The 72,089-nt window shown below is 39.8% G+C and overlaps 1 protein-coding gene across 1 annotated transcript; it reads right to left on the minus strand.

The window, feature by feature from the left end:
- Positions 1-11,348: 11,348 nt before the first annotated feature.
- FAS (Fas cell surface death receptor) lies at positions 11,349-37,790 on the minus strand (the record flags this gene model as incomplete). Its single annotated transcript, XM_081328596.1, has 10 exons — positions 11,349-11,368; positions 16,504-16,804; positions 18,404-18,428; positions 19,857-19,924; positions 20,689-20,763; positions 24,035-24,099; positions 31,600-31,711; positions 32,295-32,429; positions 35,519-35,654; positions 37,737-37,790. The coding sequence occupies 9 exons, from the start codon at positions 37,788-37,790 to the stop codon at positions 16,509-16,511; spliced, it is 966 nt and encodes a 321-aa protein (XP_081184722.1). The 3' UTR covers positions 11,349-11,368; positions 16,504-16,508.
- Between the last annotated feature and the right edge of the window lie 34,299 nt (positions 37,791-72,089).

Here is a 72,089-nt window from a genome sequence, read left to right on the forward strand (position 1 = left end):
GTGTAAAAGAGCCTTTTCTCAATATTAGCTGAACATTTCTCAGTCTCCTGTATTTTTTTTGCAGGGGGGGGGGAGAAGAGAAGGAGGAAAGATAGTTATATTGAGATTGTGCAACTTATCACCTTCCCAAAATTTAGTTTTGTCCTCCATTATTTCCATGCCTTCCTGTAGCGGAAGGGTGCTCTGATAGCCAGGACATTTATAAGTAAGCACTTGAAAATCTTTGCTATTAAGCCAGACAGTCCTTCCTGTATTGTAGCCAAGGCAGGAAATCCTTATTAAAACAGCTCTCATTGTTCCTTTGATCAAAATATGTATCTTTTAAATCTGCTGTTCACTTGATTGAGGAAACATGTTGATGAATACAAAAATTTCTTGATCAGATCAAGCTATTGAATCTGTTAAAATTGCAGCCTTCTAGTCTGAGGCAGCAATAGCTTTTGAGTCATGTGCCAGCAACAATTCTCCAAACTTAAGTTGACTTAACGTAGTTAGTATAGTCTCCACAGATTCCATCATTTTAAATCATTTCTCTAATATTTTAAAAATTCCTTTTCCGGGCAAAATTGATTTGACAGATAAGTCTTTTGTAGCTACCTACAGCCTTCAAACTATGGAACTTTCATAAGGCATTTCACATCCCTTATTTCACAGGTGTCAAACTCACAATGTCACATGACATGTCACAACATATCACAAACTTTTTCCCATTGCTGGCAATGGGGTGGGCGTAGTTTTGGCGTGACCCATCCGGCCCGCAGGCCAGCAGTTTGACACCCCTTATTTTATGGTTGGTTGGTTCTTTCAAAGTGTTGGTTAATTAATTTTGAAGATGTGGAAATGTAGCCACCTTCTTAGCTACTGGCTGGGAAATTTGCCTCTCAGTCAAAATCCTTAAGTCTTTATTAATTGCGCAAAATGAGAAAATTTGGCTCTGGACTATCAAGGAGTTTATACCAAGTATTTGAGTTGGCAATTCTGACAGGGATGTCTTCATTTGCAGTCTGATTACTGCAAATCTAGTAGATTGTCTGCCATCTAGTGGATATTTATGTGAATGGAAAACAAAGATTCAGTAGCATCAATCTTATCTACTGTATATAGTACTAGAACTCTCCTTGTCATGACTTTTAACTGGCTCCATCACAGGGCAACAAGTTTTGAACCAAGGTACCTCAAATGGTTAGAATGCCTCCCACCACCAAAGTAAATGCAGAAGCTGGAAGAAGTTGGAGGGAGGGAGTGAGGGAGGGAGGGAAAGAAGGAAGGAAGGAAGGAAGGAAGGAATGTTTCTGATGCTCCAGGCAATCTTTGCATAAGGAAATTCAGTGAGAAAGCCGGTAGGAAGTCAGAAGTCACATTTGTTCCACTGCTTTTCTTGATCACCTGTGTTTGTTCTGCTTCTCTGTTGAGTTAAGGAAATGTCTCTGAAACAATAACCCAACAGGGCATAGGTTATTTAGTACCCATTTAATACTTGATTTTGGTGGATCTTTTAGACGATGTAAATGACGGAATGATCATCTAACCCAGGGATGGTGAACCTATGGCATGCGTGCCACAGGCATCATGCAGAGCCATCTCTGTGGGCACGCACGCCATCAACCAACTTGCTCTCTTTCTCTCCGCACTGAGTCAGGGAGCAGCTGGAAGAGTTGGGCAGATCCGGGCTGGATGGTGGAGGCAGCTGCAGCATGAGTCCAGGTAAGCCTCTGGAGTGATTTTGTGCCCCCCACCGATGGCCGATCAGGGTGGCAGAGGCCTTTTCAAAGCCTCTGGAACTCGAACCCATGGCTGCCGAGCAATTGTGTGGTGCGCCAGTGGCCCAATCTGGGCTCCAGAGGCCTGCAAAAGACCTCTGCACAACGATTTGCACCCTCCCCACTGCCAATCCAGGCTGCTGAAGCACAATAAAATGGCCCCACAGCCATGGATGCGAGCTCCAGAGGCTTCAAAAAGGCCTCTGCTGTCTGGATCAGCTGGGGGGGGGCACAAAATCACGGTGCAGCCCTAGATCCGTGGGGCAGAGGCCTTTTCCAAGTGGTGGCAGGGTAATACATGTGGGGGGTGGAAACAGTGGAAGCGGCAGGACAATCCATACAGTGTGTGTGGGGGGGAAACTGCGGCCTGGCAGCTGTTCTCTGGAGGGAGGCATGTGGCTGCTGTGCGCCTGAAACCGGCTCTCTTCAGCAATGCGCCAGGCAGCCCTTCTCCGGAGGGAGGCGAGCAGCCACTGTGCCCAAAATCGGCTATCTTGGGTGACGCACCAGGCAGTTGTTCTCCAGAGAGAGGGGAGCAGCCACTGTGTGCCCAAAACCAGCCCTCTTCCGCGATGCACCAGGTAGCCGTTCTCCACTGGAGGGAGGCGAGCAGCCGATACATGCCCGAAACTGGCTCTCTTCGGTGACCCACCAGGCAGCCGTTCTCTGGAGGGAGGCGAGCAGCTGCTGTGGCCCCAAAACCAGCTCTCTTCGGTGACGCGCCAGGCAGTCATTCTCCTCCAGAGGGAGGTGAGCAGCCGCTGTGTGCCCGGGCCGGTTTCTGGTGCACAGCGGCTGCTCACTTCCCTCTGGAGGAGAACGACTGCCTGGTGTGTCGCCAAAGAGAGCTGGTTTCAGGCACACAGTGGCTGCTCGCCTTCCTCCGGAGGAGAACAGCTGCCTGGCTCGTAGTGGCAGAGGGCTGATTTCTGGTGCGTAGCGGCCACTCACGTCCCTCCAAATCGGCCGGGGGGGAGTGAAATCGTTCTGCAGCCCTAGATCTGGGCAGCAGAAGCATTTTTGAAGCCTCTGTAGCTTGCACCCATGGCAGTGGGGAGATTTTACGATGCTCAGACAGCCCGATCCAAGCTTCGGAGGCCTGCAAAATGCTTCTGCTTCCCAGATCTAGGGCTGCAGAGCAATTTCGCTTCCCCCCCCCGCCGCCGCCGATTTGGGCAGCAGAAGCATTTTGCAGGCCTCCGACGCCCGGATCGGGCCACTGGAGTATCGGAAAATCTCCCCACGGCCATGGATGCGAGTTCCAGAGGTTTCAAAAATGCTTCTGCCAAGAAGGTGGGGGGAGTGAAATTGCTCTGCAGCTGTAGATCTGGGTGGCAGAAGCGGCAGAGACAAAGAGAGATTGAGCCAGCAGGGAAGCAAAAGTGTGGGGAAAGGAAGGCATTGCAAAGTAAGCAAACTTACAAAAAGGGAAATCTCTCTGTCTCACACACACAAACACACACTTCCCCACCCCCTTTAATGTCTTACCCCACCTTTAATTTCATGTCTACCCCCATCCCCTTTAATATCAGTGAGGCTCCTCCAGTGGACCATGACCTGGTGCTCGCCCTGGTCCCATGCCCCCTCCACCAGAGACCCTCTGTTCCCCCCAGTCCTTCCCAGCTCTGAACAAGTGCCCCTGATACAAGTGACATTGAGCTGGTCACGCCTACCCAGTAGGCCATGCCCATGCCAGCCACGCCCACCCAGTGGGTCACGCCCATCCAGCACCCGATAATAAATAAGTGGGGTTTGGGTTGCAGTTTGGGCACTTGGTCTCAAAAAGGTTCGCCACCACTGATCTAACCTCTGTTGTACTGAAATAAAAATACTGAAACTTTATATTGTCTCAGAGATGGCTGAGGGTGCACACACATAGCAATAGTCATCTTCATTTAATTGTGCAAAATGCCTAAGCAATAAATATAAATGGAACTGTTTCACATGAGCACCTTGCCCTGATGGTACAAAATGATAAGCTATTTAATAATAATTTCTTTAAAAAAAATTCTTCCGGATTTTGCATTGTTGTTGTTGTTGTTGTTAGTTGCGAAGTCGTGTCCGACCCATCGTGACCCTATGGACAATGTTCCTCCAGTCTTTCCTGTCCTCTACCATCTTCTGGAGTCCATTTAAGCTCACGCCTACTGCTTCAGTGACTCCATCCAGCCACCTCATTCTCTGTCGTCCCCTTCTTCTATTGCCCTCAATCTTTCCCAGCATTAGGCTCTTCTCCAGTGAGTCCTTCCTCCTCATTAGGTGGCCAAAGTATTTGAGTTTTAGCTTCAGGATCTGGCCTTCTAAAGAGCAGTCAGGGTTGATCTCCTCTAGGACTGACCGGTTTGATCGCCTTGCAGTCCAAGGGACTCGCAGGAGTCTTCTCCAGCACCAGAGTTCAAAGGCCTCAATTCTTTTGCGCTCAGCCTTTCTTATGGTCCAACTTTCACTGCCATACATTGCAACTGGGAAGACCATAGCCTTGACTATACGCACTTTTGTTGACAGGGTGATGTCTCTGCTTTTTAGTGTGCTGTCTAGATTTGCCATGGCTTTCCTCCCGAGGAGCAAGCGTCTTTTAATTTCTTGACTACAGTCCCCATCTGCAGTGATCTTGGAGCCCAGGAAAATAAAATCTGTCACTACCTCCATTTCTTCCCCATCTATTTGCCAGGAATTGAGAGGGCCGGATGCCATGATCTTGGTTTTCTTAATGTTTAGTTTCAACCCAACTTTTGCACTCTCCTTCTTCACTCGCAACAAGAGACTCTTCAGTTCCTCTTCACTTTCTGCCATTAGAGTGGTATCATCTGCATATCTTAGGTTGTTGATATTTCTTCCAGCAATCTTAATTCCAACTTTTGACTCCTCTAGCCCTGCCTTTCTCATGATGTGCTCTGCATATAAGTTAAATAGGCAAGGCGACAGTATACAGCCTTGCCGGACACCTTTCCCAATTTGGAACCAATCAGTGGTTCCGTGTCCAGTTCTCACTGTTGCTTCTTGGCCCGCATATAGGTTTCTCAAGAGACAAATAAGATGTTCTGGTACTCCCATCTCTTTAAGAACTTGCCACAGTTTGTTATGATCCACACAATCAAAGGCTTTAGCATAGTCAATGAAGCAGAAGTAGATGTTTTTCTGGAACTCTCTAGCTTTCTCCATGATCCAGCGTATGTTGGCTATTTGATCTCTAGTTCCTCTGCCTCTTCGAAATCCTGCCTGTACTTCTGGTAGTTCTCGATCCACATACTGCTGGAGTCTAGCTTGTAGGATTTTAAGCATAACTTTACTAGCATGAGAAATGAGTGCAATGGTGCGATAGTTTGAACATTCTTTGGCACTGCCTTTCTTTGGAATTGGAATGTAAACTGATCTTTTCCAATCCTGTGGCCACTGTTGAGTTTTCCAAATTTGCTGGCAAATTGAGTGTAGCACTTTTACTGCATCGTCTTTTAAGATTTTGAATAGCTCAGCTGGAATACTGTCACCTCCACTAGCTTTGTTGTTGCTCAGCTTTTCTAAGGCCCACTTCACTTCACATTCTAGGATGTCTGGCTCGAGGTCAGTGACCACCTCATTGTGATTATCAGGGACGTTAAGCTCATTCTTGTATAGTTCTTCTGTGTAATTTTGCCATCTCTTCTTAATCTCTTCTGCCTCTGTTAGGTCCCTGCCATTTTGGTCCTTTATCATGCCCATTTTTGCATTAAACGTTCCCTTCATCTCTCCAATTTTCTTGAAAAGATCTCTGGTCCTCCCTATTCTATTGTTTTCTTCTATTTCTTTGCACTGTTCATTTAAGAAGGCATTCTTATCTCTTCTAGCTATTCTCTGGAATTCTGCATTCAATTGGGCGTATCTTTCTTTTTCTCCCTTGCCTTTTGCTTCCCTCCTTTCCTCAGCTATTTGCAAAGCTTCCTCAGACAGCCATTTTGCTTTCTTGCATTTCTTTTTCTTTGGGATGGTTTTGGTTGCTACCTCTTGTACAATGTTGCGAACCTCTGTCCATAGTTCTTCAGGCACCCTGTCTATTTCAAACTGAAGGTTCTAATGGTGAGAGATTGAAACTTGAAGTATCAGCTTCAAGATTAATGCTGTTTTGATGAATAATAATAATAATAATAATAATAATAATAATAATAATAATAATAATAATAATAATAATAATAATAATAATAATAAATATATAGATACATACATACTTCGAAACCTCTTTATAATGCAAGGATGTCTCTTGGGCAAGCAGGATCAAGGATCCTATTGCTGGATGTTTGATCTCCATTCTAGTTTTGTGCAAAGAATATCTACATCAACTTTTCTTAACCTGCAGAACCCTTCTGAACATTGAGCACAACTCCTGTTTTAACCTTTGAGAGAGTTGATGTCTAGCTGAAGTTGTCTGAAATAGACTTTCTTGCATCTGAAGCAAAGTCAACTTCATATCTTGTGAAATACAAAAATAGAAATTTGTAGAATAGATGCAAACCATTTTTCAGATAGAAATGCTAGCCACTTGCTCTGTAAACTCCCTGTCATCTTCCTTCCATGCACAGATTAAAATTTAAAAAAAATCTCACTTGGCACATAATGCATGTACGTAGGAATGGTATTGTTATAATTGTAGCCAGAAAAGCTTTAATGCTGTCATCATCAGGTTGTAATGGCATCAATTAGAAGAGAGCTCTCGCATGAGTGCACTTCCAATAGAAAGATCAGAGTGTCAGCTACACACAGAGTGATACATGGGTCAGTTAAACTAACAGCAAAAATGATTTGGAACCAGAGGTTTGGATTTCAGTGCCCATTGTGTCCAAGCGTGGACACAACCCAAATGATCTAGTCCCAACATTTAGTATGCACTGGAATTTGAAAGCTATTTCAAATTCAGGACTCTGTGAATGACACCGAGATTGGTGAGATTTAATACCAGCCTTCTCCAGTCTGGGATCCTCCAAATTTAAATCTCAGAATTCCCAGTAAATTCTCAGAATTCTTGGAAATGTAGGCTAATTGCTTCTCTATGTAATTGTTAAGAGCTCTATCAACAGCTGCTAGTGCTAGCATGAATTTCTTTAAATGCTTTCACAGTATTGCTGCCCTCAAAGTCTCTCTCTCTCTCTCTCTCTCTCTCTCTCTCTCTCTCTCTCTCTCTCTCTCTCTTATCTATCTATCTATCTATCTATCTATCTATCTATCTATCTATCTATCTATCTATCTCTATGGAAGTGACTCTGGGCAGTTTTCAGTTTAAAAAAATAAACTCCATAAAAAAATTAAAAGAGAATTAAAAAGACAAAGTAACTCTTTTACTTCTCCTTCTTTGCCTTTAGGTGAAAGAGTTCAAACAAGAAAGTTTTCAAAAGCAATGGACTGTTGTTGTTCACAATAAAAACAAAAAACAAGAAAAAAATAATCTTCCAGGTAACTCTACATGGATGACATGCTTCCTTTTGCCAGCTTCTCTAACTCTCTGGGTGGAGTCTGAGTTCCACTCTGTGCAAGGTGGGGTGGGGGGAATTCTCAATGCTTTTCCATTTTTCTATTTTCATCACAAGCACCTTCAGGAATGCTGAATTGCTGGTGTGTTGCAACACAGTTCTGGGTTTTTTTCTTATTGAATCATTTGTTTGTTGAAGACTTCTATGTTTCTTACTTAGAACAGGAAGTGTCAGAGTATGTATTTTTTTTAAATTCTAAGAAATGTTTCCTTGTGAAAATAAGGACTGATCGCTGTGATATTTTATCCTTTCTTATTATTACATTCTTTGTCTAATGCTATCTGTTGAGCTATGCATCCATAACCTCTCTGCATAATTAGTTCAGAAAGATATTTTAAAATTAATTTGGAAATTCCCTTCCTATAATTTAAATAACCTGCACTTGTAGCATGAAAAAGAAAGTTCTCAACCTTGTTCCAGGTAATTTCTTTTTAGGTGTTTGAACTCCACGCCTTAATTTTTATTTTTCAACAATTTTTATTTATTTTTAGCGATTCTCAAGTCTTCCCATCTGCCTTCATAGCAAAGCAAGTTTTATTACAACAGAGCAGAACTCAGAAATTCATGAGAGGACTTAGTTTTCCTGATCATGGAGGTCATCTAGTCCAACCCCCTGCTCAGGCAAGAAACCATTTCGGACAAATGGCTGTCCAGTCTCCTCTTAAAAGCTTCCAATGTTGGAGCATTCACCACTTCTGGAGGCAGGTTGTTCCACTGGTTAATTGTTCTAACTGTCAGGAAGTTTCTCCTTAGTTCTAGGTTGTTTCTCTCCCTGACTAGTTTCCATCCGTTGCTTCTTGTCCTGCCTTCAGAATAACTTGACTCCCTCTTCTTTGTGACAAGCCCTGAGAGATTGGAACACTGCTATCATGTCACCCCTCACCCTTCTCTTCATTAAACTAGACATACCCAATTCCAGCAACTGTTCCTTATATGTTTTAGCCTCCAGTCCCCTAAACATCTTTGTTGTTCTACTCTGTACGCTTTCTAGAGTCTCAACATCTGTTTCATTTTTGTCTGAATCTTCTTAAAGCTTGGTAGAAATGAATACAAGACACAAAACAGCTTGACCGACACAGAATAAAGTGAAAGAATTATTTCCTGAAATTTGGAAACTATACTACTGATGATTTGGTCCAGAATTGCATTTTTCCCCTAGCCACATCAATCTGCAGTTTATATCCTAAGATCTTTTTAACCAGATCATCCCCAAGTTAGATATCTCTCACTTTATACCAGCACATTTCAATTTTGTTTCTTAACTACATAACTTTACATTTGTCTCAGCAACATTTCATTCTGTTATTTTCAGGCTATTTTGTAACTTATCAAGATGGCTTGGATTTTTTCCCCTGACTTTTAAGGCACCCACCCAGTTCTTTATATTACTTGCAAATTGATAAACATTTCCTCCACCTCTTTGTCTAGGCTAGAAGTAGGGAGCTATGGCCCCTTTATAACTTGTGGACTTCAACTCCCAGAATTTCTGAGTCAGCATGGCTGACTCAGGAATTCTGGGAGTTGAAATCAACAAGTCCTAAAAGGGCCATAATTCTCCACCCTTGGTAGGCCAAGGGTGTCAATCTTGCCACGTCACGTGATGTGTTGTAACATATCGTGACTTTTTTTTCATTGCCAGAACTGGGGTGGGTGCAGCCTCTGTATGATGAAACCAGCCTACGGGCTGCAGTTTGACACCCCTGGTCTAGGCCAATAGAAAAAGACTATGAGGTTAAGAACTAAGTCTTGTAGCACCCCACAAGAAGCTTCACTACAATTTTATAAGGAATCATTGATAGACACAATTTCTATGTAATTTTTACACTTTCCCCTTTTATGAATGTTGATTAAGTATAGAAAATGTATTTCCTCCACCTGAAATAGCCCTTGTGAGATCATTGCATTTTCTTTGGATGGTGTGACTCATGCATCAAAGCTCTTTTTTTTAACAAAACATTTTAATAGCAGTCAATTGTTAGGGAAATTCCATGTAGAAATTACAGCACACAGCTCTGAATCTATTTCAGCTCAAACCATGAGGCTATCATGACCCACAGAGCTGTAGTTCCCTGCATAACGGAAATAGAAGCTGGGTTCAATTTTTATGAAAGGAAGTGGAGAGTAAAGAAAGGTATTTTTATTTTGTGGTTGTCTAACCCTAAGACATAAGAAGAATTGTGCTAGAACACTGTTTCATGAGAGACTTAATCAGTGCCCATTTATAATGCAGCATCACAGCCACCAAGAAAGGGGTAGGAACACTCTGTGCTCTGTAATTTTCTGTGTGAATATCCTTGAGAAACAGGAGGAGGAAGAGCTGCAGCCAGGGAACAAGAAGATAAGAGGCATCTCAGCCCATAGAAGTAACAGGAACATCTTAGAAGGGACTCTCTAAAGTTGCCTGGAAAGTAAAGGCAAGGGGATAGAGATGTGCTTCCAGACTTGTAATATTCTATTGACTATTTTGATTAAAGAAAAGGAAAGCCTCAAGTACGCTGGCTGAGGAATTCTGGGAGCTGAAGTCCACAAGTCATAAAAGGGCCAAGTCTGAAGACCCCTGTTCTACTGCATAAAGGGAGATGGGAGTCAATGCTTTTCTTTTCTTTTTTTCTTTCCCCCTTTATCCTAGACTGTTTCCTCTTCCCCCTTTCCTCCCATTTTCCCATTATTTTCATTTTTCTTTGTATTTCTGCATTTTATATTTTGATAAACTGATATTGTAACCTTGCGATAAAATTGCATTAGTACTCATAGTTTTGGTTAGTCTTCTCTGGACTACCTCGAAGGCTGGCATGCTGTGAGAAACATTTGCAAATATACACCAATATTTAAATATATACACCAAAATTTAGTTTCCACAGGTAAATTTATGTTAATGTGTGGTGGAATCTCCAACTAGAATGGAGAGAGGAGTGAAAAGGCTTGTGAGTTTAGAGTCTTTGCAAGGCTGAGTCAACCTTGAGCTGGTGAAAATCGAACTGCTGGGAGTTGGCAGAATTAGCCTGCAATACTACATTCTAACCACTATGCCACCGTGGCTGTACATTCATTTATTTTTATTAATATCTCACTCAGATACAGAAATCTCTCAGTGCAGAGCAGACAATGACATCAAACAAAACTATACAAAAACAAATGTTGTAGCCAGTGCTTTTTTTGTAAAAGAAAAAGGTGCCGGAACTCACACATGTCATACAACCCGCCTTGCCTACCCTACAAGGTTCCATCCCAAAAAGGTGCCGGAACTCTGTTCTGAGCGTTCTATGAGAAAAAAAGCCCTGGTTGTAGCAGCAGGAACTAGAAATAAAGAATATTTTTGTTTTTAAAACCAGATATTTAAAATGCATGAAGTACATGGATAATTCCAGAAATTGTACCATCTGTAGAGAAAGCATTATAGAAAGGGGTAAGCAAGACCTTTTCACACTGAGCTCAGCTGTTGATGGTTTCATGAACATAACTATGTGGTATATGCTTAGCAACAACACAAAAGTAGTCCACAATTGCTCTTTTGCTGGATTTCTTGAACTTCCTAGTTTACTCTATATCACTGGTTCTCAACCTGTAGTCTGAGGACTTCTCATGATGTCATCACAGGGGGTCTGCTAAGGCTTGAAGAAATGTTATGATTTAAATCTTGAGTTACTTCTTGGGGGTCCGTGGCCATGATCCATGGCAAAAAAGATATTTAAAGGGCGTTGGTGGTGAAAAAAAGGTTGAGAACCACTACTCTACATCATTAGAGATCCTTTATCTTTGTACAGAGCTTCTGAGCCCAGACAAGATACCATAATCAGATGCTGATGCTGCCTGCTGAAACATAATCAATGTGCTACCAGCAACAAATTTTGTGGCGGTTGTTTTGTTTGCCTACATACCACATGTCATACTTTACTTGGAAGGAGTCCTTCATGAATTGTATAATGTCTTTTGTTCTTGTAAAGCAGTGGTCTTGCAACTGATAAAAAAACCCCTGAGGTAGCATAGTGTAATTTTTGAAGGATGTTTGTCAGGAAATGTTGCTGTATCAACTCATCCTGTTACTGATACTATGCATGCTGAAATATGCCATGTCAACACAGGGACTCCAATCTGATTACGTAGTGACCTCTGAAAAATAAAACAAAAGTTGTTCTTTTCAGATAGAGTGCTGAAAAAAAGGGGAATGTCAGATCATTTCCCAAGAGAACCATCTGTTGAATCAGTCCTACTACATAAGAGTAGCAGAATTGTGAGTTCACCCTGGGCTTCATGGTGACATGGATGAAAGAAACCAGAGCTCCAGTTTCCTAGTCCGATTTCGCTTCGTCTGGAGACCCAAAGAGGTCAGAAAGTCACTCTGGAGAGGCAACGAGGGGGAAGCGAAACCTTGGGGGTTTGGAGCCAATGGCGGTTGGCCCAAACAGACCGAGGAAACTCTTCAAACAGGTGGGAGAAAGGCTGCCAGCAAGTATGCAGACATCCCAAGCCACAGACAGCCCGGGAAGAAGTGAAGAGCCGTGGCAGTGCTGCCAAACAGCTGCCTATCAACAACGTCTTTGATCTGGGTGAGATTCTTCTTTATTTCTCTTCCCTATGGACTTTTAAAATATATTTCCCTGAATTGGATAACTTTTAAAAGTAAAAAACCCCAGGAACACTTGGGAAGAAGAGAGTTAAAAGCAATGAGAAATCGGAATGGGGGAATGAAATTAAGGAATATAAAAATATGCAGAAAAGATTTGAGACTGATTGAAAAGAAAAAATGATAATCTGTTGTTGGCTAATTTTTTTGATTTGGGAAGATTTTTTTTACTTTGTTGTAAAAGAGCATTTTAAATGAAAGTTTTATTACTGGATGAAGACACTATAACTAATGAGGACATCTAGTGGTGAAGGAAGATACTACAATAATACAGAAAAAAATCAGAAGACTGATGACATTGAAACACCTGTGCTAAACAAAGAACCTCCTGTGTTTCTACAAAAGAAAAACAAAGTTTTTTTAAACTACATCTTTCAACTGTAGACATAACTATTATAGAAACTATTTAGAGACAGGGTTTTTTTTCCTTTTCCTTTTTTTTCTCTAATATCTTTGAACTGACAGGAATATTTGGATTAGATTTACGCAGTTGGTGTTTTTTATTTTGCTGGATTAGATCTTAAAAGTAGTTGGCTTTTTTTAAAACTTGGATTAGCCCAAAGCAGTTGGCTCCTTTTTAAACCTGGATTATAGCCTAAAGCAGTTGGCTCCCTTTTAAAATTGGAATATAGCCTAAAGCAGTGGATTCCCTTTTAAACTTGGATTATAGCCTAAAATAGTTGGCTCCTTTTTAAAGTTGGATTTTAGCCTAAAACAGTTGGCTCTTTTTAAAGTTGGATTACAGCCTAAAGTAGTTGGCTTCCCCCCCCACTTCCTGTAGATTTACAAAGTCTGCCTGATTGAACAATGAGTGCACCAAACCTCACTAAAATTACAAAAAAAAAACCAGCTTCTGCACCCTCTTCTGGAACATCTAGTCCAGCAAGTCAGGGATCTATTGAAGCAATATTACAATGAGAGAAGGCAAACAATCTCCAAAAAGAGATGCACATGACTTTACAACTAATGCAAGAAATGATGCAGAAGAATCATCAAGAAACAAAAAGCAATCTTAATAAGCTAAATGAACAAATGCTTGACATAAAGACACAATTTGAGGTTCACCAACAAATGATTCTTAAAAATGAACAAAGAATTCAGAAGGTGGAAGATCAATCAGAAGATACTGGGGGAAAAATGAAGCACTAATGACAAAGAATGAAAGATTAGAAAAAGCAAATCAAAACTTAGAAGGAGCAGTCGCTGCTTTGGAAAGGGAGAAGGCAGTACACTATTTGAGATTTCAGAACATACACGAAGATAAAGAGGAAAATATAGCAGAAGTGATTATTAATCTATTAGCAGACGCCCTAGAAATGGAAAGATTGGAGATGCAGCATGAAGTGGATGAAATATTTAGAATGAATTCAAGTTACACAAGGAAACACAAATTGCCCAGAGAAGTCCATGTAAGATTTATGAAGAAAACAATGAGGGATGAGATATTAAGAAGAGTTAGACATGATCCATTACAATATAAGGGTAAAGAAATAGTAGTGTTGAAACAGATTCCCAAGAGAATAAGGGATACTTGAAAACAATATCAATTCTTGACTACAAAGCTGATTGCAAAAGGAGTAAATTTTAGATGGCTGATGCCGGAAGGGATTTTAATCAATTGGAATAACACAAGATGTTGTTTGGACTCAGTGTGGAAGGCAAAGGATTTTGATGAAAGACATAGATAGAGGATTTCTTGGAGAAAGAACACAATATCAACAAGAGGATGGAAAAAGCCAGAAACAGCAGAACAAACAATAGAGGAAACAATTACCCAGGTGGAAGAGGGAAAAGAGAAAATGAATCAAGAAGATGAGGGAATAGTAAGAGAGCAAAGGATTACAAGATCAACAAGACCTAAATATAAGTAAACCAAAATGGAGAAGGAAAATGGATTTTTTTCAGTGAATATAAATGGATTGAATTCCCTATTGAAAAAGAAAAGAATTTTCAAACTACATAAATTAAATATTGATATAATTTGTTTGTAAGAGACACACATAAAAAAACAACATCATAATTTTTTGGAAAATCCAAAACTTGGAAAGCATCAGCTCAACAAAAAAGAGGAGTAGTTATATATGTCAAAGAGACACTAGATTCCAAAATGATTTATGCAGATGACAAAGGAAGAATATTAATGGTAGAAATATTTTTAAATCAAAAACAGATACTTTTAATATTGGAACACTGCTATCATGTCACCCCTCACTCTTCTCTTCGTTAAACTACACATACCCAATTCCAGCAACCGTTCCCTATATGTTTTAGCCTCCAGCCCCCTAATCATCTTTGTTGCTCTTCTCTGTACCCTTTCTAGAGTCTCGACATCTTTTTTACATCGTGGTGACCAAATCTGGATGCAGTATTCCAGGTGTGGCCTTACCAAAGCATTGTAAAACTAGATACATTGGAATATTATGAACTTCATCCAGGGAAACAACTGGCACTAGTATTTTTAGATGCCTAAAAGGCATTCAATAATGTTTCTTGGCAACTTATGATTCAACAACTAAAACCAATGGACTTTGGTCAAAACTTTATAAATATAATTCAAACAATATATCAGAAACAAACAGCAAAAGTAATTGTAAATGGGGATTACACAGAGAATGTTGGTATACAAAAAGGCACAAGACAAGGATATCCTATTATCCCCATTGCTATTTATCTTAACTTTGGAAGTTTTAAATAGAAACATTAGGCAAGATCCAGAAATTAAAGGATTGAAAATAAAAGGTGAAACCTACAAACTGCAAGCATTTGCAGATGATTTGGTATTCATTCTAGAGGAACCTTTAGAGACAATTCCTAATCTGTTGGAAAAGATAGAACAATTTGGAGAGATAGTAGGATTAAAGATAAATAGAGAAAAAACTAAAGTGATAGTTAAAAAATTTTCAGATAAACAAAAAAAAGCAATTATCAGAAAAAATAGAATTGCAAACAGTCAAAAAGGTCAAATATTTGGGAATATATTTGACAGCAAGATATTCATGAAAGAAGATAATTACATTAAATTGTTAAACCAAATAAAGTTTGATTTGGAAAAATGGAAGAATCTTCAACTGTCGATGTTAGGAAGAATTGTTATAATGAAAATGAATATATTATCAAAAATATTATTTTTATTTCAAACGATACCTTTAAAACTGGAGAATTTTTTTTTTAAGATTTAAACTCTCTTAATTCAAAAATTTATCTGGCAAGGAAAGAAAGCTAGAATTAAATTGAAAATGTTACAGGAAGCCAAGGGAATTGGATGCTTTGGCTTGCGAGATTTGGTTTTATATTATCAAGCATCAGTGCTAACATGGATAAAAAAGTGGATAACTCTTAGAAATAAAAGATTGCTGTATCTGGAGGGACATGACCTGCAACTTGGTTGGCATGCTTTTCTATGGTACAGAAAAAATAAAATACACAAATACTTCCAAAACCACTACATTAGAAACACATTATTATTAACTTGGGAAGAAATAAAATGTAAAATTTATTTGAAAATTCCAGGATGGCTTTCAACAATGGAAGCATTTGTACATCCAAATCTAGTCAGTTTCAATAAAATATGGACATACAAAGATATTCTAAATTCTGAAGGGAACTTAAAATCTAGGCAAGAGATGGAAAATCAGGGCATCAATTTAACATGGTGGTCACATTTACAAATGCAAGTCAGATATGATAAAGATATTAAATAGTATGGACTTTACAAAGAACAGACTATATTTGATCAGACATTATTAACTTCTGATGAAAAGTTAATTTAAAAAATGTACAATTTCTTATTAAATTTCAAAATGGAAGATGAACAAGTAAAAGAGACAATGATAGTACAGGCAAAGAATTTTGGATATAATATAAACTTAGAAAAGTGGCAAAGTTTGTGTGAAAGAAACTATAAATTGACAATGTCAGCTTCATACAAAGAAAACTTATATAAAATGTTTTATAGATGGCATTTGCTACCAACAAGATTAGCAAAAATGTTTAAAAACGTGTCAGATAAATGTTGGAAATGTAAACACAAACCAGGTACTTATTATCATATGTGGTGGACATGTGTTAAAGCAAGGAGATATTGGACAATAATACACACTTGGTTAGAAAAAATGTTAGAGAAACATATAGACTATAAACCTGAATTTTTTTTACTAGGTATTACACTAGAAAAACTTGATAAGCAAAGTACATATTTGATTATACATGTGATAACAGTGGCAAGAATTATATTTGCACAATACTGGAAGAACGAAGAAATACCACCAGAAGAAGAAATAATAATAAAAAAAATTAGACTATGCGGAAATGGACAGACTTACTTTAAGGTTGAAAGAAAAAGAAGAAACAGAATATTTTCAAACTTGGGACCTATTTTATCAATGACTAGAGAAAAGATTTAGGGATTAGGAATTTAATTTGTATTAGTGAATAAGATACTCAGACAGCACATTTTTGTTGAATAATTATTATTGAACTCTGTTTAAAAAATAATAAAACTTTTAAAAAAATAATAGCAGAATTGCTTGATTATGAAATGAATGTCATATAAATTTGATACAATTTAATAAATTAAAAAAATAACTGGGACTTACACTTTTACGAGCATTTTAAAGATTACCTCTTTTAATCTTCTGGTTGGTTGAATTGCCTCTCCGTTAGTTGCTTAACTTTACTAGCTGTATCATAAAATTTAAGTTCTCTCAGACAGGTGATTAAAGTCTGATAGGAATCTTTTATCCCTTGCATTTCATGCCAACGTTCTAGTAATTTTATTTTTTGTTCAGAAGAATCATGCAAATTGTCATGGACGATCACATCGATTTGGGCTGTACTTAGACCCAATCTCCGAGCAAGCCTTTTGACTTGGGTCACTTCCATATCACATACAATTATAGGAATGTCAGGCTTCAAGTTAATATCTGCAAAAGAAAACAAGAAAAAAACTGCAGGAAATTATAGCAGCCAATGATGCATAAAGGGGTAAATAACATTGACCTCAATTAATTTTAAGTGTGATTCAGAGACATCAAAATGATACCAAAATGAAAAGACATCATCCTAACAACCAAAGCACATACTACAAAATAGAAGTTTAGCTAAATTTAAACAAAAATGATTCCCATACATAGAATACATCATTCAGCATGAGCAATATAATCACTTACAGTTAGGCTTCTGAGGGTTATAAATGTCTACAAATATAGCAAATTAGCAGGTATGCAAAGAGGAGAAGTTAGAAACCTATTTAGGTTTCTTTCCTCTTTTGCTCCTTGTGGTATTTTAATCCTTATTAAATTTGCTCCATTAGTCTATTTTTCTTTTTATCAACATGTAGTGCACACACACACACACACACACACACAGAGAGAGAGAGAGAGAGAGAGAGAGAGAGAGAGAGAGAGAGAGAGAGAGAGAGAGAGAATGTACACAGAATATAAATACAGTGGAGATTGTAATGTTAATATTAAAACTTCACCAATACTTTTGAGACAGGGAAAATGGAATGTATTGTTAAGGCCATGATTTTTGCAGAGGTAACACATGGCTGTTGAAACCTGATCATCAGAAAAGATGAACAACAATAACAACAGAGTTAATGCTGGAGAAAATGGCTAATGAAGCTACGAAACAAAAGCTTAACTATTTTGCAAAAACCTAATGCAAAGGCAAGAATTATTACAGCAGTCTTTAAAATGGCCAACAAAAGACAGTGCTAGATACTGTCACTGAAGAATGAGCTTACAAGAATTCAAAGCAGTTCCTGACAGAAATATCCTTGAAAAAATGTTTATCAGTTAATGAAGAATCAGAAGCAACTGAATAACAGAATATTTGTAGCAAAGGCCTAGATACAGCACTACTATACAATCAATAAATATAATTGTGCAAAGTTGTAAGCATAAAGAAAGCTATGTTGGATAGGAGTTTTGGCGCAGGTTTCTTTCTGGATCTGATACGGAAATTCTATTCCCAGTCATCCCAAAGATGCTTTTTCACGAAGCAACTGGACTTTCTTGTTTTTCTTTGAAGACATTTTGCTTCTCATCCAAGAAGCTTCTTCAGCTCTGACTGGATGGTGGGAGAAAGTCAGAGCTGAAGAAGCTTTCTTGGATGAGAAGCGAAACATCTTCAAAGAAAAACAAGAAAGACTAGTTGTCTTGTGAAAAAACATTTTTGGGATAACTATGACCTGAATGACTGAGAATCTCCATAGACATCTATTCCCAGTCATGCATCTGGACACATGCAGTTAAGAGGGAGATGTAATGGAGCCCATTATGTTCCACTGAGACTCATGTGTTGCCAGCAAAGCGTTACTAGTTCTGTAGCCCTAGACAAGGCAAGTGTGATGAACAATCTCATTGCTACGTTCTGCATCAATGAAAGACCATCCAGTACTGAACAATTCTTAGTGGTGGAATGATACAACTGAGCCGTTAGTAGAGTCCAATATAGCCCAGGCATAAAAGCAAACACATACAAACATATAGTGCAATGACTGTTTTTTTTTTACATACCTCGATACTCGATTTTCTTAAAATCCTAAAAGGAAACAAATATAAAAAAAAGATGAACCAAATCCATACCACCAGCTTTTGCTTCCTGCTAGTTCTTTTTTCTTCTTCAATTTTTAATTTTTATTAAAACTTTTAAACTGGTAATAGAAAGTCAGGAAGAAGAAAGAAGTCAAAGAAAAGAGAAAAGGTGCAAGAAAAGGTAAAAAAAGATAAAAGTAAGAAGTACAAAGAAGTGACTTTCAGTATTCTTCACAGCTTTTGGTTCTCTAAAACTCCATCTTAGTGCAAATTCTGTAAAGCAAGCTCCACTTTTTATTAGTATAATTAGTATACTAATTAGTATAATTAGGCAAATTATACTATTTTGCTCCCAAACTGAAATTTCATATAATATCTAAAGAACTCTCCAGCAAAAACTGCACATTTGGATAGAATTTGATCTTATTCTTTGTCATAAAGGAGATGGGTCCTGATCTAATCAAACATTATCAAATAAGAGGGTGGCTCTGAATTCTCAGCAAATTGAAAAGATTTACCAATTATACTTCAATCCCACCCATTTCGTTGTGTAAAGTATTTATTGGCCTGGACACATGGTGTCCAACTGATGACTTCTTTCTTTTTTAATCAAATTAATTTTCAATTTGTGGTGAGGAAAGTAAATAAACAATAGGAATTGCTACAGGCTGGAACAGTTTGTTGAAACAAGTACTGGGTTTACTATATATTCAGGAAAAAATTTAAGTCAGAATTTTCCCATCAGAGACAAAGTCTCTGAGGTTAATGTCTCTATTTTGGTTTCTGGCTTTCTATTTTATGCATGCATACACCTCTTATCCATAAGTGAAAGAGGTTGCTCTTATGCATAAGTAAATGAGCTTGCTAATCTAATGCATATGTAAATGAAAAACAAAATTCAAAATAATAACTATGACCTTAAAAAGTCATATCATTGAATAAAACAAGTGGCAAAGTTCAAAAACAAACTCAGTGCCCACATACATAAATACAAGAATAGTAGGTATAAAACAGCACAGTATGTAGTTCTAAATTGTCTGTGTCTGACAGACCCCATTCTTTTCCTGATAAAGAAAAGGGTATTACAGTTTTGGGGTGTCTGTGGGGGCCCATATTATTTTTATGGGGCAGACTTGGCCACTATTTTGGCTTTTTTACCCCCTCCCCCCCGAGTAGATGTCCCTGCACAGATGGTCATTACTACCAAGTGGGTCTCACAGCTCACCTCAAGGTTTAGAAAGGTCATCTGGAGGAAACCTCCCAAATCACTGGACATTTTAAAGATAAGAACCACAAGGAAGCATTTGCAGTGGAAAAACACCATTACTACCATTAGAAGCTAGACAGAAGCTAGTATGCATGTTGGTTTGATGCCTTAGGTTACTCTCTATTGCCCTTCTTACATCTCTGGATTACTTCAAAAAAGGAGACTCACGTATAGTTCATAGTTAGGGCCATTTTGAACTGGAATGTTTGGCCTCCTTTGAATTTTGCACCCTGGACCTACAAAGAAACACAAATAATTATGTGCTAGATAGTCTTCAAATGACTGAAAATGGCATATTAGGAATGTGCTTATACTAAGTGCGAAATGCAGTAATTTCATGTGAAATTTCTGGAAATTGTGATGACCGGAGTTCTTAAACTTACTTTAATTTACTACAATTTGCCACCTTTAAAAGGCAGGATGTTGGGAGAGGCAGCCAAACGTAGAAGTGAGATGGTGTATATGGCACTGGGATTGCAAGCTGCCAGAGCCTGACAAAGAGCTTGTTGTTGTCTCCCATTGCTTAGGGATGTTGTTTGTGTCTAATTTCATCTTTTAGTTAATGTGAAGCTACAAAAATCAGGTTGGTGTGTCTTGTGACAATAAAGGTATACAAAACATGAGAGCTGGTAGAATAGAAGCAACAAGTATCTGTCTCAAATTTTGTCCCCAAGCAAATATCAATGATGTCAGCTGGCACAATGCCCTTGCTTGTGTACTTCGCTACCATGTGGTGACAATCTATCATGAACTCTGGGGAGGGTGGATGGGAGGGGGAATTTTTCTCTATCTGAAAGAAGAACCTTGACTTCCAAAATTATTGAAAGAGGACACAATTGGATTTTAAATGTAGAATGAAAGCTATGGGAGACAGTTGTTCCTCTGCGTACTGGCTGGCTTAAAAAAAACAATAATAAGGTTTATTTATTTTATTTATTTATTTTTATTACATTTATATCCCGCCCTCTGTAGTTTGTAAAGGAAAGTGATATCAACTTACAATAGCACCGCCATAAAATCAGTCCCAAAATCACTGCGACAAGAGGCAGAAGTATACAAAGCCACAGCAAATTCTCTATGAAGAAGAATATTTAATAATATGTTTTCCAATCCATATGGGTCAATTTGCACATTTTTTTGAACCTGTGCTGTTAAAAAAGCAACAAATGCACTGCTAAAAATGGAAACTGAAACCACACCTGGTAGAATTGGAAACATTCCTTTGAATGAAACAGAATCAAACAGAGCACAGGTAGTCCTTGACTTATGACCAGAATTGGGGCCAGAATTTCTGTGGCAAAGCACGGTGGTTGTTAATTGAGTTGCGCTCAGTTTTATGTTTCGCTAGCATTAAGCAAAACACTGAAGTTGTTAAGTGAATCACTGCAGTCGTTAAGCAAATAATCCAGCTTCCCCCCATTGTCTTTCCTTGTCGGAAGCCATGAAGAAGAGTCAGAAATGGGCAATAGCATAAACTGGAGCGGTTGAAACTATCGTAAATGTATGTCAGTTATCAAGTGCCCAAATTTTCATCATGTAATTGTAGGCATGTTATGATGGTTGTAAGGGCAAGGATTGGTCAGTGCTGTTGTAAGTTCAAACAGTCACTAAGTCAAGATTGTAAGTCAAGAACTACCTGCATAATTGATTACCCATTCATGCTACTGTGGGGAGTCTTCAAACTTGGACCTTTTATGACTTGTGGACTTCAACTCCCAGAATTCCTCAGCCAGGCATGCCTGTGCTACTGTTTCAAACCATTAGCTTTTGATAATCTGTTGATGTCCAATTATGTCCTGAACAGACATACAGTAGTAATACTATATCAATACACTCTATAGGTAAGATCTCTTTGAGCTGAACTCAATTCTTGATGATTTCATGGACACATCCTAGACCTTCATAACGTTGCTCAAACTATAGAAATACTGAAACTCTTCAGAAGGTGTACCATGTTTGACAGTGACTCTTCTGGAGATTGGCCAAGTCTCTGCAAAATCCTCATACTTAGTGATATCCAAATTAGTGAACATCACTAATGTGGGTTTTCACCATTTTTGATGTGAGAAACTCACAAAAAGAGTAATTAAACTCTTAAGATAGATTTTAAACTGTTTCAAAAATAAGTGCCACATCAAAAGTGTTTGCTTCCATTCAATTCACCCTGGTTGACTATTGAGCAAATCAATGAGGGAGGAGATTTCTGAAATTGTCAATGGTCAGAAGAGGAATCAGGCAGGTGAGATGGGGGTTGAACCTCAATAAATATTTATTTATGCAAAGTGTTATTCAACACTTACTGACATTCAAAGAGGCTTTGATGCTTTCAGGGAAAGATTGATAAAGGAACCAGGCTTCTGTCCAAAGAGAAGAGGCAGCACAGCCATTGATTAATTCTGCCTTCTCCTCACTGCCTCTAAGGCCATTCCAGGGGTTTTGAGTGGGAAGCCATATTGGAAGACAGCCCTTTTTTCAGAGAGGACAGAAGTCTACCCAGCACAAGATTTAATCCAACCATACTGGATTGTTGTTGTTAGCTGCGAAGTCGAGTCCGACCCATCGCGACCCTATGGACAACGTTCCTCCAGGCCTTCCTGTCCTCTACCATCTTCTGGAGTTCATTTAAGCTCACGCCTACTGCTTCAGTGACTCCATCCAGCCGCCTCATTCTCTGTCTTCTGTTGCCTTCAATCTTTCCCAGCATTAGGCTGTTCTCCAGTGAGTCCTTCCTTCTCATTAGGTGGCCAAAGTATTTGAGTTTCAACTTCAGGATCTGGCCTTCTAAAGAGCAGTCAGGGTTGATCTCCTCTAGGACTGACCGGTTTGATCGCCTTGCAGTCCAAGGGACTCGCAGGAGTCTTCTCCAGCACCAGAGTTCAAAGGCCTCAATTCTTTGGCGCTCAGCCTTTGTTATGGTCCAACTTTCACTGCCATACATTGCAACTGGGAAGACCATAGCCTTGACTATACACACTTTTGTTGACAGGGTGATGTCTCTGCTTTTTAGTGTGCTGTCTAGATTTGCCATGGCTTTCCTCCCCAGGAGCAAGCATCTTTTAATTTCTTGGCTACAGTCCCCATCTGCAGTGATCTTGGAGCTCAGGAAAATAAAATCTGTTACTACCTCCATTTCTTCCCCATCTATTTGCCAGGAATTGAGAGGACCGGATGCCATGATCTTGGTTTTTTTAATGTTAAGTTTCAACCCAACTTTTGCACTCTCCTTCTTCACTCACAACAAGAGGCTCTTTAGTTCCTCTTCACTTTCTGCCATTAGAGTGGTATCATCTGCATATCTTAGGTTGTTGATATTTCTTCCGGCAATCTTAATTCCAACTTTTGATTCATCTAGCCCTGCCTTTCTCATGATGTGCTCTGCATATAAATTAAATAGGCAGTAGTATACCTAATGGTCATCTGAATTAAATTCACCCATTCCTGTCCATTTTAGTTCGCTGATACCTAAGATGTCAATGTTTAGTCTTGTCATCTCTTGTTTGACCACGTCCAGCTTTCCTTGATTCATGGATCTTACATTCCAGGTTCCTATGGAGAAAGAATCTTTACAGCATCGGACGTTCCTTTCACCACCAGACATATCCACAGCTGAGCGTCCTTTCGGCTTTGGCCCAGTCGCTTCATTCTTTCTGGCGCTACTAGTACTAGCCCTCTGCTCTTCCCCAGTAGCATATTGGACGCCTTCCGACCTGAGGGGCTCATCTTCCAGCGTCATATCATTTTGCCTTTTGGTACTGTCCATAGGGTTTTCATGGCAAAGATACTGGAGTGGGTTGCCATTTCCTTCTCCAGTGGATCACGTTTTGTCAGAACTCTCTGCTATGACCTTTCCATCTTGCGTGGCCCTGCACGGCATAGCTCATAGCTTCATTGAATTACGCAAGCCCCTTCACCACGACAAGGCAGTAATCCATGAAGGGGCCATACTGGATATTATTCAATTTTAGAGACAGACTGATTTTGGACTCAACTACTCTCCTGGTCCCTTTTGCTTGCTAAGGAATGCCTAAGTGATAGATGGAGTTAAAGGAAGTAACAGCAAAGAAAGAATTTTGGACAGATTGGCTATTAGGGCCCCAACAAGCTGAATTTGCATACATTCAAATTCAGTTCTTTCCATGGGCTTCAACAGGAAGGGGTATCAAACAAACTCAGGATGAGAGCTTAATCATTGATCAAACTTCCAACCCCCTTTACACACATCACAAAAAATGGTGGGGCTTTCATCATGGAGTTGTGCTGCCACCTTGACTTTTTTTAGACACCCACACAGTTACCCCTTGTATCCCTTCCTTTCTGGAGCTTTAATTAAACATGTCAATAGTTACCTTTCCCCCCACAAACTGTATTTTGGGTTGGGGTGCACGGTTTTTCAATTCTGCCATTTTCACACCTACATAAAAAACAGTGGATAATAATGAAGAGGTTCAATCAGGAAAAAGCTGCTCATCTGATCACGTTCTTCCTTCTTGAATTTTGGTATATTCTGCAGTCTTTTCAGCCTTGGTGGATCAAATTGGTGAGAGGTGCAATGAAATGCTTGCTGACAAGAAAGGTTCCCACAATCTCCCACAAGGTGTGGAGATATACATGAGAAGAAGAAAAAAAGTGAGGACTCTACACCCGGCTCTTTTTTGCCTGTTCAGTTTAAAAACAAAATCTTTAATCTTAGGATTTGGCTTATCCTGTCAATTGCTGATATGAGTTAAGAGATTTGGTGGTGTATAGATTTGATAATAAGTAGCATTTATTTATAAAATTTACATCAGAGCCTTTGTCATAAAAATTATATTTAAAATGGAAAGAGTGATGTTACAACATTCAGAGAAAAAATATGTTCTCTTTGATAACCCAATAACAACCCAATTGTCAGGCATAAGATAAGGTCACATATCAGGAATTTCCCAAAACAGAACCATTCCAGGTTTAACAGAATAGCAAAATGAAGAGTTGGAAAGGATCTTGGAGGTCTTCTAGTCCAGCCCTCTGCTCAAGTAGGAAACTATATTCCATTTCAGATAAATGGTTGTCCAGTCTCTTCTAAAATTTATCCATTGTTGAAACACCCACAACTTCTGGAGGCAAGTCATTTCACTGATTAATTGTTTTTACTGACAGAAAATTCCTTCTTATTTCTAGGTTGGTTCCCTACTTGATCAGTTTCCACCTATTGCTTTTTATCTTGCCCTCAGATGCTTTGGGGGATAGGTTGACCCCCTCTTTGCCATAACTCCTTAGATATTGGAACACTTCTCTCATACCACCCCTAATGCTTCTTTTCATTAAACTAGGCATACCCAGTTCCTGCAACTGTTCTTCATACATTTTAACCTTCAATCCCCAAATCATCTTTGTTGCTCTTCTTTTCACTTTTTGGAGTCTCAACATCTTTTTTATATCGTGATGAGCAAAAGTGTATGCAATATTCCAAGGCATTATAAAGTGGCATTAACACCTCACATGATAAAGAAGAAAAATCTGATTATGCCAATAGGAAGTTTAAAAAAATCTTGTAGTTGAATTCATACAATGATCATTGTAAGGTAAAGGTAAAGGTAAAGGTTCCCCCGCACAGGTGTGCTAGTCGTTTCCGACTCTAGGGGCCGGTGCTCAACTCCGTTTCAAAGCCAAAGAGCCAGCGCTTGTCCGAGGACGTCTCTGTGGTCATGTGGCCGACATGACTAGACGCCAAAGGCACACGGAATGCTGTTACCTTCCCACCGGAGTGGTCCCTATTTTTCTACTTGCATTTTTACGTGCTTCCGAACTGCTAGGTTGGCAGAAGCTGGGACGAGTAACAGGCGCTCACTCTGCTACGCGGCACTCGGGATTCGACCCGCCAAACTGCCGACCTTCTGATCGACAAGCTCAGCGTCCTAACCCACTGAGCCACCGCGGCCCTTATGATCATTGTATGAATAGGTAAATAGGTAAATAGGTAGGTAAAATGAGGACCCAGATTGTTGGGGGCAATAAGCTGACTTTGTAATAATGCTGCTTGGGGTGTGTGTGAAAGCCCTAATAAGCAGGCATATACATAGAATGAAGGCTACTGCTAAGCTTGTAAGCCGCCCTGAGTCTTCGGAGAAGGGCGGGATATAAATGGATTTTTTTAAAAAAATCATTATGAATCAGAAAACACCATTCCAATTTGACTCAAGACTTCAAACCAAACCATTGTGTTGGATTGATTTGATACAAACTGCTGATGCAATTTGGAAAAAAAAAATCCATCTTTGTGTCTGTGCAGAGGTGTCTCAATAGAATCAAAGATATCTCATTCAATCCAGCAATTAGAATACATTGTTCAGGTCAGTTAGCTACTTCATTTTAATCAAATTGTCTTTTACTTTAATTTCCATAATAAATATATGCACAGCTGTAGATACAGATAGTCCTTGACGTAAGACAGGGGTCTTCAAACTTGGCCCTTTTATGACTTGTGGACTTCAACTTCCAGAATTCCTCAGCCAGTGTGCCTAGCTGAAGAATTCTGTGAGTTGAAGTCCACAAGTCATAAAAGGGCCAGGTTTGGAGACCCCTAACTAAAAACCATTCACTTAATGATCCTTGGAAGTTACAATGGTACTGAAAAAAGTGACCTGCAACTGGTCCTTGAACTTGCCCCATGGTCACGTAATTGAAATCTGGGTGTTCAGCAACCAGCAGGTATTAATGTCAGCTGCAGTGTCCTGGGGTCCCATGAACACTATTTACAACCTTCCTAGAGATCTTCTGACAAACAAAGTCAATAGGGTAAGTTGAATTCGCTTAACCACTGATTCACTTAAGGATTTCAGCAAAAAGATCATAAAGTAGGCCTGACTCACTTAGTGTGAGTGTCAACGCTGTAAACATTGGATGTTCCTGCTCTGACAACTGATGAAAATTGCAGCCATTTCCGCTTTGCTTTTAACATGCTTTTTCTTCTATTTAGAAATTAGGTGCAGAAGAGGGTTTGGGATGAATGCTTGAGCTCAGCTAGCCATAATAATAACGTTGCTCTGTGGGAAATCAAGGATGAACTGACAATGGTTTGGTGAGCTGAGGAGCTGGAGAGAAAGCCTGTGTTTCGGCTAATTGGAGAACATGATTTATGACTGCTTATTGGGGGTAGGAATTGCAATTTGTTACTTTGTATGGGGGAAGGGATTTTAGTTTTGGATTCAGCTATGTAGTGCCGATACTTTGTTTCCTGAATAAAATGTTCTTTAAGGAAGAATTCTAACCTTGAAGTTCTTTTGATGTGTTTCATCTATCGGAACCATAACAGTGAGCACTTAGAAATACAAGTTTCAATCATAATTGTGATCATATGTGAAGACTACCTAAACGACCTTTTTTTAAAAAAAACAACCCAAAACCACAGACTCTCCTGAAGTAGTAAAATACATGACACAAAAGTGAGATTGATTCTCAACCGTAATGCACCACCTGGTGTTTGGAAGTGATTGTGCGTCTTCCAATATATTATATAACCTACTGTTCTTTCTGGATTTAGAAAGAGAGTAAGGTTTAAGATTTAGAGACAATATGGCGGTAGTTATTGAGAGAAAGATCTAGAGATAGATAGATGATAGATGACTCCCAACTTCTTGCTGACTTCCTCATTGACCTTGCATGTGGGAAGCTGACATGAAAAGGTGCAAATCACAATCATATGCCGCAATGGCCATAATTGTGAAGCCTGATTCTACAAATACTTGTTTAGCATTGTTCTAAGTTTGAATGGTTGCTGAATGATTGGATGTTAAAGATGAACTATCTGCAGAGGCTATCATATCTGCTTCTGTTCTGAATAACAGAATAACAGAATTGGAAGGGACCTTGGAGGTCTTTTAGTCCAGGGGTCCCCATGGTCCCCATGGACCAGTACCAGTCTGTAGCATGCCAGCAATTGGGCCGCACAAACAAGGAAAGCCCCATCCACAAGATGCACAAAACCACACAGTCTCTGGACCATGGAAAATCCTCTTTCCACGAAACCGGTTCCTAGTGCCCAAAAGATTGAGGACCTCTGTTCTAGTCCAATAGACAGGTGGAGAATGAACTAGAGGTCACCCTCTCCATTTCTGTCTCCCTGTTTGCTGGTGTTACCAAAGAATTTCCCACCTCCCCCCCCCAATATTTTAGGATTATTTTTTTATTGAAAAGTTTTAAAATACATTTTATCTTTAACAATCCCCCCTCCCCCTCCCCTACCTATCCCTCCCTACCCCTCCCCCCCTTTCCCCCCTCCCCCCCGACTTCCCAGAGCTAAGTACAGGGTATAAAAAGAAAGAACAATCATAAGCATCCATATGCTACCAACAATAAATTCTTAAATCTATCACTCTCTAGCTCAAATAAGATAACTACAAGCAATACTAACATTTCATATAGAAAAAAAAAGAAAAAAAAAGAAAATAGAAAGGAAGACTTATTCAAATGCTAAATGAAACTTTTTAGTCCCATATTTGTTCTGGATATATTCAATCCATTTTTTCCACTCCATAATATAACGTTCTTGCGAATGATCTTTCAAATAAGCCGAGATCTTTGCCATCTCTGCCAGGTCAGAAACCTTTAAAGTCCATTCTTCTATGGTCGGCAATTCCTCCTTCTTCCAATATTGACCTATTAAAAGTCTTGCTGCGGTAATTAGATTCAACATCAATTTAGTGTCCACAACCGTAGCATCTGTAATTATACCCAACAAAAAGAGTTGCGGACAAAACTTTATCCTTTGCTTGAAAATCTTCTGCATATTCCACCAAATTTTTATCCAAAAAGCCTTGACCTTTTTACAAGTCCACCAAATATGAAAATATGTTGCATCTTCACCACCACACCTCCAGCATTTTGGCTGATAATTCGGATACATACTTGCAAGCTTTTTAGGATCTAAATGCCATCTATAAAACATTTTATAAAAGTTCTCTCTTAAATTTTGAGCTTGTGTAAATTTTACGTTCCTCACCCAGATCTTTTCCCACGTGTCCATTGTAATAACTTCTTGGATGTTCTGGGCCCATTTTATCATACAATCTTTAACAAGTTCTATTTCTGAGTCAATTTCAATCAATGCAAGATATATCCGTTTGATATGTGCTGGACCCTGATTTCTAATTTGCTTTATCAAATTTTCATCAGTCATTGTAAAACCAGTTTTCTGATCTTCTTTCCACCTGGCCCGTAACTGAGTGTATTGAAACCAAGTTTGAACAATCTTCTCATCTCGCAAGAGGTTATACGGCTTCAAACACCAGACATTTCTTTCCAGACTTAAAATCTCCTTATACGTAGTCACATCATGTTTGAAACCAACATTTATGTTTTCTATTGCGTGTTTTGGAATTGCCCACAATGGCATCTTACAGTCTAACTTATGTCTATACTTCTTCCAAACTCTCAACAATGCCTGTCTTAAAATATGCACTTTAAACACATTATCTACCTTCTTATCATACAACAAATATGCATGCCAGCCAAATAACAAGTCGTGGCCCTCAAGATTTAATAATCTCTCTTGTGTCAAATTAATCCAATCACTTATTCCTGCTAACGCAGCAGCTTCATAATATAATTTAAGATTGGGCATTTTAAGACCACCTCTTTCACGAGTATCCTGCATAATCTTAAGTTTAACTCGTGGCCTTTTCCCTGCCCAGACAAATTTATTGATACCCCGCTGCCATTCTTCCAGATTAGAATCTTTCTTAAGAACTGGTATCATTTGAAATAAGAATAAAAATTTAGGCAGGACATTCATTTTCACTGCTGCGATTCTTCCCAACAAAGACAATTGCAATTTTTCCCAACTCTCCATTTCTTTTTGAATTTTTCCCCATAATTTTTCAGTTATTTTTATATAACTTTGTATTAGAGGGTGACAAAAACACCCCCAAATACTTGACCCTTTTAGCAATCTCAAATCCAGTTAATCCTTCTAAAAGAGCCTTTTGCGATACTGTCATATTTTTGGCCAGAATTTTAGTTTTTTGTGCATTAACTTTAAATCCAGAAACCTTCCCATATTGCATTATTATCTCCATCAGGTCCACAACAGAGTTCTCTGGCTGGGTCACCGTAACAACCAGATCATCTGCGAACGCTCTCAACCTATAATCCTGATCTCTAATTTGTATACCCTTAATTCTTTCCGAGTTCCGTATTTTTACCAATAATATCTCCAATGTTAACACAAATAACAAAGGCGATAACGGACACCCTTGCCTTGTGCCCTTTTCAATATTACATGCTTCAGTCAAACTATTGTTAACTATTATTCGGGCAGTTTGTTTTTGATATAATGCCCTAATTGGTTGCAAAAATTTATCCCCAAAATTCATTTTATCTAAAACTTTCATCAAAAATTGCCAATTCAATTGATCAAAAGCTTTTTCAGCATCTAAAAAGATTAGCGCCGCAGGGATCTGGTTGTTCCTTTCCAAAAACTCTAACACATCAACTATATGCCTCACATTATTTTTCATTTGCCTACCACTAATAAACCCAGTTTGATCCCCATGAATCACCTGTTGCAGAACCCTCATCAATCTGTTAGCCAACACCTTAGCAAATATCTTATAATCTGTATTTAAAAGTGATAATTTTTTACTTGAGTAGCATCTTGATCTTCCTTCGGAATCAAAGAGATAAAAGCAGTTCTCCAAGACGGAGGCACCTTTCCCCCTCTCTGAATTATCTGGAACAGTTCCTTTAACGGCTTTATCAACTCCATTTGTAAATTTTTGTAGTAAACCGCAGTCAAACCATCCGTACCTGGCGCTTTATCCAACTTCAATTCCTTAATTGCTATAAAAATTTCTTCTTCTGTTATCAATTGGTTAATCTCCTCTTTTTGTATTTGCGTAAGAACCGGGATGCTAGCATTCTCCAAATATACATCAATGTCTTTTTCATTAATCTTCTCCTTAGCATATAATTTAGAATAAAAATCCAGAAAGGCTTCCTTAATAAGATCCTGTTGAAACACAACCTTTCCCTTATGTTCAATTTTATCTATATTAGAAGCCCTTTGCTTTTAGGATTTTATAGCCCTCCCTCCTCCAGCCTGAAAAATGAAAGAGTTGGAGAAGATTTCCATGTCTTCAATGGCTGGAGCTGCATATACATATCTTTCCTCTTGTATTTGCTGCCTACCTCTTACTGAAAAGAAGGATTAGGGGAGACAGGATAGCAGTGTTCCAATATTTGAGGGACTCCAACAAAGAGGAGGGGGTCAACCTATTTTCTAAAGCACCAGAAAGCAAGACAAGAAGCAATGGATGGAAACAAATCAAGAAGAGAAGCAACCTAGAATTAAGGAGGAATTTCTTAACTATGAGAACAATTAATCAGTGGAACAGCTTGCCTTCAAAAGTTGTGGGTACTCCTTCATTGAAGGCTTTCAAAAAGAGACTGGACAACCATTTATCTGAAATGATATAGGGTCTCCTGCCTGAGCAGGGGATTGGACTAGAAGACCTCCAAGGTCCTTCTAACTCTATTATTCTGTTCTGATTGACTAAGTTCCATATTATCCTCACCTGATTGAACAGGTGTTCCCCAATATCAAAGCCTGATAGAGAATAGCCAAATTTCCATTGACTAGAATGGGGAAAAGAAATGCCTTAAAATTTAAACCCTTGGAGAAATACACCATTATGGAGTATTTGTGGGTGTTGTGCAGATGTGATGTGCCTATCAGCTTGATTTCTGGGTTCTGAAGTAAGACATCTTGTTTGCAATAAAGCAGCTTATAAGAAGTTCTGAATTGAGTATGTGAACCTTTAGGTAATTACTAAAAGGGAGGTTGAAATTCTGGAGAAAAGAGATGAATTGTCACATCTGCACTGAAATATATGAGTATCTAATTTTGTCACTCTTAGTAGGTATATAGAAAACATACTTATCACATTCATCACAGTGGCGGCAAGGTTTAGTTGACTCACAAAAGAAACCAGTCCTACACCTACATATTACATTCTGGGTGATGGTACAGTTTTTTTCAGTTTCCATCCCTAAAATAAATGGAAACATTTTATTATTCAAATATTTTTTAAAAATCTCATTTTTATGCCTGCCAAGCTTTGAAGACTAGGCACCTTTTCAAAGAAAACAATGCTGTTCTTCAAATACATGAGGGGATTTCAAACAAAAGACAAAAGGTTATTCTTTACACTGTCACTGGCTGTGTAAAAGGCACATTTCAGTAACAGATGTTTGACTGAACATTCAGAGAAACTTTTAAATCAGAAACACTTCTACCTTAAAGCCAATCTCTACTTGAAAACATGTCTGATTGAAAAAAATATCTCATGAAGATCCTCTAACTCTGTACTTCCTTCATCAAACCAAGGCATGAACAAAGTGGTTTTCAAATTTCCCTCCAAGTTTTTTTTTAAATGCTGAAGTCTGCATAAAATCTCTGACTTAAGTCTGCATATTTCTTCCAGCTGACATGCTTACATATTTTTAAGTTGTATTCAGAAAAATCTTGTGAGGGCCATATCTTAGGCTTTCTGTAATCAGATGGACTAAATATCCTTTTCTCCTGTGTGAAATACATTGATGTTGAAATACAGTATTGTTGATCATACATACCATGATCTGTATCACAGAAATTACATCGTAGGCAAGCAGTTTTAAAATTGTCTTTATCCATATATTCTTTACCCTCTGTGCAAGGTTTGCAATTGGTTTTAGCATTCTTTGTGCAATCTAAAGATTTGACAGAACCTGTAAAAAGAAAATGTTTCAGAAATAGCCAGTGAAATCCTTCTGATTAGGACATGGCAAATTTGGGCCAGGGGAGACATTTGAAACGTTGAGAGCATCCTACAAGCATTGGTTACTATGAAATCCATAGGTAATCACAATTGGCACCATTATTGGTGAGATTGTTCCGTCTACTAGCCCATTAAGAGGACTTCTATGCTATCAACTTACATATATGTGTCTCAGCCCTATGGGAAAAACCAGATGAGCAAACTACTACTACTACTACTACTACTACTACTACTACTACTACTACTAATTATTATTATTATTATTATTATTATTATTATTATTATTATTATTATTATTATTATTGTTGTTGTTGTTGTTGTTGTTGTTATTGTTATTATTATTCACACAGTCAGGCAGATGTTCAGACTGGGTTTGTCTACCTATCAGGTCCTTTTCAAGGGCTTGTGATAGGTAGGTCTGTTTGTTGTTATTGGTTATTATTTAAGATCTAATCTTTAGTTCAATTCACAGTCTGGGACTGTTAAAAACTTAACAGTTCAAGTCCTAACTAAGGGCCTAAGAGCTATTAAGGTAGCATCTGAGTATAATTATTAATCTAGTTTTATGCCATCTATCTCACTGATATAACGGCTTCAGTAGATTATACTTTATCCAGATAGGTTATAGTTACAGAGTCTTGCAAGTCCTGCCTATGTTTTCCCTGCCTTCTGTCTTATAACCCAGGGAGTTGGGGCAGTAGTCAGTCTGAATCACCACAGCATAGGAGTTAGGGTGCAGAGCTAGGTGTGAAAAGCCTAGGTTTCCCTTAGGGGCAGAAACCATTTAGGTGACTTTAGGACAATCATCCTCTGTGACAACTTGCCACAGCCAACTCACCATGGAACAATTTAACAATTCAGTTTAATTATTTAAAATAAAACATTATTTTAATTTTTGTCATTCACATTTCATTCTGTCCCTTCATTTTCATCCTTTCGTTAATGATTCTATTCCACCATTTCTAAGATATTAGTGTAACTCTTGTCCCTCAGTGAGTTATCCCGCACTGAGTTGGCCATGGCAAGTTGGCAGCAGCGAATTGTCATAAATTTGTCAGGAGAACAGAAGATGAAAAAAAAAAGCTGCCACTAGCATGCCTCTCTCTCCATCTTTTCATACCATTCACAGCACTACAGCTTTACATTGCGTATTCATGTTTCAGTGTTTTAGGAAAAGCTTTAAAAGTCTTAAGGAGCGATTCCTCAAAAGTGGAACAATTTTTGCTTGAATTAAAACAAACATAGGTAGTCAGGTTGGGTTGTTCAGAGTAATCTCTGAAGCAATGCTACACTGCCTTGCATACTTTATTGCATAAAGTAGCGGGGGGGGGAGAGGTAGATAATAAAGATAGCAGTTGCAACATCAAAGCTCTGAGTAGCCACCTTGAATATTTTGAGACACATTTCCTCTGTAGTATATCAGTCAAAGCTCATGAGAAAGAAGGATATGGAGCCACTACAATTTTCCGAAATGGTCAAAGGTTCTGGTGCCCTTCTGAAACATCTTAATAGTCACTAAATACACCAGGATAATTGGGGGGGGGGGAGAGATGCTTCTCTTTCACTGCTGTAAAGAAGTGAAGAATAAGAAGAGAGAGCAGCAAGCAATAAATAGCCCTTTTCATAAAGAAAGCCAGTTTGCTAGTTAACATAATCAAAACCACATGGCAGAATTTTCATTGTGCAAAGTACATCATTGTTATATTGTTCAGCCTTCAAGCCATCCAGACTCCATTAAATGCTCTCCTGGGTCTTGGCTACAGCTAAAATTGTATTTCCAAGTTTTTGTCCTTAAAGTAACCTAGGCTAAGTTATTGTTTTAAAAGGGTTTTTTTTCCTGTGAGCTGTCTGGAACTATAGAAAGGTCAAAAAGTATGGCTTCCTTGTCGTTATGTTAATTTGTGCTTTCTTCCAGGTCATGAGGCAATACAAAAATATTGCAACATATTTTGTGCTGTGCTTGCTATCAAACCATATCCTGTCTTAGGGACAAAGTGAGTAATGGGTGTTGCTCTTACAGATGTAATAGGAGTCAACTTGGAGGAAAGTGATGGGTGGAGTCTCTAGATATTGTTTGCTGGCAGGAAGACAACAGTAAAAAGAATGACTACTCCATTAAAGTTGACTGAAAATAGAAGATTCCTTGTAATGATGGGCCATGGAGGAAATTTTAACTTGCATTCTACTAAGCAGAAATGCATTTCAACTGTTCAGACCCAACCTGGCAAGATATGAAACCAAGAAAGTAAGGCAGGAGTACACAGAGGATACATATGAGCAAGCCATATGGTACAGCCCTGTGTTTTTTCTATTTTAGCTCTTTCACTTGGTGAAAAATATGTTAAGAAGACTTCTATAGCCCAATGGAATAAATGGAAGATATGGATGAGGTCTGCATGCTATTGGAATATTGTTTCATTAAGATTCTGCTCCAGCTAGACTGGTGTTTCTCAATCTTGGCTGCTTGAAGATATGTGGACTTCAACTCCCAGAATTTCCCAGTCAGCCTGGAAATCTGGAGTGTTTCTGCAATCACAGAGAGGTGGAATGCATCATATTATTTTACAACCCATCACTTGGACCAGTGTTTCAACCTTGCAGCTTGAAAATGTTGGCTTTCAACTTCTAGAACAGGGGTGTCAAACTGCTGGCCCACAGGCCGAATGCGTCACACAAAAGCCATGCTCACCCCATTGCCAGCAATGGCAAAACAGTCCTGATACGCTGTGCGACGTCATATGATGTCACGAGTTTGACATGTCTGTTCTAGAATATTGAGCTAATATTGAGAAACACCAAACTAGACAATGATGCATCAATGGATCAGAAAAGTGAAGACTGCCTGCTCATCTTTGCAGTGGGGACCTACTGCTGTTGGTGACCATTGCCTTCCAACTAATTTCATGCATTCTGAGAAGCACCTTTGAGCCATCCTAAAAAGAGCAAACCTTAATAGCAAAACCATCACAAAATTCAGATTCTTCGCACCTTTCCATAGAGACATCAATTTTTTTTCTATTTCTCTATGATAATACTTACCAGGTTTACAAAGGTCACAACAGATACCATTGATTTCATATTGTCCACTGGGACAGTTCTGATTAGTGTGTAGTTGCTGTGGTATAAGTATAGAACCTCTATTGTGTAAGGATCCTGCAGCGGTTAAATCAAGAATCTGTAACAGAGAGGAAAACAAAGTATTATTGCATTGTAGCTTTAGGACTTAGAGACTGTTAGAGATTATTAGTGCTGTGTTACTAATTGTACTCTGTGTTAACTTACCTCTAAAGTTATTTTGGAATCTTAGTAGAGACTAAATTAATAAAAAACAGAAAAATTTATTTATTTATTTATTATTTATTAATTTAATTTATATACCGCCCTTCTCCCAGGGGACTCAGGGCGGTGAACAGGGCAATACATAAAAACTAGATACAAAAATTAAAATTATTAAAACATGATTAAACAATGCCCATAAAATTAATACAAATTTAAAATTAAAGTCGTTTATAAAAATCCCACCCCGTCCCATCAGGCCAGGCCAGCTTGTTTAAAGAGATGGGTTTTAAGATCGCGCCGGAAGGAGCGGAGATCGGGCACCATCCGGAGCTCAACCGGAAGATGGTTCCATAAATCCGGTGCACCCACAGAGAATGCCCTCCCCCTGGGGGTCACCAGTCGGCATTCTTTGACCGGTGGCACCCTGAGGAGGCCCTCTCTGTGGGAGCGTACTGGGCGGAGGGAAGTTGACGCCGGCTGCAGGTGCTCCCCAAGGTATTCCGGACCCATGCCATGAAGGGCTTTGTAGGTCATTACCAACACCTTGAACCTCACCCGGAAGACAACTGGTAGCCAATGCAGCTCGCGGAGCAAAGGTGTGACATGGGAGTATCGGGAAACTCCCAGTACAACTCTCGCGGCTGCATTCTGTACCAGTTGGAGCCTCCGAGTGGTCTTCAAGGGTAGCCCCATGTAGAGAGCGTTGCAGTAATCAAGACGAGAGGTCACGAGCGCATGAGTGACCGTACGTAAGGCATCCCGGTCTAGATAGGGCCGCAACTGGCGCACCAGGCGAACCTGGGCGAAGGCCCCCCTAGTCACAGCTACAATATGGTCTTCTAAGGAGAGTTGTGAATCTAGGAGGACTCCCAAGTTGCGAGCCCTATCTACAGGAGGTAATGACTCACCCCCCATAGTGAGGGGTGGAATATCCTGAATATCCCGAGATGCCGGTACGCACAGCCACTCAGTCTTGTCAGGGTTGAGTCGAAGCCTGTTCCTCCCCATCCAGACCCGGACCGCCTCCAGGCACCGGGACATCACGTCGAGGGCATCACTGGGGTGGTTTGGGGTCGAAATGAAAAGTTGGGTATCATCAGCATACTGATGATACCCAACTCCAAAACCACGAATGATCTCACCCAGCGGTTTCATGTAGATGTTGAACAGGAGAGGCGAGAGGACCGACCCCTGAGGGACTCCACAAACGAGAGGCCTCGCGGTCGACCTCTGCCCCCCTGCCAACACCGACTGCGAGCGTCCCAGGAGATAGGAGGAGAACCACTGAAGAACCGTGCCTCCCACTCCCAGTCCCCTGAGACGCCGCAGCAGGATACCATGGTCGATGGTATCGAAAGCTGCTGAGAGGTCCAATAGGACTAGGACAGAGGAATATCCCTTGTCCCGAGCCCTCCAGAGATCATTCACCAGCGCGACCAATGCCGTCTCCGTGCATGAGTGACATGAGCAGATGATAAGACTGATAGGAATAGGATGATGACTACTATGGTTCCAATGGCACCATTTCATTTATTTATTTCAATTTCCAGGCTGCTCAACTCCAAAATGACTTTGGACACTATCACAAATTAAAAGAACATTATATAAGATAACAACTGTCCCAAGAACAGAAACATGCTTCCATACCATTTTCCAGGTTAAAGGGAACTTCTCAACCATCCTAACCTAAGGCCTATGGAAAAGTGAGATGTTTAAAGAATAGTTTGAGGTAGGCAAGGTATGGGGGCCATACCAATCTCTTCCAAAGGGTGTATATAGCAACAGAAAAGGCCCATCTCTTTAGTCCCAATAGATGACATTACTCAATTGGTGAGATCTGAACCAAGACAGTTCTGCTGGAGCAAATAAGACAGGGAAAAAACTGCAGTAAACAGATGGTCCTTCAAGTAGCTAAGTTCTGTGTCATGTTTGTCTCAAATTGGGTCAATTGGATTCCTGTGTTTAGCAGGGATGTTACATGGGCATAGCAAGCACTTCCCATTACTTCTTGTGCTGCCACATTCTGGATCATGATAGCTTCCTTGCTCTCTATGGGATAAATTTATCATATATTTTCATATATCATATATGTTAATTAGTGGAATAGCTTGCTTCCAGTAATTGTGGATGGCCCCAACACTGAGGGGTTTTAAAAAGAGAATGGACAACCATTTGTCTGAAATCGTATAGGGTTTCCTGCTTGAGCAGAGGGTTGGACTAGAAGACCTCCAAGGTTCCTTCCAACTCTGTTATTCTGTTTTTCCCTGACACAAGATCCTCAGATGATAAAAAAGCACAACTATAGGAATAAATGAGTCTTTCTGAATTGGGTACATCAAATGTTTTGATATGGATTTTCAATCATTTTATATTCAGCTGTGTCAATTGCATTTCAAACCACATGTAGAAAATTATATTTCTAATGCTTTTTGAGATTAAAAAAAAGTACATTTGCATAGAAAGCTAGTACTTTTACAGAGTTGGAAGATGCCACTTAGTTTCAGCATAATTAAATCAGTAGCAAAGGATTGAAAACTGTGAGGGGGAGAGGAGGTTGTAAAGCTTTCTGCACAGATAAAACTCTACTACAGTCAAAAGCCAAATAACTCTATGAAACAATAATATAAAATCAATAGATTATTATATCCACTGCAAAGCACACAAAACAAATAGGGCAGGAATTACATTTTACTCAGTTGTTAGTCGCCATCTAATATAAGTTGCTTATAGGCAAACTACATTTTGCCACAATATAGGTGAGAGACTCACTTTGATGGAGATAAAGAGACATATCAGATTGCCTTGAACAATCTGGGAATTGCAGTAAAAGAGTTGTAATATTCTTAGTACAGGACACTCATTAAAAGATGCAATAGAATAATAACTATTAATCCTATAGTATGACAACATATGGGATGTTATTAAATCTGCTGCATAATACTGCTGATGGAGGGCCAATAAATTTTGTATTTGTAAATGCTCTCCTATATTATGGCGGTGGAAATGAGAGACAGTAACTGGCAATCTCCCTTCTGAGATGAATAAATCTCTCTTGAACTGTCTCTGTCGCAGAATCTACAGTAAGTCTTGCTGATACATTAATATGGCTTGCTCATAACCCAAGAATAGCAATTTAGAGGAGAAACAAAGGAACACAGCAGAGCTTATTGCCTATCAAGATCAGGAGTCCCCAACCCACAGGCCATGACCCACTACCTGGCCATGGCCTATTTGCAACCAGGCCATGGGGTGGCGCATATGTGTATGCGCAGCTCAAACCACCCAAGAAGCGGGCCTGTGTGCATGCGCATACGTGCTCGGCTCAACGTGCAACAACTTTTACATAAACATCTCTCTTAGTCCTGGAACCTATTCATTCCTTTTTTTTTCTTCTTTTTTTTTAGTTTCATGGCCAGAAGGCAATTCATTACTAATCCTGTACTGTGGGACTAGTATAAGCTATTTTACCTAGAGAAATCCCAATCTGCTGAAATGTTTCTTTTTTTGGATCCTCTCATTGTTGGGCCTCACATTCTGGCCTTATCAAAGAACATGCAGATCTCTTCGCTTGAGGGATTCGAGACTCATGATGCATTTGACCTCTCCCTCGGGTCCAGCTTGGTCATTTCCTGCATCAGGGCCTAAAGAACAGATAGTCGTGTAGCTCCTGACATATGAGGATTTGGGGGATATTCTGAAATGGCCCAGTGTGGAGACCAAGAATGAACCTTATAATAAACAAGAACTAGGTTTAGTCCTTAAGTAGTATGGCTGTGCATATCCTTACAAAAAAAGTGCTTCAGCACGTGCAGAGCTGAAGAATCTCTTTCTGAATCATTAAAGCAGCTGCATCTCTTGCCAGGATGATGTGGCGGTTTTGGAAACAGTCTCCAGCTATCTTCATATACATGATTGCTCCAGGGGGAATAACATAAAGGAAGTGGTTGTGTGTTCACCTGCATTCAGCATCACCCACAAACAATTTTCCAATAGCAACAGCCTGGAAAAAAAGGATCTGGCTGTTTTAATTATTTGAAAAGAAATGTCAAACATTTCTTCCCAAAGGTTTGCACAGTCCTTCTTCATAAACCCTTGCCACCTGGTCTAGAAATACATGCTTTTATTCTCCCATGTATTCTCCTTTCTGATCTTTGTGCTTTTATTCTAGCAGTATTAGGGGTAGGTAACTGTACACAACATATCCTGTACAAACTCATCCCTCTGGGATGTATGGGGGATATGATTAAAGTATCAAGACAATGGCCATAGCAATGGGATGGAGGCTCACTCATTTTTTTCTATTCCTAGCACCATCATGGACACCTGCATTCCTCAGTCAACACAACAGTGCTAACACAAAATTCCCTTTTATTCAGTTAAACATGATCTCTTTTATTTTCTCATGTAAGGAGAAGTTAAGCTGAGAACTGTTCACATATAAGAGCTTTCCCTCCCACAGAATGCCAGGTAATTTGTTAGGATGGGGCTACGTTACTTCAAAATAGGGAGGAAATATCTGCTGGGTAGGATAGAAAAGCATGTGTGAATATTACACTTCTACTCTGAATAGAAATGTCCTTTTTAATAGAAAGCTAGTTCATCCAAAAGAGCTTTCCTGGTGTGCAACTTTGTTTAACTGCAGGGACTTTTTTCATATGAAAGAGCACTCAAAAGTTTCACATTTGAAATTAGAAAAGATGCAGAGGTACTTTCTTGTCAATTTGAGTTTAACGGTACATAATAAGACTGGTAGTGATCACTTTTTTATACCGCTCCCATCCATACACTTTTTTTTTAAAAAAAAATAAAAATAAAAATTACATGGTAAGTAATTAAAAAGACCTTCAAAATTTTATAGCTTTGAATATCCTATGCAGATAGAATGTGCAGCACCTTAAAAAGGAACTTATTGTCATGCCTCTGAAAGATATTTGCGCAAGACACAGAATAATTAAAAAACATATTGGAAACTTCCTCTTTAAAAGAATGAACTCAGAATGACATCATAAATTATTGCATTTGAAATATGCTGAGATCTTAACTTCCTGGTCAGCTGAAAACTGTCAAATGGTTTTAGTTTGCTGACAATAAGCCTATTTGGGGGTAATAAAGGCAATTTATTATATTGCCTGTATCTGACAGCTTGTAAATTTCTATTTCTACATTTAAAAGGGGGAAAACAAGCTTTAATATCCCTTCTTGAATTGAACTACATACAGTTCTCTCAGTACCTTTCCCTTCTACTTAAAAAAAAAGACCAACATGGTTTTTGTGCAAAATTGCTACTCTTGTTAAAAGCAACAAATGGAATAATTTCAGCTACATAACGATAGGCCAAAGTCTCAAAGATGCTCTCTTTTTTTCTTCAAAAAGCAATTGAACTGGGGTTTTTTTCTGTTGAGGGAGAAAATCTTTTTCTTCTCATCGGAGAGGCTTCATCAGTTCTGATGGCAGGGGGGGATGGAAGTAGAGGTGGTGACTGGAATGGAAAGATTGTAATCCCTCCCCCATCCCATCAAAACTATCCTTCCATCTCCCCACTATCCAGCCTCAACTGTCAGTACCTATCCTTCCATTCCCCGCCCCCACCGCCATCAAAACTGATGAAGCTTCTTGGATGAGAGGTGAAATGTTTTCTTCTTCCTCCTCAAGGAAAAATACTCCAGTTGCCTTTTGAAGGGAAAAAAGGAGGAAAAAGCAACTTTGAGACAATTGTGACCTGGATGTCTGAGAATCTCCACAGACAGATAGATCAAAATGAGCAACTGAATTTCTGCCACAACAATACCCCAAAATGTCCCTTATGCGAATCCTGTAGGGTAGAAAGCACTGCATATGGATACTTACAGAACAGATAATTAAGAACAGGAGCCACTTGAACATGTTTTCAGGCTAGTTGTAAGCCTAAAAATGAAAGGAAAAACAAGGAAATGTATTTAGAATGAAACCTTTATCTTTATTGGTAGTAGAAGAATGAAGCCACCTTTTTCCCCCCAGTGCTTGTGTAGTTCTATTGGAGGGAGGGGAATTCCATTCTGCAACAACTTAGTGGCCAACAATACTAACAATAATACCAAAAAGGAATTCCCCCCTTGTACTTAGCAAAGAAAGAGGTTTCCAGGGACATAAATACAGGTATTTACAACGGTTCATTTAGTGATTGTTCAAAGTTACAATGGCACTGAAAAAAGTGACTGGTTTTCACACTTATGACCGCTGTAGTATCCCCATGGTCATGTGACCAAAATTCAGATGCTTGACAACTGACTCATATTTATAACAGTCGCAGTGTCCCGGGATCATGTGATCCCCTTTTGCAAACAGGCGATGAGCAAAGTCAATGGGGAAGCCAGATCCACTTAACTATGTTAATAACTTAACAACTGCAGTGATTCACTTAACAATTGTGGCAAGAAAGTGAGGCAAATGTAGTCATGAAATGAGGCAAAATTCACTTAAGACATGTCTCACTTAGCTACATAAATGTTGGGGTCAAATGTGGTTTTAAGTCAAGGACTACCTGTCATATATTGTAGAAGGCATAAGAAATGGACTTGAAGGACAAGAGAAAAAGGTGCCACTAAGGTAATTATCAGACTAGCTGATCTTGAACTTATTCCAAGAAACAAGATTATTTATTTAATAACATTTGTGTGGCTACTCACTCACTCTCGGTGATTCTGGGCCCCTTACAAAAATAAAGGCCTCAGACAGACACACACATCCCTCCCTAATTCACATAGAGACTTGCCAGATTCTGTTATTACACCTGTTATGATAAAAGTAGTCCTGATCTATGTGACACTGGTTTCTTAGTGTAGTCTACCTTATAAGGTTGGACATTGATAGAACTGATCAGTACAGGGGTTGGTGATAGCTTAAGAAAGATTCAAAGAAAGAAAATGGAATAATAAACTCACCACCCAGAACATTGATGTAAAGGGAGCTGAGTAAAACAACTCACCCTCTCCTCAACAAGAGAACAGGTCCCATCAAGGTAGTGGGCGAAAAAGGAGTTGAGCTAGGAAGTGGGAAATAAACCTCCAACTTAAAGACCAGCAACTCAGCAGCCAGTCTTAGAACTGTAAGACATGCTTAGCTGAGATGTGGGGGGCATAAGAGATTTACAGTAGAAATGCAGGACTTCAACAAGAGATATTTTTACAGTTCCAGATCATGCCACTAGAGGGCCATATACATCACTGCCCCAAATGAATATGTAACCCAAAAATTATGGCCTTTTACATTGAATGGTTTGACAGAAAACCCGCAGATTTAGAATCCATTCTCCAAACTATTATTGAGTTAGTTTTGGTTTAACAACTTTTGTGAACACAATCCCAGTGGTTATGGTTTCACGACTTAAAGCTAGATTTGGATCCAGTCTTAGTTGTTGACAGAATTTGTCTTTTGGGGACTTATTTATAATTGAACGAGGGTAGGTTTTTCCAATTTTCACAGGAATAAGAGAGGCTTGATAGCCTCATTCCACTAAAAATATCTTAAGAATGGGACAAATATGACATTATACCATTGATGTGAAGAATCATTCTCAACTTGTCATTGTTAGCATCCAATGGGCAGATATATTTTAAACACTCCATAAAAAGAGAGCCAGTTTGGTGGACTGGTTAAGTTACCAGGCTGAAAACACAGAACCCATGAGTTATAGTCCTGCCTTGAGCACAAAGCCAGCTGGATGACCTTGGCCCAGTCACTCTCTCTCAGCTCTAGGAAGGGGGCAACCGATAACCACTTCTGAAAAATATTGCCAAGAAAACTGCAGGGACTAGTCTGATCAGACTCCAAGAGTCAAAAAACAGGCTAGAAGGGAAAGAAAAAAAAAGAAAGAAAGAAAGAAAGAAAGAAAGAAAGAAAGAAAGAGAGAGAGAGAGAGAGAGAGAGAGAGAGGGAGGGAGGGAGGGAGGGAGGAAGGAAGGAAGAGAGGGGGAGGGAGGGAGGGAGGGAAACAAAGAAAGAAAGAAAGAAAGAAAGAAAGAGAAAGAGGGAGGGAGGGAGGGAGGGAAAGAAAGAGAGAGAGAGAGAGAGAGAGAGAGAGAGAGAGAGAGAGAGAGAGAGAGAGAGAGACTGACACAGGCATGTTTCAGAAACATCACTTCGCTGACTGTGACATAGAAATGATGCTATTAAATCAGGCTCACCATATTATCAGTTTGTTAAACTGTGACTAAGTCATGATCAGCGATCTCATCCAGATAATGCCAGAGAGGATGGACTTTAGTCTTCTTACAAAACATACTTCTCCTTTGCCTCTGTCAGTGAAGAGACACAGTATGCATTTAATTGGCTCAAGATGTGTCTCTCAAATTGGGACAAAACTGTGACATATAGCTAAAGCTTCATTCTCCTTGTTGAGATTTACTTTCTAGGACAGTTTTTAAGTTCACCAGGAAGCTCTTGCTGGATCACAAACAAGAATAATCTGAATCAGGACAGGGCATCTGATAAGGCCCTGCTAAAGTTAAGAAGGGAAGCTGGCTCTGTCTTCTTCGAATGGATCTATTGGCTCCTGCTCTGACTGAAAACATACTGTATTTGGATGCATTTTAAGAAGAGTTTGAAAATGTATTTAATAAAATAGACTAATTGATGAGATTGGTTGTGAGCAGATGCTGAGAATGGTAGAAGGGCTGTCAAGTGCCAGGGAAATGAGAACAACCAGGCAGTTCAAATAAGTATAAAGAATCAAAACTACTAACAGTCAGAACAAATTGGCAGCAAATAAGATCAGTGGAATTCAAGGAGGGCTGGACTTAGATCTCTTGTCCCTCCCTCAGGCTCAGCCTGGTCATTTCCTACAAGGCTATATTGCAGAATCAAATTAGTGAAGTTAAGTAGTGTGTAGGTTCAGGATTTTATAGTTATATAAATGTTATTTTTTATTAGATTGTTAATGGCATATCTTGATTTTATTGTTCAGTCTTTATTTGCCAGGCTTTTTTTAAAATTGCACTGGGGATGTATTGTAAGCCAACATTTTTTTTAAAAAAGACACACACACTGTAATACAGATGAAAAAGAAGGGCCAAGCTCTTCCTTATGCCAAGCTCTGTTCTACCTCATTGACAGGGCTGGCAAATGATTCTGTGCTGACAGTTTTAATTCAATCTAAGGACAGTAATTGAAGTTCCTGATAACATTTTCCCCTCCCACCCAGTTTCACCTGCCAGTGGGTGTGGGGGGAACTATTACTTACTCTCCTTAATGTATGGTTAGTTATGACTGGGTGATTGTGATTGGGTGCCTAGGAAGAGGGTTTGGCTGTTTTTCAAACTGACAGGATAGGCTGGCAATGCAGAATTTTTTTCATGCTGGAAACCTTGGGCTATGCTGCCTGATTGATAAACTCCTTGTAGACAAGAGCCTAGTGATAAGTAACATGCATGGAGGAATAGTACAAGAGAAGAATGCTTGCAATGGAAAGGAAAGAAGCATAATTGCAGCAGCTTAAAATGGTGGTTAAAGACACTGAGCTTGTCAGCTGGAAAGCTGACAACCTGGGTTTGGGACGTGAGTGCCATGTAACCGTGGCAAGTTCCCATTCATGTCCCGGCTCCCGCTCACCTAGCAGTTTGAAAGCAGGCAAATGCGAGTAGATAAACAGGTACCACTTTGGTGGGAAGGTAATAGCACTCCCTGAGCCTCAGTGTATAGGCATGCTGGCCACATGACCACATAAATGTCTTTAGACAGCACTGGCCCCCTCAGTTAAGAAATGGAGATGAGCACACATACCCTAGAGTTGGACATGACTGGAAAGAGGAAGTCTTTACCTTTACCTTTACAAGAATGACCAGTAGGACTTGGACAGGTGTCAGAATCCATTTATATCACATTCATAAATGTATATTTAAAACATTATCCCCCCCATGGATTCTGCCATCTCCCGAGGAAGGAAGAGCGCATGTGGATTCAGCCTGCCTTAGGTTATTTCAAAGACCAAGAGAACCTTTTGAACTGGGGGAACAAAAGGGAGGGTTAGAGAAGAAGGCATCCGGCCTGTGACTTTATTTAATTCTGTAGAGGAAGAAGGCAATAACCATAAAGATTCGAAGTTCCCTTTTTCCCACGAAAGGGATGACACGAAGTAAAGTGATGGGGGCTGACCAAATGGGGTTGAGGGAAGGGGGGTTGAACTGGGAACCCTTTATAAAGTTTCAATTTGTAAAACAATACTAAGTCCTGTCTTGTATTTCCACAACCAAGCATGTCCTAGTAAAAATTCCTTTTGGACTAGAACTGACTCCAAGAGTTTTTGTTTTCCTAAGACGTGGATTGGGGTGGGTCCTGACAACAGGTGGCCTGACCACTTCATCATTAGCATCTTCCATGAAAAGTTGCGGATTGTGTGCATGAGAAGGCTCACATCCGGAGAAGAAGAAAAACACTAGATCAAAACTGGAACAACTGTCTTAAAATTTAAGTTGCCTCCATGGAGGACTGAGCATGAGGTGAAGGAGACATGCCTTTTCAAAATGGCTTGTGATGCATCTTTGTGTTGCTATTAGAGGGATTGTAAGGACCCACCTCAGCTAACCACCTAAGAAAACAGAAATCTTGAAACAGGCATCATCTCAAAAGGAAACTTTTATTAGGGGTTAGGGACAGTAGGGAAGTGAAGGCGAAATCTGGGGAAAATCCCGCTTAAACGGTATAGTTAAACCAACAATATTCCTCCTCCCAGCAAAGTCATAATGTCCATTTGAAATCCAGCCAATCCACTGGTGGTCTGATGAGCGGAGTAACTGGCACACTTGACGCACATCTCAAGGTCTTCTCCAGCTTTTGTTTCTCTGTAACTGTGTCCTGAAAAGGATTTGGGGACCTTGCAAGGATGTTATGGATGAGCTGCTAATTCTTGTTTTGTGGTGTGCATTTCCAGGAATTGGGCAGCTCTAATGATCTCATTTCCTTCATTTCATGACTTCAGTGTTCATACAAATGGGGACAAATCTGAAGAGGGAAGACTTGAAAAAACCCATAGGACTAAACCCCTGATGGTAGAGATTTAATGTGATGGAGCAGTCCTAGTGCTTCCCTCTAATATGTAAATAGCAGAAGGAATGACCTGGCCATAGTGAGGGTATAGTCCAGGGGTAGGCAACCTTGGCTCTTTTATGACTTGTGGACTTCAACTCCCAGAATCCCTGAGCCAGCCATGCTGAGGGGAAAAGGAGAGTTTCCAAGCTAAGCCATGTTGGCTCAGGAATTCTGGGAGTTGAAGTCCACGAGTCATAAAAGAGCCAAGGTTGCCTACCCCTGGTATAGCCTCTTTCAATCTCATATGATTATTCATGCCTGAGCAGACTGAGGTGTTTAAAATACAGGTATTATCCTTGACTTACAACCATTTGTTTAGTGACCACTCAAAGTTAAAACAGCACTGGAAAAAGTGACTTATGACCGTTCTTCACATTTACAGCCATTGCAGCATCCCATGGTCATGTGATCAAAATTTGGATGCTTAGCAACTGGCATGCATTTATGATGGTTTCAGTGTCCCAGGGTCATGTGATCACCTTTTGCAACCTTCTGACAATGGAGAAGCCAGATTCACTTTACAACTGTGTTACTAATTTAACAGCGGCAGTGATTCACTTAACAATTGTGGAAGGAGCCGTCATAAAATGGAGCAAAATTCACTTAACAGATGTCTCACTTAGGATCAGAAATGTTGGGCTCAATTGTGGTGATAAGTCAAGGACTAGCTATACACTAAGCTTATGCCTACAACTGTTTCTACAACCATATCTTGTGGATCCATAAATCCATTTATCCAATGTTGCATAAAATCAATGCAGTTAAAAAAAACAAAAACCCTGAAGGCCAATTTTTTCCTTATTTGGTGTTTTTGGGTCAAGTGAGGTGCTTAGATTCAAAGCAAGTTACTTTCCACTGTCCTGCTGGAGAGAATTTGCAAGGGCTGCCTCTTGTACAGCTTAATATTTAAATCTCTCCCTAACCCCCCCTTTCATTTATAGCCATATATTAAAATCACCCTGAATGTCTGCAGGAGAACCATCTTTTCCCCACACATAGCTTAAGCACTCCGTTCCAAATGGAATAGTAATTTGGCTTGATGCCTGAATATACTCACAGCCAATCACTGCAGTGTTAACCATAAATGTAAATGCATTTCTAATGCAGAATGACTGAGTAGAGCAACTTCCCTCAGTCTGGTCTTTTCTCCAATTCCTAGCCAGCCATTTAAAGAAGAGCCACCTGTATTTTTAGCTGAAGCGACAGATTTCATTCTTGATGCTTTTCCACTTGGTATGAGCTTTACAGTGCACCACAACACTTTTGTTAATCTCTTAGTAGAAATATGATCTCTCCCCTGCCTTCCTCCCATTACAAATCTAGAATAGAATAGAGTTGGAAGGGACCTTGGAGGTCTTCTAGTCCAGCCTCCTGCTCAAGCAGGAGGACCTACATACCATCTCAGACAGGTGATTGTCCAGTCTCTTTTTAAAAACTTCCAGCGATGGAGCACCCACAATTTCTGAGGGTAAGCTGTTCCACTGGTTGACTGTCCTCACTGTCAGGAAGTTTCTCCTTAATTCCAGGTTGCTTCTCTTTTTCATCAGCTTCCAACCATTGTTGCTCGTCCTTCCCTCTGGTGCTCTGTTGAACAACCTGACCCCCTCTTCCTTGTGGCAGCCCCTCAGATACTGGAATACTGATTCCCCTATTTCTTCTTTTCTTTAGACTGGCCAAACCCAAGTTCTGCAGGTGTTCTTTGTATGTTTTGGTCTCCAGGCCTTTGATCGTCTTAGTTGCTCTTCTCTGAATTTTTTCCAGACTCTCAGCATCTTTTTTTGTGACACAGTGACCAAAATTGGCTGCAGTATTCAAGGTGTGGTCTTACTAGGGCTTTATAAAGTGGTACTAGTACTTCACATGATCTTGATTCTATGCCTCTATTTATACAACCCAGGATTGTATTAGCTTTTTTGGTTGCTGCTGCATACTGCTGGCTCATAGTTGTGATTGTCCACCAGGACTCCAAGGTCTGTCTCTCAGTTACTGCCTCCAAGCCTGATCTCGCCCAATCTGTATTTGTTCCTGCCTAAGTGTAAAATTTTGCTTTTCTCCAGGTGGGCGGGAAGGAAGGAAGGAAGGAAGGAAGGAAGGAAGGAAGGAAGGAAGGAATAGGGAGGGAGAAAGGGAAAAAAGGAAGAAAGGGCTCCTGTATAGGAGAAGGAAATCTTTTAGGTATTCACCAATCTCCATTGTAATATATCAGATAAAGCAGACATGTCAAACACAAGGCCCGGGGGCCGGATCCGGCCCGCGAAGTGGTTTCATGTGGCCCCCGAAGCCATCCTGGAAATAGTGAGGAAACAGCTCCTGCTGCCTTGGCCCTGGCCCAGAGACCCTCCTTCTGCCAGAGACCCCCAGATCTGTCCCACTCCTGCCCAGGCCCCCATAGGCACCCTTGATGCCAATGATGTAGAGCTGGCCATGCCCACCCAGTAGGCCATACGCACTCCAGCCATGCCCACCCAGTAGACCGCGCCCACCCTGGCCATACCCACCCAGCCCCCCGAGGGCAACCACTATGCTGATGTGGCCCTCAATGAAATTGAGTTTGACACCCCTGCTAGGGTTATTTTAAGATTTATTTATTTTTAAATAAATATATTTTTAAAGGGTCTTGCCAAAACAAATGAGAATGTGGGTTTATTCATGTCTTTGTGAACATGAATGTACCATTTTTATACCAAAGAGAATGCTTGGTGTGTGAAGGATCTGTGCAACTGGACACGATCCTGCATGAGTCAGACTCCATCTTCAAGTTGAACTCAGTTTGTGGCTACCACTTCGGCACATTTTATGGGCCGCCTTACAAATAAGGCTTACTATAGCTTTCCTCAAGGGTGTTTTTCAACTTCTCCATCTATTCTACTATCCTGGTATTTCTCACTAGTTTTCTGCCTAAGATCCTGATTTAATATCTAACCTCAGACACAGTCAGCCAGAACTGCCACTTGCTAAGACATTCCTCCCCCTCTCAGAGACTGGGCAAAAACTAATTAGGGAAAATATTTAGCCATTGTCCCAAAGGTGCTTTTTCAAGAGGCAACTGGATTTTCTTGTTTTTCTTTGAAGACATTGAGCTTCTCATCCAAGAAGCTTCTTTGACTCTGGCAATCTGGGACAACCATAACCTGAGTGAACGAGAATCTCCATAAACATTTAGGCATTGTGTTAGCTAGATCAAACTTAATACATTTCAGAGTGTGGTAGTGCTGAAGAAGAAAAAGATTTAAAAAAAACACAAATTCCATGCTGGGATTTATGAATGTTAAGTAACATTCTGTATGTTGTAATGGTTATGTATTAAAGCAGGAACAATTCCTGAGCCCTTTTTCTGTTTCTTTTGTAGATGGAACCCCAGCTATCTGTGTGCATAATTAAAAAAAGAAATTCAGAAATGTTTTACAAAAATGAAATCAATAGAGTAATTTTTCAGAATAATATATGCGGCTGTGGGAGAGATTTCTCATCTAAATGTTAATTGCTAAATGGAGTGGGAGGAACATTACCGAGTTTACATTTGGAAAAGCAAAGGATAAACCTGCCTTTCTAGCAGTGTAATGGTGATGACTACTATATTTCTTTCCCATCCCGATGTGTCTAGAATTTTAACTTTAAATGACATAACTGCTTCTTAGATTGCTAGGCCCTGAAGGCTGTCTGTCTGTCTGTCTGTCTGTCTGTCTGTCTGTCTGTCTGCCTGCCTGCCTATCTATCTGTCTGTCCGTCCGTCCGTCCGTCCATCCATCCATCCATCCATCCATCCATCCATCCATCCATCCATCCACCGGTATCTATCTATCTACCGGTATCTGTCTATTTCTATTTTTATTCATTTCCTTTATTATTTTTATAAATTACACAAGGTGATGAACAATACTAATTTTTCTTCCTCCTCTTCCCGCCCCCCCAGAACTACAATCCTGTGGGTGTGGTAGGCTGAGAGAGAGAGGGAGACTGGCCTATTGGATCCCAGCCAGCTTTTAAGATGCAGCTTTTTATCCCTTCTGTGAATTTGGCCCCCTGAGCATTTTCGGAAAATGATAACCAGGAACTTACAAGATGGCATGTTTTATTACTGAACTGGTATGCTGCCAAATCCTTACAGACTCCCAACTGTTTACAGCAATAAAAAGACACAGTAGATAATTAAAATGTCCATCATTATAATAAACACGCAGCAACCCAACTACCCCAAACAGTCAAAGAAGGCAAAATCAGTTTAAATAATTTTCTCAAAAGGACAGAACCAGAAATGGTTAACCCACTGGTGACAATGGCTCTCTTCGCCAGGGGTTGTCAAACTTGGCAACTTGAAGACTTATGGACTTCAACTGCCAGCAAAGCTGGCTGAGGAATTCTGGAATTTAAAGTCCACAAGTCTTCAGGTTGCTAAGTTTGGAGACCCCTGCTCTTCGCTAACTCATTTCAGGGAAGGCTGTTCCTGATGTTGATGGAGTGAATGAAAAGTTCATATTTCTAGCCTCAGCAGAGACCTCTACCCCAATTTGCTTTGTGAAAAAAAGGTCCTTGCTAGCAGCTTTTCACCGGAAAAAAAATCAGCTGCCATTCTACAAATGACTCAGTGGGGCTTGGATTTCAACCCCAGTTTGATCTTCTAAATTCATTACAGGACGTGTGACAGGGTGGAGAGAAAACAAAAAGTTGGTCCTTTTACACCACAGAGCGTTCTAAACCATTTTGCACAATCAAAACTGGAGTGCTGTTTCTCAAACACCACATAATAGTTTTAGGGTCTATGATTTATTCATTCTGATTCAATTTTTCCTAGACTTTTGAAAGAAGCCTGGCACAAAAATACTAAAAACAAGTCATTTAAAATATATGCCTTCTTTCATAGTTTAAAATACAGATGGATGATTTCTTCCAAATGTATTTCTTTCTGCTAATTAACATGATGTATATAGTTTAACTACATTAAGGAACTGCAACTGGTTTAGCAGTTATTTTACAGCTGGTGAGGGTTTATGACCCCCTGCAAAAAGTTTCATTTCCTTATTTTCAGTGATCAGCAAAAATAGAGTGCCTTTATCTGATCTTCTGGAAATCCTACACAGATTAAGCCTTTCAAATGGTAATGTCAACACCCCTGAGCCTTGACATTGGTCCCACATATATACAAATAAATATAAACATGTATAAAATGTTCCTTTAAATTGGTCCCTTTTATGCTATATTTTAAGGCCCTAGGTGGGGAGTCAAATATAGTTGAAAGAAACTGAAATCAAACATATTTATATTACATTTTAAAACTCTAGATGTGAGGTTAAACGTGATTAACTATAGAGTCATAAAACTGTGCAGGTATTAATATGATTGCACAATACAAGGGGTAATGGCTATGAAACAAAGGCTTTTTCCCTTCCATTAGTGGTTGTCTATATTCCTTCTTCCCCTTCTCCTATGCCTTCTATTTTATAACTAGGGGGTAAATTATAAAAAAAATATAGTTGGACAAAAGAATATTCTTTTTATAGCAAAGCTGTAATGCCTTACAGAGAACCCATTAGGATACTGAGAAAAACAACTGAAATGACATTGTATAGGAAATAGGTTTCAAATATATTTGAAACATACCTAGAAGCATTGTTGTCCCAAGAAAAGATAGGCTTGCTGAGCGTGGAATGCAGGAGCCAAAAAGCACACTAGAAGAGACAATGGAAATGCTTTATTCATATAAATAAAGGTGCAAGGAAATAATTTTTCAAATCCAGCACACATACTGTACTGCACTGGTGACCATCCTTTTATTTATTTCTACAAGGAAGTTTCAAGTTTCAACAAAAACCTCCTCTAAATCTTATCATTTTCAGCAGTTCATCTGGAAGTCATGATGGGTGAAGGAAGGTATGGCTTCAAGTTATTAGAAGCTCATTAGTTGACTTGGGGCTTGATAGACAAAATACGATTCACAGCCTTCGATCACCAGGCAAATCTACTGTTTCCTACCGAGAAAGAGGTATGGTCAAATGAAGAGCAAACATGGAGTAGCTCTGGCAGGTACTGTAGTATTTGGACAAAATGTCTTCCCTTCTGTCTGTCAGTCCATCCATCCATCCATCCATCCATCCATCCATCCTGTCACTGGACGTTTTTTTTTTGTTCGTCAGAAAGTTCATTTCTAACTGTACATTTCCCCTGCTCTCTGCACCTGTTGTGTTAACTTATCTGGTAACCATAGTGAATCCCATATGACTAGCTATGTTATGGTTTCAGTCTGTTTAGTGCGCATGTCTAGAAAAAGTTCCCAGAGTTATTTTCTGTATTGTTTTATTCACTTTGCTGCTACTGTCTGTTACGTTAGGATGTAGTGAGCTAGCTCTCTTTATAATATATATATAGTTTTTATATTTTTGTAAGTAAAAGGTATTTAGTAAGATTATGCGTCGTGTTTTTATTGCCTTCCTGCATGCACAGCATGCATTCTCTGAAGCACGGTCCTTCGCCCTCTACAAAGGTGATTTTTACCTTGACATTTTGGTAGCAGAGGATGGTTTGATTTATGTTTTTAGAGATGCATGTTTCTGCGGCTGTTATCAGTTAGTTAGTGCTAGTGAGGCAGCGGTGATTAACTGCTGAAACATGTCAGGAAGGAAGCCACGGCTGAAAAGGAGTCTTTCTGTGGGGCAGCTCCCTTCAACTTTAAAAACTCCGATAGCTTCGGCCACACGCGTTGGAGAAGTTGCACCTGCTCCTGTCGACGATGCAAGGTCAGTCACTCTTTTTTCTATTTTTCCAAGCTCCCTGGCAGCTGTTTTTGAAAATGTTCACACTCCAGGGGCTCAAGATGCATTTCAAAGGCTTGGAGTGAAACCTAAAGTTCAGCCGAAGAAAATTCCTTCTGCTCCGCCAAGCCCCAAGCAAACTATGCGAGATAGGGCTATGCAAGGCTACTGTGAACAAATTGGGGTTTTTGAAAAGCGTTTGCAGCAGGCAAAGGAATATGTGTCAATGGTTCAGCAATATGAGAGGAATTATGAGCATGAACCGGCCATATTGCCACACCCACAAGGAGAAGCCATATTGCCTCCTTCTTCCCCAAAGCCAAAGTCACGCCCATCATTGAGTGTCATGCCAGACGAATGGGAACCGGAGGCTCCTATATCACATGATCATGGGCTGTCCCAAAGGCCATACAGAGCCACAGTGATGCCTGAAGCAAATGTTATAGCACCATCTACTGGTGAAGCTGCATTAAGACATGAATTGGAGCTCTCACTTTTGCAATTGTCTATGGAGGAGTCTTTGCTCAGAGATACAAGATTTCTGCCGTTATCTGAGGCTCCAGCCCCTGATGGTGCTAGGATTCCTGTTACTATTGCTTCTCCTGTTAATATTGCTTCTATGCAAGTCCCTCTACCTGGCAGAACACAGCCATATTTAACCCACATGCAATTGCCACCGGGTTCTTATATGCGAAGGCCAGTGTCATCTGCAGGTTATGCTAATGCACCAGCCCCAGCGCCAGCGCCTCCTGCTGGCCAGGGTAGAATAGCAGCTCAAAGACAGTCACAGCCAGCACCAAGACTACCGGCAGCTTCAATGCAACTGCTGCATGTCCAGGCACAGGCACAGATGCCACTGGTGCCCCCTGCAGGTTATGGTCGGATTGCACAACCTGCACAGCCAGTACCTCAATTGTATATGCCTCATCAAACACCTTCCATTGTACCACTGGCTGGTGATTCAAAATTAAGGAAGTCAGGACAGAATTACAGGGCATGGATCAGTGAGGTCGGACTTTTGCTATGCAGAGAAGGTACTCACATGATGGTGTTTAATCCTCCTGCTCAGCCATGGACTCCTGACATATGGGACTTGGATAATAGAGCATGCACAACTTTATTGATGTCAATGGACACTGAATTGCAGCTCACGTTTTCACAAGATGCAACTGCCCAACAAATTTGGACTCAGAGACATGTTATCAGCCTACATCAATTGAATCTACATGTTTACTTTTGTCTGAGTTCCATGGTTCCAGATTAAAACCTGGTGAACATATTGGAGCACATTTGACTAAAATGAAAGGTATTAGAAAAGAACTGGGTGAAAAAGGCTATCCTATTGATGACTTTCAAATGATCAGCATTATCATCAATTCTTTGAATCATGAGTGGAAAGATGCTATTTCCAAGATCAATCAAGTGCCTATTGCTCAACGCACAGTGGATCATGTATGCAGGATTTTAACCGAAGAAGAGGCACTTATGCAAGCTGCGCCACATTTAAGGGAACCACCTGCATCAAGCGCTTCAGCGAGGCCTGCCTTCCGTGGAAGGACCTACATTCCAAGGATGCCAAGATGCTACATCTGCAATCGTGTGGGACATGCCACCCGGGATTGTCCCCAACGAGTTCCAGCGCCCGTCACATACCAGCCCAGAGGAACAGATTCCAGAGGAGGCAGAGGTAGAGGTGGACGACAAGGTCGTAGTCGTGGTTCCAGGCATGATCCACAAGCTCCACTTGTCACATTGGTTGTGACCAACGATCCACAGCCTCAACCAGAGTACGACAGACGACTTCTTTGGACTTTGGACAGCGGAGCAGCATTACATGTTACCTACAGAAAAGAGCTTTACACAGAGATGCACGAGCCTGAACCTGAATTTCGTGAACTTTACTCTTTTTCCAATCATCCTGTTCAGGTCATGGGAAAAGGAACTGTTTATATTGAAGAGCTCGGTGCTCTCATTCCAAATGTTTACTATGTTCCGTCTGCCAGTAGTAATTTGCTTAGTCAGAGTCATTTGTCTAGGTTTTCTCATTTTCAGGTCCACCATCTTGAAAAAGCAAGTTATATAGTCAAAGACGGAGATATTGTTGCTGAAACCATGTTAATTGGTGGTGTTTATTACCTAAAACCAAAGTCTAAGCAGCAAGAGCAGGCAAGTATACACGTTCCAAAAAGCACAGGCCCAGAGAGAGACGTCCCAGAGAGAGATCCTGTTGCTACTCCAAAGGTTCCTAATAAAAATGCTAATGTTGAGAATTCACTAACAGGTAAACCTTTGCATTCCAGGTGTATCCATAAGTGACACAGAAGATTGGGTCATGCCAGTTTCCGTGTTCTGAAGAAGATGCCAGAGTTCGCAAGAGGTTTGGATCTAAAGGGGTGTAAGGTGTTCTTGGACTGTGCTGTCTGCAAGAAAGCCAAATCCAAAGCAGCAGCAATTCCAAAACACGCTACACGCCTGTCAACACGCATTTTTGATTTGGTACACACTGACATAGTTGGTCCTTTTGCACCAACACTTGGTGACAAAAGATATTTCTTGACAATCGTTGATAATTTTTCTAGATATGGATATGTATATCCTATGAAAGAAAAATCTGAGACCTTTCAGATCTTTAAAGACTTTGCTAGTCTTGTCTATACCCAATTCGAGGTCAACATTGCCAGAATCCAGAGTGATCGCGGTGCTGAATTCATGTCTCAGCGTTTCCAGGACTGGATGCGTGAGAATGGGATAGTACATCAGACATCTGCTCCTTATACTCCAGCTGAAAATGGAGTGGCAGAACGCAGGAATGGGGTTTTGCAAACCATGATGCGTTGCCTCCTTGAAGATGCTAACCTCAGTCTTCCATACTGGGGTGAAGCTATCAAATATGCTAACCATATCATCAACCGCACTTGGAGTAGTGTGATAAATCAGACCCCTTATTTCATGTTGTATGGACACAAGCCTGATCTCTCACATCTCCATGTTTTTGATTCATATGCTATGGTCAATATTCCTTTAGCCCAAAGAAAGAAAGGGGGTCCTGCAGCAAAAAGGATGAGATTTATGGGCATTGATGATAATTCAAAATAGAGCAAATACATTGACTCTCATCATGTTATTGTGGTTTCACAATCTGCTACTTTTGAGGAAGATGCTGACTGGTCCAGGATTCATTCTAACGATCCTGGAGTTTATTTTCCTAGAGATGATGTTGCTGATGCCACACAACCTGATGATCAAGATTCACAGGATAATGTTCCTTCCACGAGTTCTTCTCAACCTACTGTTCCGTCTTCGCAAGCCGCTGATGTTGTCGCTGGCGACGATGATGAAGACGAGGACGACACGGAAGAAGAATGGACAGTTGGCCCGAGACGTTCCAAGAGGTCCACAAAGGGAATTCCTCCAAAACGTTATTTGTGGCAAGTAGCAAAAACACCTGTACCTTTGATTTCTAATGTTACACTTCCACCTGAGAAGTTCACACAGATCAAACATCTTCCTGAATCAGAACAAGATAAATGGTTTGAGGCAATGCAGGCTGAAATGGACAGTCTAAAGAAACTTCAAGTGTTTACGCCTGCAAGCCCTCCAGCAAACAAGAAAGTTATTGGTACTCGATGGGTCTACAGGATCAAAAAGAAGCCGAATGGTGAGTCGTTGTACAAGGCCAGACTCGTAGCCCAGGGTTTCGCTCAACGTTATCCTGAGGACTATACAAATACATACTCACCTACAGTGTGGACTGAAAGTGTGAAAATTGCATTAGCCACTGCAACTATCCTTGGCCTGGAAGTTTTCCAGTTCGATGTTGAAACGGCTTATCTACACACTGATCTTGATGAAGAAATTTATGTCAAAGGTCCTCCAGGTTTCCGACAGCAAGAAGGGGATACCTGTTTTCTACACAAAAGTCTTTATGGTCTGAAACAGTCTGGTTTAATGTGGTACTTATGTCTTTCTGACAAACTAAATTCAATGGGCTTTATTAAGTCCGAAACAGATGAATGCGTGTTTACTAAAAGATCCGGTAATAGGTATGAGATCATTCTTGTTTATGTCGATGATATTGTTTATATTGGTCCAAAGAAGCAGATGAGTGAGGTTTTTGCTAAAGCTTTACAAAAGTTTTTCACACTGAAGTCTTTAGGATGTATTAACACTTATTTAGGTGTTCAAATTGCCAAAACTCAGAAGGGGTTTAGTCTCACACAAGAAGAGAAGATTGAACAACTGTTACATCACTGCAACATGGAGGACGCTAAGCCTGTGAGTATACCCATGCAAACTGACTTTCACATTTTGGCACATGAACCAAGTCCTGAGTTCAAAGATCAAACACTATATCGCTCAGTCATTGGGTCGCTGCTGTATATTAGTAGTTGGACTAGACCCGACATTGCACTTAGTGTTAATCTTTTATCACGACACGTAGGAAAGGCAAAACAGTTTCATTGGACATGTGTTAAAAAGTTATTGAGGTATCTAAAACACACCAAAGACATGAAGTTGTTGTTGGAACCCACACATACTGACTATGCAGAGTTATGTTGTTATGCAGATTCAGATTGGGCGAGTGATAAGAAGTCACGGAAAAGTACATCAGGTTACATGATGTTCTTAAATGGTTGTCCTGTTTACTGGCATGTGCGTAAACAGAATTTTGTTTCTTGTTCCTCTACAGAAGCTGAGTATGCTTGTGAGTCTGATGCATGCAATTCCTTAACCTGGTTTGATGCTTTAGTCACAGATATCTGGACACATCCGATTCGACCGATCACTGTGATGGAAGATAATGAATCTGTGGTTTATATTTCTGAAACACGTTTTACAGGTTCAAGGTCCAGACACATTGACATCTGATATCAAAACATAAGGCAACTGGTTAAACAAGGTTTTGTGACATTACAGTATGTGCCTACACGTGATCAAATTGCTGACATGCTGAACAAACCACTTCCTACAGCCCAGCATGAGTATCTGCGTGAGAAGATGTGCCTTACTTGAGTCTTCACTTTGCTGACGAAAGAAGGGAAATGTCACTGCACGTTTTTTTTTGTTCGTCAGAAAGTTCATTTCTAACTGTACATTTCCCCTGCTCTCTGCACCTGTTGTGATAACTTATCTGGTAACCATAGTGAATCCCATATGACTAGCTATGTTATGGTTTCAGTCTGTTTAGTGCGCATGTCTAGAAAAAGTTCCCAGAGTTATTTTCTGTATTGTTTTATTCACTTTGCTGCTACTGTCTGTTACGTTAGGATGTAGTGAGCTAGCTCTCTTTATAATATATATTTAGTTTTTATATTTTTGTAAGTAAAAGGTATTTAGTAAGATTATGCGTCGTGTTTTTATTGCCTTCCTGCATGCACATCATGCATTCTCTGAAGCACGGTCCTTCGCCCTCTACAAAGGTGATTTTTACCTTGACACATCCATCCATCCATCCCACAAGTGTATGTGGGAGGAATAGTATGGAAAGAACAAGAACAAATGCAACATATTAAACATATCAATATAATGGCTTCTGGTTTGCGCGCATGGCACTTCCAGACATGCAGGAACAGTCCGCTTCCTGCCATCCATTCTTTCTTTTTTTGGAGGACCCTGAAAAGGGTCGAAAATCACCCTGGAGGGGCTACTACCGCAAGGAGGCCTTCCCTGTGATTGCGGAAGGGCGTGTTCTGTACCAGCCTGCTACCAGCCCTGCAGAAAAGGCAGGGACAACCCCTTTTACTCTTTTACTCTGGGAACAAATCCTAAAGCCTTAAAGAAAATCAAGTAAGTCAGCAAAGAAATTAAATAATTTTATCTGTATTTACTAAAAAGCTCCTATTTTGGGGTGGGGATCTACTACCCTATTTCCTCTGTAAGCTGTGAATTAAGGAAAAAAATGGACTATTGCTACAAAAGTTTTATATTAATTTGGGGGAAAAAAGAAAAATTTTACATTGCATTCTATATATTATTGATGACATATTGCGGCGAAACCTGGTACAGCAAGTAAATTTTTCTCCTGTTGTGAGAGCTGACTGAATAACAGAGCTGTCCTTGACATTACTGTTAAAGATAAGTATGGGAACACCTGGCACTGAAAACAACTCTTTTGGAGGTGGATAATCTTTGACTATTATTAAAATAGCCTCCATGGAAGATTTAGCTGCAAACAACAACGAAATGGATGAATATATCCCACCACTTGATTATAAACTGATACGGGACACTATTTTGGCAATGACAGAGCAAATTAAAGCCAAACTGCAAGAAAAATCTGACAACTTAAAACCACCAAATCAAATTCTGACCTTAAATGAGGAAATGATAATCCAAGAGCAAATAGAAGTGGAAACTAACACTAAAATAGGAGATTTCAAAGAACAACAAATGTAACCTACAGAGAACCTTAAAGTCCAAATTTCAATGTCAACTACAAAACTTACAACTCAAAAAGCAATAGCACCTGAAGAAAGCAATATTATGAGTGAAGATACTAAAGGCCTTCAAATATACTATATTGAGAATTCAACTAATCAAATGACAATCATAACACCAGCTACTACTTTCTACCTAATCCACATGGAATTCCAAGAAGAAAAAGATGTGACTGATCTAATGACAACTATATTACATCAATCATCAAAAATTGAATTATTAAAGCAAAACTTCAATGGTTACAAAGGGGACACTTTCTTTGCAAAACTGACATCTGGATACTCTCCCTGGATTCAAATAAGGGGTATAGGAAGAAAGGGAGATACATTTGAGAATTTAAAGACACCAAAAGGGAAGCCTGATTGGCACAAAAGAAAGGCAAGAGTTAGATTTAAAAAACTGAGCTTGTTTTTTTTGGGGTGGGGTGGGGGGTGGGATTCCTAAAGATAGAGTATAAAAATACCTTTCAATGGATTAAGGGGAATCTCTAAAAATATAACTGATTTTACATTTAGGTTTTAGATTTGTAAGGGAAAACAAAAGTAAGCTTTTAGAATATAATTCTGAATAGAATTTGGAATGATATATCAAAAGATAGTATTTTAACAATTGATGTATAGTTAAGATGACTTATAGAATATATTAGCTGTTACTTTTAAACTATATTATAGAACCTAGCAGGGCTTTTTTTCTAAAAAAAAAAAGGTGCCGGAACTCTCATCTTGTTATTTATTTATATAATTTTATTTATATATTTATTTATATAATTAAACAATTATATATTCAATTCTTAACATACATTTTGTTCCATATATAAATATAAAAGCAAGATAGGCTCTGTATTTGTACGATGACCGATTATCTCAGTGTGCAGAAACGTGGATAACTACAAACAGAAGTTGCAACCCCTCTCCTTTTCACTGCATGGGAGTTCAGACCTGCGATGAACTGGGCTGATAGATCTAGAATCTCATATAATTATTTAGTGACAGCAGTCTATTTTATAATTCTGTAATAATATCAGACACAGGTATGTGATATGCTGTCCAATTCAAAGATTAGTTGTGGATTCAAAGAAATAAGAAATACTGTCAGACTATCTATATGGATTCTTTACTGACCCAGATCTGTGTATTTGCATAGTGTGTTTTATCAGTAACTCTGATCACAAGGAAGGAGATGCATGATTCTGCCTCCTGGCCAAGGATTTAGTGTATGAAAAATGAGCATCTGTAAACTCTAGTCTGGCTCTTAAGGCTCCACTCCATGTGGTTTGGATTTCTGTGTTAGATGGCTGCATTTCAGACACCATTCAATAATCTGATTGATACAGGCCAGAAAATTAGAAACTGAACACTCCAGAAGGTAGAGGTCAACCAGTAATTTATTGTAATCTAATGTGCTGGGCAGCAGCTCTTTGTGGCCAAGTAACAGGCTGTGTGAGGAAAGGAAGGGCGGGACGATGGAAAGGGATCAACCTGCACTGCTGAGCAAGGCAAGAACTACCCTATTTTTCGGACCATAAGACGCACCTGACCATAAGACACACCCAGTTTTTAGAGCAGGAAAACAAGAAAAAAAAATTCTGAACCAAATAGTACCGGTATACTAAAACAGGGCTTTTCAACCTTTTCATCCATTGCACCACTTTTAGGACAAGGCAATGTCCGAGTACCACCAGTCGCCCAGTGACTGTTCAGTTACGATGGCACTGAAAAAAGTGACTTATGACCATTTTTCACACTTATGACCGTTGCAGCATCCCCAGGGTCATGTGATTTATTTGGGTGAAAAAAAAATTTGCCTCCTTGGCACAAAAATCCCTGACCCCGGCATCTGGAATTTCCCTCCCAGGACACCAAAATAGCTTGATTTTTAAAAACTAGAATAAGCACCATTTTTCACCATGAAATTCAACCCCGAATCTCATTTTGGTGTCCATTTTTACATTTGGGTCAAAAAAAAATTTGCCTCCTGGGCACAAAAATCCCTGACCCCGCCCGGCATCAGGAATTTCCTTCCCAGGACACCAAAATAGCTTGATTTTTAAAAACTAGAAAAAGCACCATTTTTCACCATGAAATTCAACCCCGAATCTCATTCTGGTGTCCGTTTTTAAATTTGGGTCAAAAAAAACTTGCCTCCTGGGCACAAAAATCCCTGACCCCGGCAGCAGGAATTTCCTTCCCAGGACACCAAAATAGCTTGATTTTTAAAAACTAGAAAAAGCACCATTTTTCACCATGAAATTCAACCCCGAATCTCGTTCTGGTGTCTGTATTTACATTTCGGTCAAAAAATTTTTTTGCCTCCTGGGCACAAAAATCCCTGACCCCGGCATCAGGAATTTCCTTCCCAGGACACCAAAATAGCTTGATTTTTAAAAACTAGAAAAAGCACCAGTTTTCACCATGAAATTTAACCCCGAATCTCGTTCTGGTGTCCGTTGTTACATTTGGGTGAATAATTTTTTTTGCCTCCTGGGCACAAAAATCCCTGACCCCGGCACCAGGAATTTCCTTCCCAGGACACCAAAATAGCTTGATTTTTAAAAACTAGAAAAAGCACCATTTTTCACCATGAAATTCAACCCCGAATCTCGTTCTGGTGTCTGTTTTTACATTTCGGTCAAAAAAAATTTTTGCCTCCTGGGCACAAAAATCCCTGACCCCGGCATCAGGAATTTCCTTTCCAGGACACCAAAATAGCTTGATTTTTAAAAACTAGAAAAAGCACCATTTTTCACCATGAAATTAGACCCCGAATCTCGTTCTGGTGTCCGTTTATACATTTGTGTCAAAAAAAATAATTGCCTCCTGGGCACAAAAATCCCTGACCCCGTCAGCAGGAATTTCCTTCCCAGGACACCAAAATAGCTTGATTTTTAAAAACTAGAAAAAGCACCAGTTTTCACCATGACATTGAACCCCGAATCTCGTTCTGGTGTCCGTTTTTACATTTGGGTCAAAAAAATTTTTTGCCTCCTGGGCACAAAAATCCCTGACCCCCCCGGCATCTGGAATTTCCCTCCCAGGACACCAAAATAGCTTGATTTTTAAAAACTAGAATAAGCACCATTTTTCACCATGAAATTCAACCCCGAATCTCATTTTGGTGTCCATTTTTACATTTGGGTCAAAAAAAAATTTGCCTCCTGGGCACAAAAATCCCTGACCCCGCCCGGCATCAGGAATTTCCTTCCCAGGACACCAAAATAGCTTGATTTTTAAAAACTAGAAAAAGCACCATTTTTCACCATGAAATTCAACCCCGAATCTCATTCTGGTGTCCGTTTTTAAATTTGGGTCAAAAAAAAAATTTGCCTCCTGGGCACAAAAATCCCTGACCCCCCGGCATCAGGAATTTCCTTCCCAGAACACCAAAATAGCTTGATTTTTAAAAACTAGAAAAAGCACCATTTTTCCCCATGAAATTCAACCCCAAATCTCATTCTGGTGTTCGTTTTAAAATTTGGGTGAAAAAAAAATTTGCCTCCTTGGCACAAAAATCCCTGACCCCGGCATCAGGAATTTCCTTCCCAGGACACCAAAATAGCTTGATTTTTAAAAACTAGAAAAAGCACCATTTTTCACCATGAAATTCAACCCCGAATCTCGTTCTGGTGTCTGTTTTTACATTTGGGTGAAAAAAAAATTTGCCTCCTTGGCACAAAAATCCCTGACCCCGGCATCTGGAATTTCCCTCCCAGGACACCAAAATAGCTTGATTTTTAAAAACTAGAATAAGCACCATTTTTCACCATGAAATTCAACCCCGAATCTCATTTTGGTGTCCATTTTTACATTTGGGTCAAAAAAAAATTTGCCTCCTGGGCACAAAAATCCCTGACCCCGCCCGGCATCAGGAATTTCCTTCCCAGGACACCAAAATAGCTTGATTTTTAAAAACTAGAAAAAGCACCATTTTTCACCATGAAATTCAACCCCGAATCTCATTCTGGTGTCCGTTTTTAAATTTGGGTCAAAAAAAATTTGCCTCCTGGGCACAAAAATCCCTGACCCCGGCAGCAGGAATTTCCTTCCCAGGACACCAAAATAGCTTGATTTTTAAAAACTAGAAAAAGCACCATTTTTCACCATGAAATTCAACCCCGAATCTCGTTCTGGTGTCTGTATTTACATTTCGGTCAAAAAATATTTTTGCCTCCTGGGCACAAAAATCCCTGACCCCGGCATCAGGAATTTCCTTCCCAGGACACCAAAATAGCTTGATTTTTAAAAACTAGAAAAAGCACCAGTTTTCACCATAAAATTCAACCCCGAATCTCATTCTGGTGTCCATTTTTACATTTGGGTCAAAAAATTTTTTTACCTCCTGGGCACAAAAATCCCTGACCCCCCCGGCATCAGGAATTTCCTTCCCAGGACACCAAAATACCTTGATTTTTAAAAACTAGAAAAAGCACCATTTTTCACCATGAAATTTAACCCCGAATCTCGTTCTGGTGTCCGTTGTTACATTTGGGTGAATAATTTTTTTTGCCTCCTGGGCACAAAAATCCCTGACCCCGGCACCAGGAATTTCCTTCCCAGGACACTAAAATAGCTTGATTTTTAAAAACTAGAAAAAGCACCATTTTTCACCATGAAATTCAACCCCGAATCTCGTTCTGGTGTCTGTTTTTACATTTCGGTCAAAAAAATTTTTTGCCTCCTGGGCACAAAAATCCCTGACCCCGGCATCAGGAATTTCCTTTCCAGGACACCAAAATAGCTTGATTTTTAAAAACTAGAAAAAGCACCATTTTTCACCATGAAATTAGACCCCGAATCTCGTTCTGGTGTCCGTTTATACATTTGTGTCAAAAAAAATAATTGCCTCCTGGGCACAAAAATCCCTGACCCCCCCGGCATCTGGAATTTCCCTCCCAGGACACCAAAATAGCTTGATTTTTAAAAACTAGAATAAGCACCATTTTTCACCATGAAATTCAACCCCGAATCTCATTTTGGTGTCCATTTTTACATTTGGGTCAAAAAAAAATTTGCCTCCTGGGCACAAAAATCCCTGACCCCGCCCGGCATCAGGAATTTCCTTCCCAGGACACCAAAATAGCTTGATTTTTAAAAACTAGAAAAAGCACCATTTTTCACCATGAAATTCAACCCCGAATCTCATTCTGGTGTCCGTTTTTAAATTTGGGTCAAAAAAAAAATTTGCCTCCTGGGCACAAAAATCCCTGACCCCCCGGCATCAGGAATTTCCTTCCCAGAACACCAAAATAGCTTGATTTTTAAAAACTAGAAAAAGCACCATTTTTCCCCATGAAATTCAACCCGAAATCTCATTCTGGTGTTCGTTTTAAAATTTGGGTGAAAAAAAAATTTGCCTCCTTGGCACAAAAATCCCTGACCCCGGCATCAGGAATTTCCTTCCCAGGACACCAAAATAGCTTGATTTTTATAAACAAGAAAAAGCACCATTTTTCACCATGAAATTCAACCCCGAATCTCGTTCTGGTGTCTGTTTTTACATTTTGGTCAAAAAAATTTTTTGCCTCCTGGGCACAAAAATCCCTGACCCCGGCATCAGGAATTTCCTTCCCAGGACACCAAAATAGCTTGATTTTTAAAAACTAGAAAAAGCACCATTTTTCACCATGAAATTCAACCCCGAATCTCATTCTGGTGTCCGTTTTTAAATTTGGGTCAAAAAAAATTTGCCTCCTGGGCACAAAAATCCCTGACCCCGGCAGCAGGAATTTCCTTCCCAGGACACCAAAATAGCTTGATTTTTAAAAACTAGAAAAAGCACCATTTTTCACCATGAAATTCAACCCCGAATCTCGTTCTGGTGTCTGTATTTACATTTCGGTCAAAAAATATTTTTGCCTCCTGGGCACAAAAATCCCTGACCCCGGCATCAGGAATTTCCTTCCCAGGACACCAAAATAGCTTGATTTTTAAAAACTAGAAAAAGCACCAGTTTTCACCATAAAATTCAACCCCGAATCTCATTCTGGTGTCCATTTTTACATTTGGGTCAAAAAATTTTTTTACCTCCTGGGCACAAAAATCCCTGACCCCCCCGGCATCAGGAATTTCCTTCCCAGGACACCAAAATACCTTGATTTTTAAAAACTAGAAAAAGCACCATTTTTCACCATGAAATTTAACCCCGAATCTCGTTCTGGTGTCCGTTGTTACATTTGGGTGAATAATTTTTTTTGCCTCCTGGGCACAAAAATCCCTGACCCCGGCACCAGGAATTTCCTTCCCAGGACACTAAAATAGCTTGATTTTTAAAAACTAGAAAAAGCACCATTTTTCACCATGAAATTCAACCCCGAATCTCGTTCTGGTGTCTGTTTTTACATTTCGGTCAAAAAAATTTTTTGCCTCCTGGGCACAAAAATCCCTGACCCCGGCATCAGGAATTTCCTTTCCAGGACACCAAAATAGCTTGATTTTTAAAAACTAGAAAAAGCACCATTTTTCACCATGAAATTAGACCCCGAATCTCGTTCTGGTGTCCGTTTATACATTTGTGTCAAAAAAAATAATTGCCTCCTGGGCACAAAAATCCCTGACCCCCCCGGCATCTGGAATTTCCCTCCCAGGACACCAAAATAGCTTGATTTTTAAAAACTAGAATAAGCACCATTTTTCACCATGAAATTCAACCCCGAATCTCATTTTGGTGTCCATTTTTACATTTGGGTCAAAAAAAAATTTGCCTCCTGGGCACAAAAATCCCTGACCCCGCCCGGCATCAGGAATTTCCTTCCCAGGACACCAAAATAGCTTGATTTTTAAAAACTAGAAAAAGCACCATTTTTCACCATGAAATTCAACCCCGAATCTCATTCTGGTGTCCGTTTTTAAATTTGGGTCAAAAAAAAAATTTGCCTCCTGGGCACAAAAATCCCTGACCCCCCGGCATCAGGAATTTCCTTCCCAGAACACCAAAATAGCTTGATTTTTAAAAACTAGAAAAAGCACCATTTTTCCCCATGAAATTCAACCCGAAATCTCATTCTGGTGTTCGTTTTAAAATTTGGGTGAAAAAAAAATTTGCCTCCTTGGCACAAAAATCCCTGACCCCGGCATCAGGAATTTCCTTCCCAGGACACCAAAATAGCTTGATTTTTAAAAACTAGAAAAAGCACCATTTTTCACCATGAAATTCAACCCCGAATCTCGTTCTGGTGTCTGTTTTTACATTTTGGTCAAAAAAATTTTTTGCCTCCTGGGCACAAAAATCCCTGACCCCGGCATCAGGAATTTCCTTCCCAGGACACCAAAATAGCTTGATTTTTAAAAACTAGAAAAAGCACCAGTTTTCACCATGAAATTCAACCCCAAATCTCATTCTGGTGTCCGTTTTTACATTTGGGTCAAAAAAAAAATAATTGCCTCCTGGGCACAACAATCGCTGACCCCAGCAGCAGGAATTTCCATCCCAGGACATCAAAATACCTTGATTTTAAAAAACTAGAAAAAGCACCATTTTTCACCATGAAATTTAACCCCGAATCTCGTTCTGGTGTCCGTTTTTACATTTGGGTGAATAATTTTTTTTTGCCTCCTGGGCACAAAAATCCCTGACCCCGCCCGGCATCAGGAATTTCCTTCCCAGGACACCAAAATAGCTTGATTTTTAAAAACTAGAAAAAGCACCATTTTTCACCATGAAATTCAACCCCGAATCTCATTCTGGTGTCCGTTTTTAAATTTGGGTCAAAAAAAATTTGCCTCCTGGGCACAAAAATCCCTGACCCCGGCAGCAGGAATTTCCTTCCCAGGACACCAAAATAGCTTGATTTTTAAAAACTAGAAAAAGCACCATTTTTCACCATGAAATTCAACCCCGAATCTCGTTCTGGTGTCTGTATTTACATTTCGGTCAAAAAAAATTTTTGCCTCCTGGGCACAAAAATCCCTGACCCCGGCATCAGGAATTTCCTTCCCAGGACACCAAAATAGCTTGATTTTTAAAAACTAGAAAAAGCACCATTTTTCACCATGAAATTAGACCCCGAATCTCGTTCTGGTGTCCGTTTATACATTTGTGTCAAAAAAAATAATTGCCTCCTGGGCACAAAAATCCCTGACCCCGTCAGCAGGAATTTCCTTCCCAGGACACCAAAATAGCTTGATTTTTAAAAACTAGAAAAAGCACCAGTTTTCACCATGACATTGAACCCCGAATCTCGTTCTGGTGTCCGTTTTTACATTTGGGTCAAAAAATTTTTTTGCCTCCTGGGCACAAAAATCCCTGACCCCCCCGGCATCTGGAATTTCCCTCCCAGGACACCAAAATAGCTTGATTTTTAAAAACTAGAATAAGCACCATTTTTCACCATGAAATTCAACCCCGAATCTCATTTTGGTGTCCATTTTTACATTTGGGTCAAAAAAAAATTTGCCTCCTGGGCACAAAAATCCCTGACCCCGCCCGGCATCAGGAATTTCCTTCCCAGGACACCAAAATAGCTTGATTTTTAAAAACTAGAAAAAGCACCATTTTTCACCATGAAATTCAACCCCAAATCTCATTCTGGTGTCCGTTTTTACATTTGGGTCAAAAAAAAAATAATTGCCTCCTTGGCACAAAAATCCCTGACCCCGGCATCAGGAATTTCCTTCCCAGGACACCAAAATAGCTTGATTTTTAAAAACTAGAAAAAGCACCATTTTTCACCATGAAATTCAACCCCGAATCTCGTTCTGGTGTCTGTTTTTACATTTCGGTCAAAAAATTTTTTTGCCTCCTGGGCACAAAAATCCCTGACCCCGGCATCAGGAATTTCCTTCCCAGGACACCAAAATAGCTTGATTTTTAAAAACTTGAAAAAGCACCATTTTTCACCATGAAATTCAACTCCGAATCTCAATCTGGTGTCCGTTTTTACATTTGGGTCAAAAAAAAATGCCTCCTGGGCACCAAAATCCCTGACCCCGGCAGCAGGAATTTCCTTCCCAGGACACCAAAATAGCTTGATTTTTAAAAACTAGAAAAAGCACCAGTTTTCACCATGAAATTCAACCCCGAATCTCATTCTGGTGTCCGTTTTTACATTTCGGTCAAAAAAATTTTTTGCCTCCTGGGCACAAAAATCCCTGACCCCCCCGGCATCAGGAATTTCCTTCCCAGGACACCAAAATAGCTTGATTTTTAAAAACTAGAAAAAGCACCATTTTTCACCATGAAATTCAACCCCGAATCTCAATCTGGTGTCCGTTTTTACATTTGGGTCAAAAAAAAATTTGCCTCCTGGGCACAAAAATCCCTGACCCCGGCATCTGGAATTTCCCTCCCAGGACACCAAAATAGCTTGATTTTTAAAAACTAGAATAAGCACCATTTTTCACCATGAAATTCAACCCCGAATCTCGTTCTGGTGTCCGTTTTTACATTTGGGTCAAAAAAAAATTTGCCTCCTGGGCACAAAAATCGCTGACCCCAGCAGCAGGAATTTCCATCCCAGGACATCAAAATACCTTGATTTTTAAAAACTAGAAAAAGCACCAGTTTTCACCATGAAATTTAACCCCGAATCTCGTTCTGGTGTCCGTTTTTACATTTGGGTGAATAATTTTTTTTTGCCTCCTGGGCACAAAAATCCCTGACCCCGGCATCAGGAATTTCCTTCCCAGGACACCAAAATAGCTTGATTTTTAAAAACTAGAAAAAGCACCATTTTTCACCATGAAATTCAACCCCGAATCTCGTTCTGGTGTCTGTTTTTACATTTCGGTCAAAAAAAATTTTTGCCTCCTGGGCACAAAAATCCCTGACCCCGGCAGCAGGAATTTCCCTCCCAGGACACCAAAATAGCTTGATTTTTAAAAACTAGAATAAGCACCATTTTTCACCATGAAATTCAACCCCGAATCTCATTTTGGTGTCCATTTTTACATTTGGGTCAAAAAAAAATTTGCCTCCTGGGCACAAAAATCCCTGACCCCGCCCGGCATCAGGAATTTCCTTCCCAGGACACCAAAATAGCTTGATTTTTAAAAACTAGAAAAAGCACCATTTTTCACCATGAAATTCAACCCCGAATCTCATTCTGGTGTCCGTTTTTAAATTTGGGTCAAAAAAAACTTGCCTCCTGGGCACAAAAATCCCTGACCCCGGCAGCAGGAATTTCCTTCCCAGGACACCAAAATAGCTTGATTTTTAAAAACTAGAAAAAGCACCATTTTTCACCATGAAATTCAACCCCGAATCTCGTTCTGGTGTCTGTATTTACATTTCGGTCAAAAAAATTTTTTGCCTCCTGGGCACAAAAATCCCTGACCCCGGCATCAGGAATTTCCTTCCCAGGACACCAAAATAGCTTGATTTTTAAAAACTAGAAAAAGCACCAGTTTTCACCATGAAATTTAACCCCGAATCTCGTTCTGGTGTCCGTTGTTACATTTGGGTGAATAATTTTTTTTGCCTCCTGGGCACAAAAATCCCTGACCCCGGCACCAGGAATTTCCTTCCCAGGACACCAAAATAGCTTGATTTTTAAAAACTAGAAAAAGCACCATTTTTCACCATGAAATTCAACCCCGAATCTCGTTCTGGTGTCTGTTTTTACATTTCGGTCAAAAAAATTTTTTGCCTCCTGGGCACAAAAATCCCTGACCCCGGCATCAGGAATTTCCTTTCCAGGACACCAAAATAGCTTGATTTTTAAAAACTAGAAAAAGCACCATTTTTCACCATGAAATTAGACCCCGAATCTCGTTCTGGTGTCCGTTTATACATTTGTGTCAAAAAAAATAATTGCCTCCTGGGCACAAAAATCCCTGACCCCGTCAGCAGGAATTTCCTTCCCAGGACACCAAAATAGCTTGATTTTTAAAAACTAGAAAAAGCACCAGTTTTCACCATGACATTGAACCCCGAATCTCGTTCTGGTGTCCGTTTTTACATTTGGGTCAAAAAATTTTTTTGCCTCCTGGGCACAAAAATCCCTGACCCCCCCGGCATCTGGAATTTCCCTCCCAGGACACCAAAATAGCTTGATTTTTAAAAACTAGAATAAGCACCATTTTTCACCATGAAATTCAACCCCGAATCTCATTCTGGTGTCCGTTTTTAAATTTGGGTCAAAAAAAAAATTTGCCTCCTGGGCACAAAAATCCCTGACCCCCCGGCATCAGGAATTTCCTTCCCAGAACACCAAAATAGCTTGATTTTTAAAAACTAGAAAAAGCACCATTTTTCCCCATGAAATTCAACCCCAAATCTCATTCTGGTGTTCGTTTTAAAATTTGGGTGAAAAAAAAATTTGCCTCCTTGGCACAAAAATCCCTGACCCCGGCATCAGGAATTTCCTTCCCAGGACACCAAAATAGCTTGATTTTTAAAAACTAGAAAAAGCACCATTTTTCACCATGAAATTCAACCCCAAATCTCATTCTGGTGTCCGTTTTTACATTTGGGTCAAAAAAAAAATAATTGCCTCCTTGGCACAAAAATCCCTGACCCCGGCATCAGGAATTTCCTTCCCAGGACACCAAAATAGCTTGATTTTTAAAAACTAGAAAAAGCACCATTTTTCACCATGAAATTCAACCCCGAATCTCGTTCTGGTGTCTGTTTTTACATTTCGGTCAAAAAATTTTTTTGCCTCCTGGGCACAAAAATCCCTGACCCCGGCATCAGGAATTTCCTTCCCAGGACACCAAAATAGCTTGATTTTTAAAAACTTGAAAAAGCACCATTTTTCACCATGAAATTCAACTCCGAATCTCAATCTGGTGTCCGTTTTTACATTTGGGTCAAAAAAAAATGCCTCCTGGGCACCAAAATCCCTGACCCCGGCAGCAGGAATTTCCTTCCCAGGACACCAAAATAGCTTGATTTTTAAAAACTAGAAAAAGCACCAGTTTTCACCATGAAATTCAACCCCGAATCTCATTCTGGTGTCCGTTTTTACATTTCGGTCAAAAAAATTTTTTGCCTCCTGGGCACAAAAATCCCTGACCCCCCCGGCATCAGGAATTTCCTTCCCAGGACACCAAAATAGCTTGATTTTTAAAAACTAGAAAAAGCACCATTTTTCACCATGAAATTCAACCCCGAATCTCAATCTGGTGTCCGTTTTTACATTTGGGTCAAAA

The sequence above is a fragment of the Vipera berus genome, assembly GCF_964194415.1.
Source record: "Vipera berus genome assembly, chromosome: 5".
Taxonomy (NCBI): domain Eukaryota; kingdom Metazoa; phylum Chordata; class Lepidosauria; order Squamata; family Viperidae; genus Vipera; species Vipera berus.